Source organism: Hyperolius riggenbachi, chromosome 7 (assembly GCF_040937935.1).
Source record: "Hyperolius riggenbachi isolate aHypRig1 chromosome 7, aHypRig1.pri, whole genome shotgun sequence".
Lineage (NCBI taxonomy): Eukaryota > Metazoa > Chordata > Amphibia > Anura > Hyperoliidae > Hyperolius > Hyperolius riggenbachi.
In genome coordinates, this window is record NC_090652.1 from 26,357,847 (window position 1) to 26,418,794 (window position 60,948).

The 60,948-nt window shown below is 45.8% G+C and overlaps 2 protein-coding genes across 5 annotated transcripts; one reads left to right on the forward strand and one right to left on the reverse strand.

Annotated features, from left to right (window-relative positions):
- Positions 1 to 7,660: 7,660 nt before the first annotated feature.
- Positions 7,661 to 36,402, forward strand: LOC137524181 (putative methyltransferase DDB_G0268948). Of its 4 annotated transcripts, none has more exons than XM_068243765.1 (8): positions 7,661 to 7,724; positions 20,857 to 20,977; positions 22,085 to 22,245; positions 24,651 to 24,753; positions 25,606 to 25,716; positions 31,466 to 31,566; positions 32,374 to 32,511; positions 36,136 to 36,402. In XM_068243765.1, the coding sequence occupies exons 2-8, from the start codon at positions 20,867 to 20,869 to the stop codon at positions 36,224 to 36,226; spliced, it is 816 nt and encodes a 271-aa protein (XP_068099866.1). In that variant the 5' UTR covers positions 7,661 to 7,724; positions 20,857 to 20,866; the 3' UTR covers positions 36,227 to 36,402. The 4 variants fall into 4 exon arrangements, with proteins under 4 accessions (XP_068099866.1, XP_068099865.1, XP_068099867.1 ...); XM_068243764.1 differs by lacking the exon at positions 7,661 to 7,724 and adding an exon at positions 7,850 to 7,925; XM_068243766.1 differs by lacking the exon at positions 7,661 to 7,724 and adding an exon at positions 7,956 to 7,974.
- A 7,688-nt stretch (positions 36,403 to 44,090) lies between these two features.
- LOC137524183 (nuclear factor 7, brain-like) lies at positions 44,091 to 60,560 on the reverse strand. The gene is made up of 2 exons (XM_068243770.1): positions 60,128 to 60,560; positions 44,091 to 44,949 (listed from the first exon to the last, which is right to left on the reverse strand). Exons 1-2 carry the CDS (start codon positions 60,469 to 60,471, stop codon positions 44,673 to 44,675), a joined length of 621 nt encoding a protein of 206 aa, XP_068099871.1. The 5' UTR covers positions 60,472 to 60,560; the 3' UTR covers positions 44,091 to 44,672.
- Positions 60,561 to 60,948: the final 388 nt, after the last annotated feature.

Genomic DNA, 60,948 nt, shown 5'->3' on the forward strand with positions numbered 1-60,948 from the left:
CTACTAGATACACAGCTATTGATACAGATGAGACTACTTTTGATCTTATTCTACATAACACAACCGTTATATTACTTTTTGAATGTACTTAGAAGATTGATAATTGCTTGGCTCTAAAGCCTTGATAAAATGGAATACTGTTAATAAGGAAACACTACTTGGAACTGTTCATATTTTGTATATATGCTGTATGATAAGCAAATACAATTTTTTATATAAAATCATATACTGAGTGCTCTGATTCATTTCAAGGTATACCGTCAATCTATAATTACTGTTATAGAGGGTTCAGACCCCACTATGCCGGATTTATATGATAGCAACGCTTTAAGGGCTGGTCCTTTACTGAGTTAGCAATCATGAAAAAGGCAAAAACCGCTCGGGTTTTTGACACCTCCATGTAGTATGAGGGTTTGCCTACACAATCTGCTCATAGTCTTCAATAATTTTTGGCCCTCGCACTACAGGGAGATGATAAAACTGTCCAATCATTGGCCAATCAAAATTGAAGGTGTGTATCAAGCTATAGTCTGCATTAAAGGACAACTGAAGCGAGAGGGGTATGGAGGCTGCCATATTTATTTCCTTTTACACAATACCAGTTGCCTGGCTGTCCCGCTGATCCTCTGCCTCCAATACTTTTAGCCATAGACCCTGAACAAGCATGTTTCTGACATTATTGTCAGATCTGATAAGATTAGCTGCATGTTTGTTTCTGGTGGGATTCAGACACGATTGCAGCCAAATAGATCAGCAGGGCTGCCAGGCAACTGGTATTGTTTAAAAGGAAATAAATATGGCCGCCTCCACATACCTCTCGCTACAGTTGTCCTTTAACCTGCTGAGCGGTCTGGACGAGCTCAGCTCGTCCAACACCGCCAGAGGCTGCCGCTCAGGCCCTGCTGGGCCGATTTTAATGAAATAAAAAGCAGCACACGCAGCCGGCACTTTGCCAGCCGTGTGTGCTGCCTGATCGCCGCTGCAGCGCGGCGATCCGCCGCGAGCAGCGGCGAAAGAGGGTCCCCCCAGCCGCCCGAGCCCAGCGTAGCCGAAACAAACAGTTCCGGCCAGCGCTAAGGGCTGGATCGGAGGCGGCTGACGTCAGGACGTCGGCTGACGTCCATGACGTCACTCTGCTCGTCGCCATGGCGACGAGGTAAGCGAAACACGGAAGGCCGCTTATTGCGGCCTTCCGTGTTACTTCTGGCCGCCGGAGGCGATCGGAAGAACGCCTCCGGAGCGCCCTCTAGTGGGCTTTCATGCAGCCAACTTTCAGTTGGCTGCATGAAATAGTTTTTTTTTTTTATTTAAAAAAACCCTCCCGCAGCCACCCTGGCGATTTAATCAGAACGCCAGGGTGGTTAAGGGAGATGGAGAGTAATGCCCTCCCTTAGATCTCTGTTTAAAAATTCTGAAATCCTCCTACTTAGAGTGTTCTATAGGTGAGTTATTGGGGTATGTGTTTGGGGGAGGGGGCGTTTCGCTTCAAACTGCCAAAAGAACCAAAGGGTCCTTATGTCATACACTACCTCAGCATTTGTAGAGCGATGCCAGAATTTGTAGCCTCCATTGCTTTAGGCAAATCACTTTTTAGGGGAAGGGGCGGTGCTAGATAAAGCAAGAAAGGGGTTGCACCGCTCATAAGGGTTTTATTCCTGTGTGTCCATAGCAAATATTCTTATGAATGTCCTGTCTAATCACAGTACTTCTTTCTATCAGGGACAAAATAACAGTAAAAAAAAAAAGTCCATGCAGAAAACCATCAGTTTTCTGCTGTGGGTGTTCTTTCCTGCGTTTGCGTTTTTCATGTGCGTTTTTATGTATTTTTCCTGCGTTTGCGTGTTTTTTTTTTTTTTTTTTTTTTTTAATCAAAATTCATTTTTGACAAGTAAAAAAAAATGTTTTCAAATTAGTTTTTACCTTATTTAGGAAAAAATGGAAGTGCGTTTTTTCACCATAGGAAAGCATTGCATACACTATGCAGAAAGAATGAGATTGTTGAGCCTTTTAAAAATGCATTTAAAAACACATACTAATGCATTTTTTGGACAGCCCATAGACCTTCAATATGTGCATTTTTCTATGTGTCACTAGTAGCCACTGGTCAATTCAGTGAAAGAGAATCAAAGGGGCTTTTTTCCCCTCAAATACCTGCTGGGGACCCGACAAAGGGTTGTGGTGGTGGTAATGTGTATATGGAAATATATGCAAAAGTAGATTGTTGCTTAGTCTATATTCTCTCTCATTGGCTGCGATAGTAGTCGATCCTCTTTCACACATCCTGGCCCGGCAGGCCCGCAACCTCCCCACTTCCCCCGCCCCTCCCTACTTTCCACATGTTTCCCACCCTCTGCTCAGAAGCACCCACCCTCTCTTCCAGGGCAGACCTCCCTCTTTCTGTTGGGTGCATGTCAGATCATGCATACACACAGGGCCGGTTCTCTCATGAAGCAAGGTGAAACATTTGCATCAGGCGCAGAGATTGCAGAGGCAGCATATTTGTACTGTGTTTACACTTACAGCATGCAGTCAGAGTAGGAGGAGAAGTGAGAGGAGCGAGGTGAAAAGGTCATCATTGGGGAAAAGCAGCTTGTTGTGCTGTGGGAGGAGTCAGACAGTGAGTGAGGAGGGGGGAGGCAGGAGAGCAGCAGTGTCTCATTTGACTTGCACAGCAGAAGAGAGCAGGTGACACTGCTGTCCTGACTGAGGGGGAATGGAGTGGCTGAGCGTGTGTTTGTCACAGACTCACAGCCAATGTGCTATTGTGTTGAGCTGCAGCATGTCATGTGAGAACATTAAATGAAGCAGAGCAAATTTTTGGGTGCTGTGTGATCATTCCAAATCGGGGGGGGGGGGGGGGGGGGGAGATCCTCACAGGTTTGCCTCAGGCAGCAAAGAGTCTAGAACCGGCACTGCATACACACTAAAGAACTCAGGCAATGAGACACAGAGGAGAAAATGGGGGTCACAGAGGGTGCCCACAAAATCTTTTGGAGGGATGGCATCTAAGCAGCATAGACCATAACAATACACAGATTGTGAAAGTGTGGCTCAATGCTACTTCACTATAGCTACAAACTAACTGTAATACAATTAGGGGTTTTCATTTGCTAGGATGGCTTCCAGTTCCTGAGTCAGCAGAGATCTGCACATCAGGATCATTCTCCATTCATGTTCCTGGTAGAAGGAATAAGATGCCATTTGACTAAGGACTGGGATCTGATTATACACGGAGCAGAAACATTGATACAATTCTCTGCAGTGTCTGTATTTTTTTTTTTTTTACAAGAACTGAAAATAAAATGACATTTTGTGGATACAAATCTGTTCCTTGTGATGTTTTGCCTACATAGCTGTGTCATGTGACTGCACAGTGTGGACCAGTGAATGTGGAAAGTAACAGGGGTGTGATCAGGGCCGGCCCGCTCATGAGGCGGGGTGTGGGGGGCGTCCGTGGGTGCGAGAGGCTGGCCGCCGAGCTGGAGGGGTAGCGGGCAGGAAAGGGGTATTGGGCCTAGCGGTGGGGAGGGGGGTCGGACCCCCCTCCCTCTCCTGGGTCCCCCAATCTGCGCTTCCCCTCCAGCTTTAAATTGTTACGCAGCTGCCGATAGTATGAGGGACGGGCGGGGATCAATCACCTCTTCCACGTTCCAGCATGCGCTCCACTGACGTCCCTTCCTGAAACGCCGCCCACTGTATTGTAAGTGGCCGGCGTTGCGGGAAGTGACGTCAGTGGAGCGCACGCTGGAACTGGAATAGGCGAGTGATCCCTGCCCCTCCCTCTTACTATCGGCAGCTGCGTAACAATTTTAAGCTGGAAGGGAAGCGCAGATCGGGGGACCCAGGAGAGGGAGGGGGGGGGGGGTCCGACCCCCCCCTCCCCACCACTAGGCCCAATACCGCCTTCCTGCCCGCTACCCCTCCAGCTTTGGCGGCCCCCCCCACCCACGGCTTGGGGGGGGGCGGCAATTTTTTCTAAGTTTGCCTCAGGCGGCAAAAAGTATAGGGCCGGCCCTGGGTGTGATGTGTGTCATGTGACTGCCAGGGGTGTTGCTAGTAGAGTTGGGCCGAACGGTTCGTCTGCGAACGGTTCCATGCGAACTTCAGTGGTTCGCGTTCGCGTCCCGCAGGCGAAGTTTTTTGACCATGAGGGTCAACTTTGACCCTCTACATCACAGTCAGCAGGCCCAGTGTAGCCAATTAGGCTACACTAGCCCCTGGAGCCACTCCCCCCTAATAAAAGGCAGGCAGCGGCGGCCATTAAGCTCACTCGTGTGCCTGCGTTAGTGAGAGTAGGGCGAGCTGCTGCAGACTGTCTCTCATAGGGAAAGATTAGTTAGGCTTAGCTTGTTCCTGGCTGCATACCTGTTCTGTTCAGTGAGCCCACCATACCTGTTCTGTTCAGTGAGCCCACTGGATACCTGTATACCTGTTCAGTGAACCTGCCACTGCATACCTGTTCTGTGAACCCACCACTGCATACCTGTACTGTGAACCCACCACTGCATACCTGTTCAGTGAACCCACCACTGCATACCTGTTCAGTGAACCCACCACTGCATACCTGTTCAGTGAACCCACCACTGCATACCTGTACTGTGAACCCACCACTGCATACCTGTTCAGTGAACCCACCACTGCATACCTGTTCAGTGAACCCACCACTGCATACCTGTTCAGTGAACCCACCACTGCATACCTGTACTGTGAACCCACCACTGCATACCTGTTCATTGAACCCGCCACTGCATACCTGTTCAGTGAACCTGCCACTGCATACCTGTACTGTGAACCCACCACTGCATACCTGTTCAGTGAACCCACCACTGCATACCTGTTCAGTGAACCCACCACTGCATACCTGTTCTGTGAACCCACCACTGCATACCTGTACTGTGAACCCACCACTGCCTACCTGTACTGTGAACCCACCACTGCATACCTGTTCAGTGAACCTGCCACTGCATACCTGTTCTGTGAACTCACCACTGCATACCTGTTGTGTTCAGTGAACCCGCCATCGTACACCGGTTCAGTGAACCTGCCACTGCATACCTGTTCTGTGAACCCGCCACTGTATACCTGTTCTGTTCAGTGAACCCGCCACTGCATACCTGTTCTGTTCAGTGAACCCGCCACTGTATACCTGTTCAGTTAACCCGCCACTGCATACCTGTTTTGTTCAGTGAACCCGCCACTGTATACCTGTTCTGTTCAGTGAACCTGCCACTGCATACCTGTTCTGTGAACCCACCACTGCATACCTGTTCTGTTCAGTGAACCCGCCACTGCATACCTGTTCTGTTCAGTGAACCCGCCACTGTATTCCTGTTCAGTGAACCCGCAACTGCACTCTCGCCATGGTGCGCACCAGTCCAGCACGGCCGTCACTACACAAACAGCTGTTTGCGGTGCGTTACACGGTGAGTTTGGTGTGTCAGTGTGAAGCAGTACCTTAATTACACTACCTGATTGATGTATACACATGCAAGATGTTTTAAAGCACTTTAGGCCTGTCATTTAGCATTCAATGTGATTTCTGCCCTTAAAACGCTGTTTTGCGTCAAATCCAGATTTTTCCCAGGGACTTTTGGCGTGTATCCCACTCCGCCATGCCCCCCTCCAGGTGTTAGACCCCTTGAAACATCTTTTCCATCACTTTTGTGGCCAGCATAATTTTTTCTATTTTTCAAAGTTCGCCTCCCCATTGAAGTCTATTGCGGTTCGCGAACTTTTACGCGAACCGAACCTTACGCGGAAGTTCGCGAACCCGGTTCGCGAACCTAAAATCGGAGGTTCGGCCCCACTCTAGTTGCTAGGATCTTCTAAGATCCGGGGCACCCCTGGGCACTAAGCACAAGCACATCTGCGGTGCACACAGTGTGCCACGCCACAAAACAGGAGTGGCCATGCAGCAAGGGAGGGGGTGGGGCCAAATGTACATGAACTATATAAAAACATTATAGTCAAAACAATAATATTATTCTAAGCTAACAATAGTCTATATGAAACAAAAAACAGGTAGTACCCGACTTACGAATACCCAACGTACGAACTACCCACCAATACAAACGTGAAATGTGATTCCGTGGGAACAAGTAAAAGAAAAAGTTCAAGGAGACTTTGTGGTTTTTGAGAAAATCGATTTAAAAAGTTCAAAGTTCAGTTTTTTTTTATTTGTAAAATAATGCTTTGCAGCAGTACACTGGGGACACAGGGGAACAGAGGTAACACTGGAAGCATAGGGGGGCATAGAGGAGGTGCAGGAGACAGAATTTCGACTGATGGACAAATTCAGGTTAAGAACAAACCTAAAGTCTTTATCTTGTTTGTTAACTTGGGACTACCTGCTATTACGGTAAATAATAATATAATGATGGTTCTTTATAAAAAAAAAAAAATATGTTGGATGTTTTTGTTATTATTATTATAAGTAAACAATATTTTATAGAAAACATAATCATTAACATAATAAATTAAAATAATAGTAATGATGGTTATTTACTTTATTATTATAACTAAACAATGTTCTTCAGAAAACATAATAATTTAAATATTAATAAATTAATTATGTTATTTATTTTATTATAACTTAACAATATTCTGCAAAAAAACATAATCCTCAAAATAATATTAATCATTTAATGATGGTTATTTATTTTTATTATTATAAATAAACAATATACTCCAAAAATGATAGCAAGTTGTGTCTGGAGGTTTGAGTGCATTGCAAAGGAATCCTGCTATTACTATTATTGGGATTTTCAGGAGCATGGCAATGTGACCGCAGGACAGGGCCGGGCTGAGGCAGAGAGGCTTCAGCCTCAGGGCGCAGTGCAGGAGGGGGCGCACAACTCACTCAGCTATCGTTCCCGTATTGTGTTTGAAGCAGAGAGAAATAAGAAAAGGGGATACATGGCAGTGACTGCAATCCAGATAACTAGAGATTAAGGCAGAGCAGGTACAAGGTCCTCCAGCACCCAAGGCTGAGACACCAAAGTGCACCCCTCCATCCCTCCCACCCCAGCCTCACACACTGATTGCTATTAGCCTAAGAGGTGCCACAGGGCCACAACCTCCCCAACACCTTAATATCTAGTTATCTGGCTTGCAGTCACTGCCATGTATACCCTTTTCTTATTTCTCTCTGCTTCAAACACAATTAGGAATGACAGCTGAATGAATTTTGCACCCCCCTCCTACACTGCGCCCTGAGGCTGGAGCCTTTCCAGCCTATGCCTCGGCCCGGCCCTGGATTAAGGTGTTGGGTGCCCTGGGGCGCCTCTTAGTCTAATAGCAATCAGTGTGTGACGGCTGGGGTGGGAGGGATGGAGGGGCGCACTTTGGTGTCTCAGCCTTGGGTGCTGGAGGACCTTGTCCTGGCTCTGAGTACAAGCATGGATGGACCACGCTGAGCGCACCAACCTCTGTACACAGCAGGGGTCACCGCGGGGACAGCTCAGCCCCGCCCCTACTCCGCCCAGTCCCGCTCCTACCCCGCCCAGCCCCACTCTACAGCTTCTCTATCCCCGCCCAGCTCCATTCTAACGGCTTTCCTGCCCGCCCAGCTCAATTCTACAGTTTCTCTATCCCCGCCCAGCCCCGCTCTAGTTTCTCTGTCCCGCCCAGCCCCGCCTACGGCTTCCCTATGCCTCTCGACAGCGTCTACATCTCCTGACGTCATAGAGCGGACTCTCCCAACTGCAGCTGCAGGATAGGGGGAGGTAGGTGTGGCATTATCCCGCTCTCAGACTCACTAAAACACTATTTACCGGTGAAGAGTTTATTCTCGGGTTGCTGTTTTGTCTTGTGCGTTGTAAAATGCGCCCTTTTGCTTTATTATGTGTAGATTGCAGATATATACCTCCCCCATTCGCTGGTGCAGTGGTTGATTCCATCCTGGGGTTCCTGGTCTAAGCTGAGCTGTATGTATGCTGCGTGTGCTCTGTCTGTCCAATCATCATTCCTATAGCTGTATGTATATAGGGGCGGCATGCGGGTGTGTGTACAGCAGGGGGCGGTAGACTGGGTGCTGCTGATATGTGATGGGAGGGGCAGAGACTACCAGCTGTGATCATCACTTCCAGCATCCAGTCACGTGATTAGAGGGTGCTGGTATTTTTACATTTTTCTAATTACTTGCACATGATGATAATAAGTGTGACAGGTCCTCTTTACAGTAAAAAAGCTGTATGGATAGAGGGACTGCATGCTGGTGTGTGTACAGCAGGAGGAGGTAGACTGGGTGCTGGGCGGGGCAGAGACCACAAGCTGTGATCATCACTTCCAGTATTCAGTCATGTGATCAGAGAGTGCTGGGATTTTTCCATATTACTTGCACATGATGATGACAAGTGTGACAGGTCCTCTTTACAGTAGCTGTATGTATACAGGGGCTGCATGCTGGTGTGTGTACAGCAGAGGGAGATAGACTGGGTGCTTGTATGTGATGGGCGGGGCAGAGACCACTAGCTGTGATCATCAGATTATCACTTCCAGCATCCAGTCATGTGATCACTAAGGGTGCTGGGATTTTTTTTTCCATTCAGTTACCCATGATCAGGAGTGTGACAGGTCCTCTTTGGGGTGGCCATACATTACTCGATATTATGGGCTGATCGACCTTCCGATTAAATAATTTTATAGAATCAGTACTGCAATCATGATCGACTTGCGGGCCAAATTAGTTGAATGGATTGATCGGGTATGCTGAAAAATCTCGGTCACAAGGGCTCCATCAGGTGTGCGGCTATAACAGCGCCCAATATCGCGCCGACCAACGAACTGTGTATAAGTGTCGTTTCCCACCCGTGTGCAGTGTTAAAGAGAGTCTGAAGCCAAAAAAACCCCTCATTTTACTGGCTGTTTATGTTAAACAATAAGATCATAGCTGATGCACCGCATTCCCGCGGCAGAACGATGTATTTATACCCCAGAAATCCCCGGGGCAAAATTCTGGCATCGTTTCCTGGAAGAGGCACAGCTGTGCACAGTAGCTCTGCCTCTGCTCCAGTCGATCTCCGCCTCACCCCGCCCCTCTGATAGAAGACTGAGAGGGGAGGGGAAAGGCGGATATTGACACGAGCAGAGGGAGAGCTACAATGCAAAGCTCTGCCTCCCCCGGGCAGCAAAATCCACGACCTGGAAAGTCGTGGAATTTTGTCCCGGGACTTCATGAGTATAAATACCTCGTTCTGACGCGGGGATGCGGCATATCAGCTATGATCTTATTGCTGAAGAAGACTGGCCAGTAAAAAGAGGTATTTTTTATGGCTTCAGACTCTCTTAAAGGTTTACCTGTCTGTTGGCACGACTCCTGGCCTTCAGTGTCTGCCGCCACGAGCCCCTGTTCCACTTGACACTGGCATGTGTTGTGATAAGTGACAGTAGCTACTCGTAATTTACCTAAACCAGGCGCCTCATAGTAGCAATGTGATGCTGCACAGGGCACGTAAGGGTAATTCGGGGCTCCGTCGGCTGCTGGACCCCAAATTCCATCTTCCTCCGAGTTGCGACAACTCAGGGGGGAAAAGTATTTAGCGGCAGCCGGGGGAGCTGTCATTCGGCTCCCTATGCCGCCACCTATAGCCAATGCAGTCCACATAACTCGACTACTTCCTCCTTCAAACCTGGAAGGAGGAAGTAGTGGCGTTATGTGGATTGTGAGTGGAACGCATGGGCTAGAGGCGGCGGCATAGGTAAGTTAACCCCCCCTCTCTGCTGCGGACAGCTCTATCTAATTTAACTTTTGATTACTAATAGCTACTATCAATAGTTGTGATGTCAATACATGCGCTCAGTCTTGTGGTAGCGGCACATGCAGTGATGGCAGACACACCAGTGGAGGCTAGGAGTCGCACCATTGGACAGGTGAGCCTTTAAAGGAGAACTGTAGAGAGAGGTGTATGGAGGTTGCCATATTTATTTCCATTTAAGCAATACCAGTTACCTGGCTATCCTGCTGATCCTCTGCCTCTAATACTTTCAGCCATAGACCCCTAAAGTCAGATTTGACAATTTTGACAGATATGACAAGATTAGCTGCATGCTTGTTTCTGGTGTGATTCAGCCACTACTTCAGCCACATAGATTAGCAGGGCTACCAGGCAACTGGTATTGCTTAAAAGGAAATAAATATGGCAGCCTCCATATACCTCTTACTACACAATTTGGGGAGAAGAGGTGCCCTGGGTTATATAAAATCTTCTAAAAACAGCTTAAAAACAAAAAGGGTAACGAGGTGTCTTACTTCAATGACGAAATCTTTATATCATATAAAAGATTTTTATTTAGCACAGGCAACGCGTTTCGCGGGTCTAAGCCTGCTTCCTCAGGCCAATGAACAGTGCCTACAAATAGCAAGGAGGACTCCTCAGTATCAAACACTAATATATATATATATATATATATATATATATATATATATATATATATATATATCATTGCATAAATAAATAAATACAAAGGTGTAAAGAATACAAAAATAATAAAATAAATCATCAACATCAAATAGCGTAAAAAGTAGCGTATGTGTATGCATAATTATTGTTCCAACTATGACACAAGATGCATAGTCTTAGACTGGAGATTGATTCTGCAACATGTTTCCTGTGCTAAATAAAATCTTTTATATGATATAAAGATTTTGTCATTGAGGTAAGACACCTCGTTACCCTTTTCGTTTTTAAACTGTTTTTAGAAGATTTTATATAAATTGTGCATTGTACACCCTCGTACATACCCTGTCCGAGGGATTTGACAGTATACCAGTGGCTACCACCACAGTGGACACCTGTCTCCGGTTTTTCCAAGAGAGCGACCTCCTTCGGGTCCTTATAGGACCTCCCCGAGTGGAGTTGGGTTTATAGTCTCCACCTGCTTCCTGTGGTTGGTATTTTTCTCCTTACCATTTCTCACCGCAACACTAACATACTACACTATTGGGCTCCCACCTTTTTATCTTCTGTTTTTCTATAGGATGCCCTGACACCCCCACCACAACCTCTTACTACAGTTCTCCTTTAAAGGACAAGCGAGGTGACATGATGAGATAGACGTGTGTATGTACAGTGCCAAGCACACTAATAACTATGCTGTGTTCCTTTTTTTTCTTTCTCTGCCAGAAAGAGTTAAACAATAGGTATGTAAGTGGCAGTTCCTGTCTGAGTCAGGACTGGGTCAGACTACAGACAGTGTGACCCTCACTGATAAGAAATTACAACTATAAAACACTTTTCTTGCAGAAAATGGCTCCTAAACAGGAAAGAGGTAAAAGGGGTCAATAGTTCATAGATTTTAGCTCTGACATACTTCAATGAATGTGTCATTGAGCAAAAACAATAAAACAATATCTTAAAAAGTTATTTTTAGGAGAAGGAGGATAGTTAACATTGTTTATTTCATTTGTTTAATTTTATCTTGGGTGTAAATAACATGGGGGGGGGGGGGGTTATGACACATACACTGGGAGGGGGGTGGAGTGGCGCTAGGGCAATTTTCAATAGATTTCATGCTGAAATGTGCAGCATGTGGCCAGACCGTAGATCTCTATTTGACCAGAGAGCGATCTAGCTCATGGTCGATCTGCCCATAAGTGAAGTATGAAGTACATCAGCTTCAAGCCAGTATGAATGGCAGTAGTGACAGTGTAGATCAGATTGGAAGGTGGTAGAATTACTGTATATTGGCAGCAATGTGCCATTTTTTTTCTCTGCCAGCCTGGTTCAAAGTCTAACAGCCCCTCCCATGCAGTTATATATTGACACAGAGATGTCACGTGTAGGTACAGTGCAGCCCAAGTACAGCAGAGCGAACAAGTACAGCAGGTGAGTTCTTCCAACTCCTGTGGATTTTTATTACCCTGAAATAATCTTTTGTGATGGTTTTGGGTAACAATTTACCAGCAATCCCTGTACAGACACAATGGAGGCAAGTCTTCCTAGCAGCCTGTGTTCTGTCCTGTGGAAAGAGTAGAGGCACAAATCAATTGCCTCTCCGCTCAGTTTTTTTGTCTTCAGAACTGGTCTTCTAGAGGACAACACTGGATGATTGCAATGGACTGATCATGGTTTAAGCCTAGTACACACATTCAATTTTTATTGGCCAATTTTACCACTTCTATGTAGTAAGAAAGCTTAACTACACAATCTGTTCATAGTATTCTAAATCTATTGGCCCTCGTGTTACGCTGAGGTGGTAAAATTGGCCAATCAAAATTGGATGTGGGTAGCAGGATTTAAAAGCAAATGATTAAATCACTGACAGCCTTAATCATTTGATCAGCCTGGCATCAGACGCTTTCTGAACATCTCTGTACAAAGATTCATTCATTCCAGTAATGACTGATAGAAAGTTAAAGAAAAAAGAACTCCCAAAGGAAAGCCATAGTGATGAAACGTAACAGCAAATGGCCAAGGGTTTTGCACTCAAAAGATGGCTGTACACCGAGTAGACAGTCACCTGAGGCTGGTTTCACACTGTAAACCAGCGTTAGCGGTGCTGTGCGTCGCCAGGACGCGGGGTTCTCTTTCTGGCCACCAGCCAAGCAGGAAGTGACAGGCGCTTGCGGCCACTTACTACTTCGGGGTATGCGTAAATGCACAGAAGCGTATTGTAAAAATACGCTTCTGCGCATGCACGCCTCGACGTCGCAGCAGTAATTGTTTTAAAAGCCAGGCGTCACCATAGATTAACATGACTTCTGGGCTGACGCAGATCGCCGAAAAAGCCACGCGGTGACGTAGTTTTGGACCTGCATCAGGGATGCGGCGAAAACGTCACGCCGTAATGTGGCAGTATGAAAGTATCCATAGCCTATTGTTGCATAGCGGTGAGGTGCGGTAAAACTACCGCACCACCCTGGTGTGAAAGGGCCTTAAAGCAATCACTATTGATTGCTTAGTGTGATAAAAGTATACCGCGCTCCTAACTTTAGGCTGTGTGCAAATCTTGCATATGTGTTGCTTGAAACAATATTGTGCGATTGATTTGGGCACAGGATGACTCCAGAGGGGCTGCAAGAAGCCCCTGGCTAATTAAACGCATTTTTTTGTACACTTATGTCTCCCTTTAAAGCTTACTATGCTGTTGGATAGTATCTTTTAGAGCAGAGAGGAAGTTCTGAGTTCAGGTCCCCTTTAAATGGAACTCAAGGTGAGTGAGTGAGTGAGTGAGTGAGTGAGTGAGTGAGTGAGTGAGTGAGTGAGTGAGTGAGTGAGTGAGGTGGGATACAGAGGCTGACATGTTTATTTCCTTTTTAATTATGCACATTTCCTGGCTATCTCTGCCTCTACTTTAAGCCATAGACCCTGAACAAGCATGCAGCAGATCAGATGTATATGACAAATCTGAAAAGATTAGCTGCATGCTTGTTCTAGGTGTGTGATTTACACCCCACTGATCAGAAAGATCAGCAGGGATGCCAGGCAACTAGTATTGTTTAAAAGGAAATAAATATGGCAGCCTCCATAGGTCTCACACCTTGGGTTCCTTTTAAGACAAGTAGATGGAAGCACGACTGGTAACTATTGCTTCAGAAGATTCATATGCTCAGCAATCATCTTTCTGCACACTTGTCTTGTACTTATGTTACGATGCTGGTTATATACGATCTCATGTTTCCAGGGTTATTAATTAAGATCAATTTATAGATTTTCACCTCTTCCTCATCATCCTACAGCTGCCTACTTAAAGGGCAACTGAAGCAAGAGATATATGGAGGCTGACATATTTATTTCCTTTTAAACCATGCACATTGTCCAGCTGTCCTGCTGATCCTCTGATTCTAAAAATAGCCATAGCCCCTGAACAAGCATGCAGCAGATCAGTTGTTTCTGACTGAAGTGTGACTGGATTAGCTACATGCTTGTTTCTGGTGCGATTCAGACACTACTGCAGCCAAACAGATCAGCAGGACTGCCAGGCAACAGGCATTGTTTAAAGAGAACCAGAGATGAAGCACCCTCATGTATTTTATTACATTTATCAGTGGGAACATGACAGTAAACACCTACCCTGCTTTTAGTTTTATTGTTATCTTCTTAATTAGTCTATTAACAACTGTGATAAGAATCCACCGACTATTCAGTCTAGGTTTGACCTGGAATCATTATAGCTGAGTCACTCTTCTGTGGAGTCCTTTCAAGCCCAAGCCTTCCCCCTCCTGGCTTAGATCTTCTGCTTTGCATACTGAGAGCTGTGATGACTGGGAGGGGCTGCTGCTCCTGAGAGAGAAGCTCTGTGGCTGTAATATGATCCCTGTGTGCTCTGTGTGCACTAGATTCTCATAGGAATGAAACTGCAGTTATTATCAGTGACACTTCCTACAGGCAGATCATACCAAAATGAAAGCACACAGATGAAAGGCTGCATTTAGCCTAGATAGCAGCCTAGTCTCATATAGCCTAGACAGCACCTCCAGAACAACTCATAACCTGGAAGCAGAAGAGATATGAGCCGGCGGCCATATTTGATTTTTCCTGGAGCAATAATGGATAAAAACACTAAAAAAGGCACACCAGAGCGGCAAAATTATCAGGTAGAGCATTTATTCTTTACAAGCTATCAACTGATATGTTTATTTTGTGTAAATCGTTCATCTCTGGTTTAAAGTGGACCCAAATTGAAAATACAAGATTTCAGAAATACAATCTATTTTCTAACTTATAATAATAAATAGCAGCCTTTTATCAGCTGTATGATGACAAATATAAAATATTTTACATTTATTGGAGGAACCCCTCCCCTTCCTTTCATATTGCCGGGACAGAATCCGGCAGACTGGTGGAGGAGATAAAAAACAAAACACAGGCTGCTACTGATGATGTCACAGGGGATATGATCTCAGCTTGTGTGAGATTTCACATAGACGACGCCCCTATGAGGGAGGGTAGCTGATGACAAACACACCCATGATCTAAAACCTCCTACTAAGCTCAGGAGTAATGGCTGCCACCTGCATAACTCTAGTTATGAAAAGAAAAGGTTAAAAAGCATGCACTGAAATGCTCATAGGCTTGAAGGAGTGTTGATTTAACTTTGTATGAGTCAGAGTGGTGCAACTAAATATTTTGAATTAAAAAAATGTTTGGTTTTGGTCCGCTTTAACAGGAAATAAATATGGCATCCTCCATATCCCTCTCACTTCAGGTGCCCTTCAATCTCCACTCCTCACCCAACACTGCTGGGATGGCTTTAGCTGACAGAGCAATCACTCGCCACCCTGCATGCCAATGGCTGAGTGGTTCAGAGCAGGGTTGCCATCCCTTTAAATACAGAGCATCTAACTTATACAGGTTCTGGGGCTACCCACACATAATCAGTGCCTAAACTGCATCTAACTAGCCACAGGGCATGAATAATTCATATGTGCTGGTGTTTAAAGGGATGAGGTGGCAAACTTGGTTCAGAGTGGCAGGGAGTGAGCAGGCAGTAGTAGGTCTCTGAGGTAGAGATGGAGATCCCCTTGTTTGCTACCACTGATGGGTGTGTCTGACAGAACTATTTATCTATTTTCCGATTTATCTGCACAATAGCAGGTCTGACATGATCACTGCAACCCAGAGACTTCTTGTTAGGGACAGAGACTTCTTGTTAGGGACAGAGACTTTTTGTTAGGCAGAGACTTCTTGTTAGGGACAGAGACTTGAGGCCTGCACGGGTCTAATTTTTAAGACCCGCGACTCACTTTCTGGTGAATATAGTACCCGCAACCAACCCGCAGCCCGATACAAATCAAAACGGGTACCCAAACCCGATGCGCGTTTCGGGTAATCCGCGGGTACCCAACCCGATGCAGGCCTCTAAGGCCCAGTGCACACAAAAAAAACCTCTAGCAGATCCACAAAACGCTAGAGGTTTTTGAAGCAGATTTAAGAGTGATTCTAGCCATGTTGATAGAGGTTTTCTAAACATGCCTAGCGTTTTTTTTGGGCGTTTTTGTGTAGCAGATTTCATGTATTGTTACTGAACAGCTTCTGTAACAAAAACGCCTGGAAAACCGCTCTGATCTAGATTTTTTCAGAGCGGTTTTCCACTTTCCTATACTTTAACATTGAGGCAGAAACGCCTCAGATATCTAAAAAATGCTGCAGCCCCCGAGTTTGCGTTTGTGGAAAAAACGAACCACTCTGGTGTGCACCAGCCCATTCACTTTCATTAGCCAAGCGGTTTTCCCCCTGCAAGCGTTTTAAAAAATGCTCCAGAACCGCTCTGGTGTGCACCACCCCTAACAGATACTTTTTGTTAGGGACAGAGACTTTTTGTTAGGGACAGAGACTTTTTGTTAGGGACAGAGACTTTTTGTTAGGGACAGAGACTTCTTGTTAGGGACAGAGACTTCTTGTTAGGGACAGAGACTTCTAGAGACTTCTTATTAGGGACAGAGACTTCATATTAGGGACAGAGACTTCTTGTTCTGGACAGATAGTTCATATTAGGGACAGAGACTTCTTGTTAGGGACAGAGAGTTCATATTAGGGAGGGATCACACTTGTGTCTGCGGGAATCACAGACAATTTCCTGCAAGCATTTTGCTGCAGGATATGTGAATTTTCTGCATTTTTTACAGTAGCAAGTGGTTGTATGAAAGGCAGGCGTTGTGTGTAAAAGTCATGCAGGTTGTATCTTTTTCTTGGCGCAATATGGAATTGCAGATGTCTCATAGCGGCCCCATAGTCATTTTTCCCAATGTGGCAGAACGCTGCAGATTTTTGCGATTCTGATCCCTCCCACAATGCTCATATCACTGATCTGACCTGATGTGCAGATAACAGAGCACATACAGTATATGCAAATGCTGAGGCAAACAGCCATAGATCAGGCGATGATGGGCAGATTCCACCAAGCGACAAATCTCTCTCTGATGGAATCTGATTAGAGAGAGATCTGTCAGCTGCCCATACACCGCAGCCCGATTCCCAATCGATTTCAGCATGAATCGGCCGAGTCCCCACACCTCGGTGCTGTTCCCTAGTATATAAATGTACATATGTGCGTTTATACATTACCTGTCATGTGTTGCTGTGCCCGTCAGTCTTCCGAATCCATCGCTCTTCCATAGCCCCATACACGCTGCCTGCGTGGCGAATTTGTGACATCACACAGGCGTTGTGTGCTATGCACTGGCGGCGTGTATAGGGCTAATGGAAGAGCGGCGGATATGGAAGACAGACGGGCACCGCGACACAGGACAGGTAATGTATAAACACACACATATACATGCACACACTTTTATACAATGCGCAAACAACGCTGGGGGTTTCAGTGCGTTCGTCGCTTGTCCTGATATCACTTGCCGTTTCTGCCGTGCACAAGGTCAAGCATGTCGGCGCTACATCTTGCAGCTTGTCCACCGATTCATGTGACCAATTTCCTCCCGAAATTGGTCGCATTGTCGATTGGGTATGATTTCCATCCTATCCGATTATAATAAGTTGCCTGATAATAATAAGTTGCCTGAATAGGTGCTATAATAAGTTGTCTGAATAGGTGCTTCAGCGTCCGGAGTTCCCCCTTTGCTTTCCATTAGGTAGTAATCCTAACTGCCTTCCTGTTCCTGTAGGCTATAGGCAAGCTCAGCAGATGTTGTGCTGTACAGTGTAGCTGTACTGTGGGGTCTGCAGCTGCCCATCTTTGGAAAGATTGGTATCCCTTCTATTCCCTTTACCAGTGGGGGTGACTGGCAGCCTCTAGGTTAGTCTGCCGTTCTGTTTCTGCTGTGCATCTTCTGCTGTGGATGCTGGAGTGGGAATGTAGAGTTAGGCCCCGTTTGCACTTAATCAGTTGGTACGCGTTTTTTTTCTTCTCCGTAGACGTGCATTGTGAAAAAGATTTCAGTTAAAACGCGTTAAAGGCCCACTGTCGCGAAAAAAGTAGGCAGTTAAAATCTGACAGAACCAACAGGTTTGGGCCAGTCCATCTCCTCATGGGGGATTCTCAGGGTTTTCTTTGTTTTTTTACAGCATTTTCTGAACAGCAGTATAACTGCCAAAATAGGAAGTTACAAGCCAGCCTCCCTACTCACTTGCACACTATTTTGTCAGTTAGACTTTGCAACTGCTGTTCAGGAAACGCTGTTGAAAACAAAGAAAACCCAGAGAATCCCCCATGAAGAAATGGACTGGCCCAAAACCTGTTGGTTCTGACAGATTTTAACTGCCTCCTTTTTTCGCGATAGTGGTCCTTTAAAGAGAAACTCTGACCAAGAATTGAACTTTATCCCAATCAGTAGCTGATACCCCCTTTTACATGAGAAATCTATTCCTTTTCACAAACAGACCATCAGGGGGCGCTGTATGACTGATATTGTGGTGAAACCCCTCCCACAAGAAGCTCTGAGTACCGTGGTACTTCTGGCAGCTTCCTGTCTGTGAACCTTGTTGCATTGTGGAAAATAGCTGTTTACAGCTGTTTCCAACTGCCAAAAAAGCATGCAGCAGCTACATCACCTGCCAACAGTAAAAATATCTCCATGTGATAAATGTCAGAACGTAAATCAGGGATTGGAAAGATTTTACAATGAACAAACACTGACTAAATCATTTATACATAATTATTGTAAAAATGAAGCACTTTTTTGTATTACATTATTTTCACTGGAGTTCCTCTTTAAGTGTGAAAGGTGCAATAGGAAAGCATAGGACTTACTTTGAAAATCAGCTGACCTTTCAGTTATAACTGAGAGCAACTGATTAGGTGTAAATGGGGCCAAACACAGGAGTCGTGTCTGCACTCCCAGTAGCTTATCATGTACTTAAATATGCATAACTGATATATGTGTTTTTAATTATTTGCAGATGATTAATTATTTGCAGACCTGCTGGGTGTTGCCCAGACTGTTCTCCTATTGTTTTGTTTTTTAATTAGTAATGATCTCCTGATTGCCTCTTTCTGGGCATCACTCCCAGTGCAGGATACAGTCATGCTTAGGGCTGGCACCCACTATGCATTTTTGGCAGCGTTTTTGGATCAACGGCAATTTGAAAAAATGCCTTGCCAATGCATTTAAATAGTGGGGAACCCACTAGTGCGATTACAATTAAAGGACGTCCGAGGTGAAAATAAACTGATGAGAAAAACAATTGCATCTATCCTTCTCCTCCTAAAAATAACTTTTTTAGATGTCTTACAGTTTTATTTTATATTTAAATCTAGTTTTTAAGTTTTTACTGTTTCATTGTCTCCGCTCAGTGACACCTTCACTGAAGTATGCCAGAGCTCAAATCTATGAATTATTGACCCTTTTTATGTCTTTTCTGCTCTCAGACACCATTTACTTACAGAAAAGTGTTTTATGCATACCTACTTTTTAACTCTTTCAGGCAGAGAAAGAAAACAAAGAACACAGCCTAGTTATTTGTGTGCTAGGCACTGTACAGACACATGACTATCTCATCCTGTCACATGTCACCTCGGGTGTCCTTTAAGGTCGACTGCAATCGCAGGACATGCAGCGTTTTGAGCGCGTTTGCACAGCGTTTGAAAAGCGATTTGAGGGCTGAGCAATTTAAATTTTAAATAAAGTTAATTATACTTACTGGGTTTCTCGATGTCCGGCTTCCACCGGTAGCCCCGCCCAGGGGCCACAGGCGCTTCTCTGATTAGTCCTAGAGAAGCACCTTTGACCACTTCCATTAGGGGGCGGGGCTACGAGAGGAAGACGGACATCAGGACACCTGATAAGTATAATAAAGTTTGTTTAAAACAAACAAACAAAAACGAAGCGCTAATCGAAAGCGCTGTACAGTGCTTCAAATCATAGCAAAACACGATCGCAGTTGCCCTAGCAAAAGCTGCACACATCGATATAGCGATTTAAAAGCGCTGCATCGATTCCTAGTGGGTTTCAGGCCAGACAACTGAAGTGAGAAGAATATGGAGGCTGCCATATTTATTTCCTTTTAAACAATGCCAGTTGCCTGGTAGCCCTGCTGATCTATTTGGCTGCAGTAGTGTCTGAATAACACCAGAAACAAGCATGCAGCTAATCTTTTCAGATCTGACAATAATGTCAGAAACATCTGACCTGCTGCATGCTTGTTCATGGTCTATGGCTAATAGTATTAGAGGCAGACGGTCAGCAGGACAGCCAGGTAACTGGTATTGCTTAAATGGAAATAAATATGGCAGCCTCCATATACCTCTCACTTCAGTTGTCCGTTAAGGCACGTATTAGGGATTGGCAGTGAGATGCAAATCATTTTGAGTTGATGTAGGATTATGCAAACTGTGTATGCAAATGTATGCAGCTTGAGAATGGACCATTCAAATTTTACCTCTGCAGGATTTGATTGGTTCATAGCGTAGTATGGATACAGAGGCGCCAAAAGGATAAAAGTATCTAAAAAGTTTAGAACATGAGGAGGCGGTGGTGGACTTACCTCCTCCAAGCAAACACAAAAATTGCCAATGTGTTTGTCAAATAGAACAAGTTTATTTGCATTCTCCGGGGGACAATGCAACGCGTTTCGCAGGTTTGATCCCGCTTCATCACACTGTTTCCACTTTTGGACAGATTTAGGCTAAAAACAACCCTACAATCCTCTATCTTGTTTGTTAATTGGGGACTACTGTACCTGTATTTATATGCTATAGGCTCACTATACACAAACAAATGTGTGCCTGGCTGTCAGGGGCATAAAAAGATGATTTGCATATCCGGGAGTGATGCACCATGGGAAGCCACTCTTGCTCACCTACAGCTGAATTACCGCCAATACCTTCTTTTTTATGAAGGCAAAATTACACTCGGCGTTGTTTTTTAGTAGGAGGGCTTTTCGGTCTCATTTATCCCCCTGTACTTTCCTAATGGTTCTGGGTCACCCTAAGCTTTTTTCTCTTTTTTTTGCATTCCTGTAGGTGAAGGATAATGGCCACACAACTGTTTGAAGGGAAAGAACATGCCTCCTATTATCAGAAATACCGATTCTCACCACCGCAAGAAATCAAAGACCTGATCTTCAGTTTTGTGGATGAAAGGGTAAGTATTTATACATTACTTCACTAGAGTTCATTAAGCTGTTCAAGTGGGCGGGCATTAGAATGTGAAGGTGGGCGGGACATTAGACTGTGAAGGTGGGCAGGACATAGGGTGTGAAGGAGGGCAGGGCATTAGACTGTGACGGTGGGTGGGACATTAGACTGTGAAGGTGGGCAGGACATAGGGTGTGAAGGAGGACAGGGCAGTAGACTGTGAAGGTGGGTGGGACATTAGACTGTGAAGGTGGGTGGGACATTAGACTGTGAAAGTGGGTGGGGTATAGGGTGTGAAGGTGGGTGGGACCTGAGACTGTGAAGGTGGGCGGGACATAGGGGGTGTGTAGGTTGTTGTGTACTAGACCGCAGTCTTTACCTCCTCAGCTTCACCAGTCCTTCCACACTGAGCTTTGGTGGCCTGGTGTCACATGGCACTGCTGGGACATACAGAATGTAGAAGGTAGGCTTGCCTTGGTGTGGTTATGCCAAGGTGGACAGGAGGGCGGAGGCAGAAGAGGGTGCAGTAATCCTTGCTTGCTGCCCTCCTCTGGGGGCACATCTGGCTATTACTGGGGAAGGAGGCTACCTAATTCTGGGGGAACATCTGGCTATCACGGGGGGGCCTTCCTAATTCTGGGGGCACATCTGGCTATTACTGCGTGGAGGCTACCTAATAGGGACACATCTGTTATAATACTGGGGGGGGCTACTTATACCGGAGACACATCTGTTATAATACTGGGTAGGGGGGCTACTAATTCTGGGGACATATCTGGCTAATACTGGTGGGGTGGACTATCTTATACTGGGGACTGGCTGCCTAAGCTGGGCAGGGGGTCTTCCTAATACTGGGTAGACATCTGCTACCTATATTGGGAGGGTCACAATTGGGGAGGCGCTCTTTGGAATCTCTGCCTTTAGTGCTGGACAACCTTGTCCAGGCCCTGGTGGACAGTGATGGTCAGAACAACACCAATTACAAAAGTATGCACACAACAGCATTATAAAGTATGGAAAACTTTCTATGAAGGAAGTTGTAGTTTCGTTATCATGACATTTACAGGCTACATTTGAAAATTATGATGTTTTCCTGTATCTTATTTACCCCTAGATTAAGAAACCACATGGATTTGCCGTGGACGTTGGTTGCGGGACGGGACAGAGCACGATTATTCTTGCTCCGTTCTTTGAAAAGGTTCTGGGGACAGACATCAGTGCCGCCCAGATAGAGGAGGCCAAGAAAGCTCACGGGCTCCCCAATGTAACCTTCAGGTGAGAACATCTCCTAAGGGTCTTGTAGCAGCCAATACTGGTATTAGACGGCTATGTGGCCCTGGTTCCTCTACAATCAGCCCTAATAAAAATTCTGTCATGTGTGGTTAGTGCTGTTTGTGCCGCAAATATAACTTGATGTTGACACCCATAACAGCGGACAGACATAAAATCTAATATGGTTGGGTAGTGCTGGGCTTGTCCCCAATGAGTTGCAAAAATCCCTTTTCTTTTTTTTTTTTTTTGACAAATTAAAGTTTTTATTAGGTTCAAAATCCAGGGATTTTTGATCCAGGGATTTTATCTGATTGCCATCTGGAGTCGAGAAGGAATTTTTCCCTTTTGGGGCTAATTGGACTATGCCTTGTAAGGGTTTTTCGCCTTCCTGTGGATCAACAGAGATATGTGAGGGAGCAGGCTCGTGTTGTACTTGTTCTCTGGTTGAACTCGATGTACGTATGTCTTTTTTCAACCCAAAACACTATGTATGTAGCTATGTAACAACCAACTCAACCCTTCCCCCAAACTGGTGCTTGGCTGGGTAAACTTTTTTGACCTTTACAAAAACCGTAATATCTCAAAAACTATCGGTTGCATGTCCATTTGCTGTTGTAGGATGGCATGGTAATCTGAAGAAAAAAATACAACAGAGTCCCAAGTATCTGGCACCGGTGGTGATCGCCTAATGCCCGGATTCATGTGCTTTCCAGCAGAGCCGGAGCTTCCATAGAGGCAAAGGGGGCAACTGCCCCAGGGCCCCCGCATCCATAGGGGCCCCAAGTGTCCCCCTTTGCCTGAAATCAATTGGCTGCTGGGCTGCCAAGTACCCCTGCGCGCTCCCCGCAGCTGCCACCGGGCGAGATCCCCCCCCCCCCTTCCCTCCACATGCTGCCCCCCTCCGCGGTGTAATAAAGGCAGTGGGAGACTGACACACTCACCTCCCGAATGATGCAGGCAGTGCAGCTCCTGTCTTCCCTGTAGTGATTGTCTTTCACTGCCTGCTAATCCGTTTGGGCTCTAGTGCCTGAACGGAGAAGCAGGAAGTGAAAGACAAGCACTACAGGGAAGACAGGAGCTGCACTGCCTGCATCATTCGGGAGGTGAGTGTGTCAGTCTCCCACTGCCTTTATTACATTGCGGGGGCTGGGGTAGTGGTGGTGTGTATTGGTGTTGGGGGCCCCAGATTACTTTTGCCCTGGGGCCCCATTTTAGCTAGAACCGGCCCTGCTTTCCAGCATCCTTCGTGTACGTCTCTCAGCGTGTCACCTGACCCGTGTCTGGTCACGTGACACGCGGGGAGCCATGCACTGACGTCGTTATGCCGTCCTGTAGCTCCTAGCGGCTTTTCCTGGCTTCAAACGGCTTTCCATCCTGTAGCTCCTAGCGGCTTTCCGGAGTCCTCCGTATATGGCTCTCAGTGCATCGCCTGACACGCGGGGAGCCATGCACAGACGCCGGAAAGCCGCAAGGAGTCTGCTAAAAGCAACATAGCGTCACTGGAGGAGTGGTGAGTATTTTAAGGCTGGCAAACTCCCCCCCCCCCCCCCCCCAAAAAAAAAAAAATCTCCCAAAACAGTCCCTGTTATCCCTCAGACAAAGCTTTTTTTTAAACACAAATGTAGCACTGAGCTCCACTCACTTTACTCGCACCTCCATTTCCATGTGGTCCAATCACTGAAACTGCTGAAATAATTTATCAGTACTTTTTACTGATAGTAAAAAAAAAAATTAAAATTGATCCTGATCTGCTCTGCTCAAATAACCTAAGTTTCCAATGTAGTCACTTTCTGATTACTGGATTAAAGTACAGCAAAGGTTTTTTTGTGTGCCAGTCATAAAATACTCACTGAGCCTCCAGTGAAATCCTGTAGCCTCTAGTGGCTTTTCTGCATCGGTGATGGTGATGCGCCTGGAGCCGTACACGGAGGATGCCAGAATGCCTACAGGACATCGCTGGAGGCTCGGGGAGTATTTTGTCCCGCAATTTGTGCTTTTTTTTCTTCTCAAGCAACAGGCAAGCACATGTACCTGGCAACAGGCGATCCCTGCTGGTGTCAAAATACTAGGGACTTTGCTTTATAATAATCCTTTTATGTTAAATCGCCAATAAGTTATTTCAGAGGCGCCCAATTTAATAAAATATTTAAAAAAAAACATTTTAACAGGAGAGGCAGAGATGATCTTACCTCTTCTGAAGAAAAAGGCCAGTATAACTAGTTACATAGTTTGGTTGAAAAAAAGACATCCCTCCATCTAGACTAGAAAGAGAGGGTTTATTACGACACTAAAAAATGGACAACGCATTTTTTGGGAGTTCACCTGCTTCATCAGGCCTGTACAAAACAGTGCCTACAATGTAAATATACATGCATATTTATACATTGTATGCTATATGTTTCCTGCAGTGCCTGCCCGGCTGAGGAGGTGCCGGTGGGAGACGCCTCGGTGGATCTATTAACGGCTTGTGCCGCAGTCCACTGGTTCAACATTCCCAAGTTTCTTAAAGAGGTAAAGACATGAATAACATATTTTCATGTATGAAGTGTCTAATAAGTGTATTTACTGTACCTGACTAACAGCCAAAAAGCGTCTTCAGTTATTGGTACTAAGGCAGAATTTACAGTTTTTGCTCACCATGCCAAACGTCTAGTGCTTTTCTCTCCCGTTCCCCCCCCCCCCCCCTCCTTCCATGTCCAACTCATCCCCTCCATGACAACAGCTGTCCACTTTCATGTGCAGATGAGTTGCAGTAACCCCTTCTTTTGTAGTCTTCCCAGGAGAATGCCCCAATGCAGCCAGAGCCCATATACCATGCACAGTTATGTCCCCCAAAATCTCCACCACACAGTCACGTCTCTATATTCAGCCAAAAGCATGGTCCCCATGTCCCGAGCTACTCCCTCCATGTTCAGTCCCACAAAATCCAGAAAAACCCTACACTCTATGTACAGCCTTCAGGTCCTGAAGAGCCCACTCTCCATGCATGGCTTCCAAGTTCGAAGGGACTCTCTGTGTTTGGCCCCATAGAGTCCAGGAGAGCTCACATTCTGTGCATGGCTCCCAGGTCCAGAAGGAACTCCACCACCTCACCTATATGTTCAACTCCACAAAGTCCAGGAGAACCCCACACTCTATTCACAACTCTTGAAGAACTCCTAACTTCGTGTTTAGCACCCAGATCCAGAAGGACCTTTTACTCCATGCACAGACCCCAGGTCCAAACAACCCAAAGCATGTTGTGAAACCCTCAGGTTAGAAGGCAGGAGGACTTGGTTCACAGTCATATCTCAGGCAGAAGGACAAGGCAGGTCGCCTTGTTTTGCAAGACCATGTATAACGCCGGTGATGTTCTCTTTCCAGGTTGATCGGGTATTAAAGCCACGCGGGTGCCTGGCTTTCTACAGTTACCGCCCCCACATGGAGGTCCACTACAAGGACTGCTCGGAAGAGATGTCTAAAGTCTTCCGTGAGGTCAGCATTGAAGGCATCTTATAGCAGATTTGCACAGTGGACATCCTGTACATCTAATTGGTTATGTATTTTTTCACAAGAAAATTGGCCTATGGGACTTCATTGGGGTTACTGTGCTATACATAAGTGAATATCTAAAGTGATAAAATAAGTTATTTGTGATATCCAATACATTTTATTTGTAATCCATCAAAGGACCACTATCGCAAAAATCTTAAAATTTTAAATATATGTAAACACATACAGATAAGAAGTATGGTTCTTCCAGAGAAAAATGAGCCATCAATTACTTTTCTCCTATGTTGCTGTCACTTACAGCAGGTAGTAGAAATCTGACATTACCAATCTCCTCATGAGGGATTCTCAGGGTTTTCTTTATTTTCAAAAGCTCTTAGTGAATGGCAGTTGCTCCGTCCACCTGCCAAAAAAGTGTGCAGCGAGCAGGCAGGCTGGCCAGCATCTTTGTAAAAATTCCTTTTCAGGGAGTGTCTTTATAAAGGATAAAGGCAGAACGGCAAACTAAGCGATAACACATAAACTCAAAATCCAGGCTCCTCACCTTGAGCTAGGAGATTTAATCACTGATAGATTTAATGGGGAGGTGCTGGAAGGGGTGTGGCAAGCAAAACATCAAAATGAACTTTCGCACACTCCTGCAAATCCTCATGCGAATCCACTTACAAAAATCATGCAGCAATCAATGCTGTCCCTACAGCTAAGTTAAAAGATGGGATCTTCGTTTGTACAAGAATAAAGTTTCTTGCGTAGTCACATACACCGCGTAGAGGTAGCCCAGTGTCGTATGTGTCCTAACTCTGGCCCTGTAACATGCATAGCACAAACATGCACGCATTCAGCGCATCAAAACCTATATATGTAATAGGAGCACATATCCAGACTGCTAACCAACCAACCCCGTCACTGCCACATAACGCCAGTCCTGCACTCCCTTCACTTGCTACCTATAGAATGGAGGGTCCTATTCAAGATCGGCCTACTGACATTTAAATCCCTGAATAATCTAGGCCCTGGATACATGAAAGATATGTTGCAGCTGCGTAGCAATCCCCGCTTTCTCAGATCCACAGGTTCTAATAATCTAGTCATACCCAGAGTCCACTTGGAAACTTTTGGTCCCAGAGCCTTCTGTCATGCTGCCCCTACGTTTTGGAACTCCTTACCTCAACAGATCACGACAGCTCCATCCCTGGACGTGTTTAAATCCAGACTGAAAACCCACCTGTTCAGTTTGGCATTTGCAGAAATATAACTTTTGTTGTGTGAATACTTCATCCTACTAACTACTGAATCTGAGAGAGCCTAAGCGCTTTGAGTCCTATGGGAGAAAAGCGCTATAGAAATGTTATTGTAGTATTGTAGTATATCCTTAACTTCCTCCCGGGGACAGATCGTGCATCTAACTAATCCTGCAAGGGAGCTGCTAGTACCTACATACAGCATGTGCCATGCGAACACACCAGCAAGCTGTGTGTGCTCAGATCACTAACAGGGGAAGAGGGAGAGCACTAGATAAAATCCTCAAGCAGACCGTATGATCCGACTTCTGTGTCCTGGGTCACTGGATCAAAATTGCACCGGCCGGACTGGGGGAGATAAAGATTACAAAAGTGGCCTCTAAGTAACAAGACATTATGAAGTATTCGTGGGTATGCTTAAAGAGGAACTGTCACGAAAATCTTAAAATTTAAAACCCAGACAAATAAGAAGTACATTTCTCCCCAAGTAAAATGAGCCATAAATTACTTTCCTCCCATGTTGCTGCCACTTACAGTAAATAGTAGAAATCTAACATTACCGACAGATTTTGGACTAGCCCATCTTCTCATTGGGGGGTTCTCAGGGTGTTCTTTATTTTTAAAAGTTCTTAGTGAATGGCAGTTGCGCAGTCCAACTGCCAAAATAGTGTGCAGTGAGCAGGGAGGCTGGCCAGCATCTTTGTATTCATCATTTTCAGGGAATGTCTTTATTAAGAATAAAGACCATAATGAGAATCCCCCATAAAGAGATGGACTAGCCCAAAATCTGTTGGTAATGTCAGATTTCTACTACTTACTGTAATTGACAGCAACATAGGAGAAAAGTAATTTATGGCTCATTTTACTCTGGGAGAAATATACTTATTTGAATGTGTTTTAAATGTTAAGATTTTCGCTACAGTTCCTCTTTAAAGAGGAACTCCAGTGAAAATAATGTAATAAAAAAGTGCTTAATTTTTACAATAATTCTTTATAAATGATTTAGTCAGTGTTTGCCCGTTGTAAAATCTTTCCTCTCCCTGATATACATTCTGACATTTATCACATGGCGGCAACTTTACTGCTGGTGATGTCACTGGAAGGAGATGCTGCTTGCTTTTTTGGCAGTTGGAAACAGCTGTAAACAGCTATTTCCCGCAATGCAACGAGATTAACAGACAGGAAACTACCAGGACCATGGTAGTCAGAGTTTCCTGTGGGAGGGGTTTCACCACAATATCAGTCATACAGCGCCCCCTGATGGTCTGTTTGTGAAAAGGAATAGATTTCTCATGGGAAAGGGGGTATCAGCGACTAATTGGGATAAAGTTCAATTCTTGGTCACAGTTTCTCTTTAAATGCATATCCAGGAGCTCTGCTTAGAGTCCCTCTTAAAAACGTGTTCACGATTATATACATAGGACCAACTACCGTACATATATATATATATATATATATATATATATATATATATATATATATATATATTCTATCCTATAATATGCTGTGTCATGAGAATATGTAGACCAGGGGTCTCAAACTCGCGGGCCATTTGCGGCCCTCGATACAATATTTTGTGGCCCTCAACGGCAAAAGCTTCCTTATAGTTCGCTTCAGTGCTCCCAAGTAATCCGCCGCATCCCCGCCGCTAAACAAGGGCTGCAGAGCCCCCAAATCGCTCGGGGGGCAATCCGCCGGCATTTCCTGGAAGGGGCAGAGCTTTCAGCTTCAGCTCTGCCTCTCCTGACGTCAATCGCCGCCTCTCCCCGCTCCTCTCTGTGAAGGAAGAGTGAGAGGGGCGGGCAGAGGCGGCGATGCGCCATAATTGTGAAATTCCTTATGCGGCCCAGCCTCATCCTGACTTTGCCTCCTGAGGCCCCCAGGTAAATTGAGTTTGAGACCCCTGATGTAGACAGAACAATAGCTATAAAAGTCCACACATACAAGTCTAGTAGACTTCAGAAGTTGGGGGTAAAAATTCTGATCAATTCACAGAACCTGATGTGCCTAATAATTCATAATTGAAAACAGCTAGTGCTGCCACCACCTAATTACAGCGTACCTGAACACAGAACCTCCTCTTTGTTACGGCAGATACAAATCCTGCAAACAATCTGCACTGTGTCTGTTTCCTGCTTTCGCGGAAGAAGACATGGGGTTAACATCTTGTGTTTACAAATTATCTTCTCTGCTGAGGTAGCCAGCTGACACACCTGAGAGATCAAATTACAACTTGTGATCAGTCACAGAGGAGGGGGAGTTAGACAGGCTAAACTCTCTAAATACATACAGGGTGGATTCCTCCCTGTTTTCCTTCTGTGCGCTGCAAGAGTTCAGGTCCACTTTATATATTAATCAGGAGGATTAGCCATACTATGCCAGGGAAAAAGAACACATATATAGGTAGATAAATACTTGATCTACTTGCATAACACATGTATTGTACTGTCCACGTTTTGATTTCAGCGAATTTTATATAGTAAATGAAGAGAATTCTGTTCCTGATGGGAACCATGTCTTTTGGCCACAGTTTGAGGCTAAATACTGATGTAATTTCTTCCCTTAACTTTTGTTTCTTTTCTCCTCCAATCGCTGAGTCACCTCTGGCACAAGTGAGCAGGGGACCAGGTTTCAGCTAGTCAGCTAGGCAGGGAAATAAAGGGAAGAGGAGAAATAGATTATAGATAAAAAGAACCCCCAGCATGCAACTATTTGGCAATGGCAATTAAAAGGCCAGTGCTCTTAAGGTATATGATAACTCCAAACCATTACAGCAGAAAAAGTTTTGAATGCAGGTTTAGCATATTTATCACTTAATCCACTCAGACCAGTTGCTGTGGAAATTTGATTTTTATGGTGACAATACCGCTTTAAAGGGAACCAGAGACGAACGAGGATGAAAAATGGAAAAAGATTTTATATATACCTGGGGCTTCCTCCAGCCCCATCAGCCTGGATCGCTCCCATGCCTCCGTCCTCCGCTGCCTCTATCGCCGGTACCGGGTCCCGTCACTTCTGCTGGACGCGGCCAGTTGTACGCATCCACAGGGACTCCCTCCAGCTCGCCGGCGCCTGCTTTACGCCTGCGCAGTACGGAGGGAGCGCACTGCACTTGCATCGACTAGCCGAAATGACGGGACCCGGTACCAGCGGATAGAGGCAGCGGAGAAAGGCGGCGTGGGAGCGAACCAGGCTGATGGGGCTGGAGGAAGCCAAGGTATGTATAAATTTATTGTTTTATTTGTCTCTGGTTCTCTTTAATGGCTACATACGGTGTACACCTTGGAGGGACAAGGGGGGAGTTTTCCGGGAGCAGCACTACCACTGTTATCATGTTTGAATACGTATCTCTGAGTATAGGTTAAAAAAAATCTTTTTGGTGCCCACGCTCTAAACTGAACTCCCGAAGGCACTTTATTGACCTGAGGAAGCGGGAAGAGACCTGTGAAACGCTTTGTCTTTTTTTAAAACTGTGCTTGATTATACTGTAAACGATCTAAACCCTTGTTTTTCTGGGTTGGTTCATCTGGAGAGGTGAGATACCTCATGTACTTTATTTTTGTTTTTATAACATATACTCTGAGAGATGCATATTTTTGGGTGCCTCCACTTCTTCTACGCTGTTTCTAAAACAACCTTTCTCAACCTTTTAACCATGGGGGAACCCTGCAAATAGCTTTGGGATCTCGGGGAACTCCTGAAAATTATTTTTGGATCACAGGGAACCCCTGCATTTATTTGTTAGGAGGCATGGTCTTTAAAAGTAAGTGTAGCTGTTTATTTCACTACCCCCTATTACACTGCCTCTCATTATACGCTCTCCTTATCCTAGTGTTTTTTAGTGCTCATCATAATTCTAACCCTCAATTTAGTGCTTCCTTTTACCTCTGCACTTGTCACTCTCGCCGCTCCCCCGCCTCCTCTATGTCCACGCTCCCCGCCTGCGTCCCTCCCCGCTGATTGGAGGGAAGGGACGCATGCGGGGATCGGTGCTACAGAGGAGGCGGGGAAACGGCAAGAGTGACTGTGCAGAGGTAAACAGCCTGCTATCGACACGCTGCGTGTGGCCAGCACAGCTGTGTGATTTGGGGGATATGGGGGATAGCAGAGCGCCGGGAAGGGGGGGGGGGAGGTGGGGGGTTGGCCTGGAGGGAGACAGCATAGCAACAGAGGCTGGGCATTATATGCAGACCCAGCCTCTGTGTGCTAATAGGATTCTTAGTACCCACCTCGGGTTCTCTTTAATAGACTGCCACTGATTAGAGACAGCAAAACATTTAACCTACGTTGTGAATGTTTAAATATAAAAGAAATCCCTGGCATGCTTAAAACCAGGTCATTTTTTGGAGTAGGAGGATAAATATAATTGTTTATCTCATCGGTTTATTTTTCACCTTGAATTCGCTTTAAAAAACCTCAAGTAAATATGTTGTGTAACTGAAAAGATAAAGCTGTACGTGACCGTTGCTAAAACCTGCCCCTTTATTGTTCAGGTGGAGAAGATTCTGGCCCCGTATCAGCATGAGAAGGTCCATCATGTTAAGACCGGTTACGAGGAAATATTTGAAGCAATCCCTTATACAGACAAGAAAAGGTGCGGTATTTTTTAGTGTTTTCACACCTCTTTGTTTAACTGTCTTACAGCCTGTCTGTAAGGTGTATATCTAGACAAATACTAAAATTCTACAGCAGGCAGCCGTTATGTATATAATGCAAAGTGTACATGTGCTAGTTTATGCAGTTCAGCAGCAAAAGAGTTTATGGTCAGCTCAACTTCTTGGCTGCTGCCGGTCTGATCTGCAAGTGGCTTAAAGCTTTCAGCATAGCATCGCCTTCTACATTTTACAGATCAGGCGTCCCCAAACTTTTTTGGTCAAGGGCCAGGTCAAAATACTTCAGACTGGTGGGGGGCCGGAACATACATAAAATGATGTTGAAAAACATGACATTGTATCTAGGTATTGATTCCCCCCAATCATGCCTGGAGGATTACTACCAGCAGCAGCCATTCAGTCATGCGGTGCCTGGAGAACGTCTTTGAGCACCAGACAGTGAAGCATACCCAACCTGCCGTCCAGTTGGACAGCAGCATCACCTGATGCAGAATTGGATTGGAAGACAGCGAATGACTGCTCTCTGGCTTCTACAGTATGTGGATGGGTGGTGCCAGCACTGCTATTCTATATGTGGGCCACCGATATTTAATGGTGCAGTGGGCCACATCTATAAGTTATACATTATGTGTTTAGGGGCCAGGGAAAAAGCCTAGGGGGGCCGCATTCGGCCCGCGGGCCTTAGTTTGAGGACCACTGATATAGATCATTTTTGGTATTACTTAGACTGTTTATTCAGTGTTTACTCTGTACAGTTTTACAGTATTACATCTGTTTGCCCTTTGCAGGTTAGAAAAAGTGGTGACGAAGATCCCAATGTCTTTGGCAGCCGTCATGGGTCTCATTCAGACCTTCTCCATGTACCAGCTCTTCCTGGGGGCGGAGCCTGAAAAAGCACAGAAAATGGTACAAACAACTCAGGAAAAGTAAGTCAGTAAAGTCTTTAGTATATAACTCATGTGCTCACACTTGATTTTCATTGACCAGAATGAGTATTCATTGGCACACAGCAATTTTGAATAAACATTTACGTACAGATACGGCAATTTCGGCACAATGGCAACCAGCGCTTTCGGCAGTCCCGTAGACTGCAGCACTGTTATTACTGTGGGGCGTCTGAGCTTTTGATGTGGGAGAAGTGAGAAAGCAGGGCAAGTGATCTGAAGCAGCGGCAGGTTGTTTGATGTATTTCCTTTTCCTGTTTTCTCTTGTTGAAAAGGCAGATTAGTTAACCACTTCACCACTAAGGCTTAAAGGGTCACTTAAGGCTAAAAAAAGAGTTTTACTCCCCTGGGGCTTCTACCAGCCCTCTGCAGCTGTCCGGTGCCTACGCAGTCTCGCTCAGATCCTCCTGTCCACGCCAGGCCTAGGAACGAGTGATTCTTCACGTTCCTTGCCACAATAACACCCTCTATACTGCTATTGTGGCCAGGAACGGAAGGATCACTCGTTTTTCCAGGCCTGTCGCCGAAAACGGAAGTAGCTGCTGGCGGGGACAGGAGGATCCGAGCGAGACTGCGTGGCAAGGGACAGCTGCAGGGGGCTGGTAGAAGCCCCAGGTGAGTAAGATTTTTCTCCAGTCGGACTCCAAGCGCTCAAGAGCTGCAGTCACTATGTTGCGCTCAAGAGACCACCCTGCAGTGTTGGGGAGTCTTGCCTTAAAGAGACTCTGAAGAGAGAATAAATCTCGCTTCAGAGCTCATAGTTAGCAGGGGCACGTGTGCCCCTGCTAAAACGCTGCTATCCCGCGGCTAAACAGGGGTCCCTTCACCCCCAAACCCACCCCCGCAAGACTTGGTCGCAAGTTGGTCGTAAATCTTCTTCTTCCTGGAGGCAGGGCTAACGGCTGCAGCCCTGCCTCCAGTCGCGTCTATCAGACGCGCATCGCCGCCTCTCCCCCGCCCCTCTCAGTGAAGGAAGACTGAGAGGGGCGGGGGAGAGGCGGAGATACGTGTCTGACAGACGCGCGTGGGGCAGGGCTGCGGCGGTTAGCCCTGCCCCAACCAGGAAGCGCTCCCCCGCTGCACTGAGGGGATTTGGGGGTGAAGGAACCCCCGTTAAGCCACGGGATAGCGGCGGTTTAGCAGGGGCACACATGCCCCTGCTATCTATGAGGTCTGAAGCGAGATTTATTCTCGCTTCAGACTCTCTTTAAACTCCTTACTGAATAGGTACTGACCCTTGCCAGTATTTGAACCCTGGTCTGCCATGTAAAAGGCGGTGCCCTTAATCGGTACACTATCCAGCCACTCTAAACTAATGTCCAGGTCCCGGCCAAGCACCATTATAAGTACATGGGAGTAACACTTGGTATAGTATACTCTGATATACTAAACCTCTGGAAATAGTTAACTTAAACATATGTTTCCTGCTCCCTTGGAGTTCACTATAAAAGTATAATAGAACTTCTTTTATTGTAAATATGTTTTTTGGCCCCTGCGGTATCCTGTATCCCTCTATAGTGGAAAGTGGGCGGCTGCATGCGCCATATGTCAGAGGAGACCCATGAGCCATGGGCAGGCTGACAGCAAATTGTAGCCTGCTTGCTATCTGTACACTACTCTGGGCCTGCATGGATTACCTCAAAAGCACCAGCCAGTGAGACCTATGCTGCTCCCTGATTACTGAGGGAATTGCCTGTCACCTGTGACCTGCTTGTGCATGGCTGCAATACTACAGTATCATCCAGGCTGCACAGAAATATGAACAGAAGAGCACACTATAAGTACTGTAACTGGTGAGACCTATGCTTCCTGTGCAAGCTCTTGCATGATTATTCCATGTAAATCCCTGCATTTTTGAACACTGTGCATTTTTGATCTAGCTTAGACACTGTCTGTGCTCGCTTGCTGAACATTGAAAAGAAAAAATGACTCCCAATTATTGACTGAATGTACTACAGGGTCACTTAAGGCAGTTAAAAAAAAATGAGTTTTACTCACCTGGGGCTTCCACCAGCCCCCTGCAGCTGTCCGGTGCCCACACAGCCTCCCTTGGATCCTCCTGTCCCCGCCGGCGGCTACTTCCGGTTTCAGCGACAGGCCTGGGAGCGCAAGTGATTTTTCGCGTTCTGGCCGCAATAGCGCCCTCTATACTGCTATTGTGGCCAGGAAAACGAAGAATCACTCACATTCCCAGGCCTCTCGGTGCCTGTCACCAAAACCGGAAGTTGCTGCCGGCGGGGACAGGAGGATCCGAGTGAGACTGCGTGGGCACGATACAGCTGCAGGGGGCTGGTGGAAGCCCCAGGTGAGTAAAACTCTTTTTTTTTACTGCCTTAAGTGTGCCTTTAAGTGCTTGAGCATGACAATTTCTGATAGTTAACTTCTGCTATAGTAAACCACTTTTCCCGCTCCCTTGGAGTGTACTATAAAGGGGTTCTACTGTATCTTGTTTTATTTTGTCTTTTGTTTTTTTGCCACCAAATAGGCTTTCTTTGGGTGGTACAAATTGAAAAAAAATATTATTTTTCAGTTTTAGACCGCTATAGTATTAAAATAAAATATGCTACTGTGGATAAAACCCACACATTTTATTTGCCCATTGTCCCGGTTATTACGTTTAAAATTTGTCCCTAGTACAATGTATGGCGACAATATTTTATTTGGAAATAAAGGTGTATTTTTTCAGGTTTGTGTCCATCACTAATTACAAGCCTTTATTTGCAAAATATTTATGTATTTTTTTGTATACAATTTTTTTTGGGGGGTGACTACAGGAGAGTGGGGGAGGTGAGGGTTTAATTTTAATGAGAATTCATGTATTTTTATTTAATATAATGTATGTAGGGTGTAATCTACTATTACTATTTGGCCACTAGGTGCCCCCCCTAATGTGGTGTGTGTGGTTTGGTGTGTGTGTGTGTGTGTGTGTGTGTGTGTGTGTGTGTGTGTGTGTGTGTGTGTGTGTGTGTTTTCACTTTAATTTTTATTAATAACCACCTGTATCTCATTGATGCTGGTTATCATTGATCACAGTTCTGATTCACTGATTACTGAAGTACTCTGCCGCGTGGTGGTGGGGCATCCTGGGTGCGCGCATAAGTGTGCACCGCGCATTACAGGCTGAAGAGGAACATCTACGCCTCTGGAATGGGTTCAGTCTTCCCGCAGGGCGTAGATATACTGTCACAAACGCTGCTATTGGTTAACAAGCATAATGCAAAAACAAGAAAATTGCACTAAAAAAAGCAATTAAAAACACATTTTTACACATGGACAAGTGTGCTCCCATGTATGCACCGATGAAGGCAAATGCAGGACCACAGATTTCTTGTTCATCTGTAAGAGACCGAATTAGAAAACCTACAGACCAGAAATAGGAAAACAAATCCTTGTTGTCCCCCATGATATCTGTACATGCTTCCAGCCATTTTTGACACAGGTTTATTTTAATTTGAAGGTGTTTACCTCTTGGTGTGATCACATGACCTCTTGATCACATTACCGCTTGGTGTGATCACATGACCTCTTGGAGTGATCACATGACCTCGTCGAGTGTTCACATGACCTCTTTGAGTCATCACATGGTGAATCTTGGTTCTGTTGCAGGTTCCTCCAGATTATGGGCGTGACCTCCACGGATACGGAAGTTGAGGTGTGGATGTTTAACGTCTTGGTGCTGGCTGCCAAACCGCAGTGATTATGAGGCTGCTGAAATGGAAGCTCTGCTGTGGAAATCGGTGCCGGCTGAACAAGAGTATTTTATCAGGTCTACATAGAAAATTTCAGTATGTATAAAAAAAAAGTATTGCACTAAAACCTTTGTATTTTTCTTGTATTCACACACAATGTTTATTAAAGAGAAATGATAAAATATTGGCTACCCTGCCTGTTTTTTTTTTTCACTGCATCACATTCACATCCCCTTCACTGAGGCAGCATTTACTATGTATCTTGCCTATGCTGCTACAACCTAAGCTTTGATAGTTTTCCTTTAAATTGATGTCAACTGTCTACAAACTGAAAGAGAAACTTTACTGAATGTGACTTAAATGGAACCTAAAGTGAGAGGGATATGGGGGCTGCCATATATATTTCATTGTAGACAATTGCCTGACATACTGCTCTCTTTCACATTAGTAGTGTCTGAAGCACACACCTGGAACAAGCATGCAGCTAATCCAGTCAGACTTCAGTCAGAGCACCTGATCTGCATGCTTGTTCAGGGTCTATGGCTAAATGTATTGGGGCAGAAGATCAGCATACGAGAGGATTCGCCGCTGGGAGACTTGGGTACAGCCGGTATGGCTTATCCAGCTCCTGCATACGTTCCCGGCGGTGGTAAATACTATTCCCCCTCCAGGCCGCCATGGGGCAATTGCTGGAGGCCGAATTATAGTGCTTTATAAGTAACTTCAGCTTCGTCTTCTGACAGCTTTGACAGTGCTGAAGTTACTCCCTGTGCGCCGCTATAGCTGTAATTCCTATTACGGTCTATGGTGGCGCCGGCAGTGCCCAAGTCTCCTGCGCTGGATTGGAAGTGTTCGGAGGATCAGCAGGACAGCCAAGCTGTTATAAAGAAATATGTCAGCCTCCACATCCCTCTCACTACAGGTGACCTTTAATGAATAAATTGCTTATTTTTTGTAATATTCATATTCAAATTATTTAGTCAGTGTTTGCCTATTGTAAAAACTTTCCTCACCCTTATTTACATACTTTATGCTGGCAGGTGCATTACTGCAGGACGTTTACTTGTTGTGTGTTCTGAAGTGATCAGAAATAACACCTGGTCTCCCAGAGTGCTCTGGGGCTGAAGGTTTCATGATGTCATAGCCTAGGCTAAGCATCACTGGGAGGGTGGGGTTTCGCACCAATATTCAGCAATTTATAGATCTAGGAAAGTGTATCTGATGATGAAATCAGGATCTTTAGCATAGAATTGGGTATCCTGAATAAAGTTTTCATTCTACTATATGTTGTTGTTGTGGTGCCTCTTGAAGACTTCAGAAGATCTGATGGACTTTTTCTTTCTTAAAGGGTACCCTAGGCGTCATGTGACATGACGAGACAAACATATGTATGTACAGGGCAAAATATATCAATTACCAGGCGGTTTTACTTGTCTTATTTTGCTGTCTGAAAGAGTTAATTTCTAGGCATGGAAGTGACAGCTTCTGTCTTGTCGGTATCTTGTCGGGAATACAGTAAACATCACTGATAAGCAAATAACAGCCATAAAAGTTTTCCTGGCAGAATACAACTTCTGAGGGCAGGGGGGAGAGAGAAAAAGATCAACAGTTTATGTATTTTCATTTATGAACACTTAATAGGCTGCCACTAAGCAGAGACTAAAAAAAAAGTTCAATCTATGCTGTAAATGTTAAAATATAAAATAAAACCATGGGATATCTTAAAGTCATTTTTAGAAGTAAAAGGATAAATACAATTGATTATCTCAGTTTATTTTCACCTCAGGTTAACTTTAAAGATTTAGACCCTGTTCACAGTGGTCAGCTACATTGCAGAATAATTCTGCATGTCCACTCACCTCCCATACAATTCTATGGGCCTGTTCACAGAACTGCGTTGTAACTGATCACATTATTATAACTTGCTGCATGCAGGCTTTGTACAACAGTCTAACACTCATTATGAAGCCTTCTAACCTGTGCGTTATGCAACTGACCACTGCGCACTTAAGCTGGCCACTAACGGTCCAATTTCTAGCGAAAAATCGTTAGAGCGATCAGAAATTCTGATCGGATTGGTTGTAAATAATCTCCATTGATGAACACAATCGATTATGAACGAGTGAAAAAAATGTCGCCCGAATGAATTTTCGTCGAACGAAAATTTGGATTTTCTTGGTGGTCGTGATAGATAGGAAGCAATGATTGGTTAGTTGATGGTGTAGTGAACGATTTGTCATCCGATCAGAATTTCTGATCGCTCGAACGATTTTTCGCTAGAAATTGGACCGTTAGTGGCCAGCTTTAGCCTCAGGCTTTCTCCCACATGGTCCAAACATTCCAAACAAAAACTGGATTTTGGAATGTTAGGACCAGGCAAAGAAGTTTTGAATCAGGATGATACCATTTATTGGCTAACTTAGAGATGGATAAACAGTGAGCTTTCGACTTATAAAAAGCCTTCGTCGGACTGGTTCCTGACGAAAACTGAAAAACACAGCTTATATACACTGACATACAGAGGAGAAACATTCTTTAGCAAACATAAATGTAATTAGATGCCTTAACTGTTACTGAGGAGGCTTTCCCAGGCATCCTGGCTAAATTGATAAGATCAATAGAATCCTCAACATGACATAAAGCAGACTCTGGTGATGAAGAGACATCGTAAATTCCGAATTCAAATGGTAACTGGCCTGGTTACATGCACCATTAATTCTAAGCTTAAAGAGTAACTGTCAGGCTGCAGAAGCTAATTTAAACCTCTATTCTCCTGTGTTAAACAGTTTAGAAGGAAGCCCAAAAGCCATTAGTGAAGATAAAAATCTCAGTTACCTTTGATGTGTGCTTATCAGCAAGTCTGTTATAGACCCATAAGGACGCAAGCCGCATACTAAACTGCAAAGCATTCTGGGGCTCTCCCCTCGGCTGCTAATGAGACGTTACAGAAACTTCTAATCAGTCCAGCTGGTAGCACTGATAAATCTCAGGGCAGAGTACTCTGCAGGAGTCAGCTATTGTTCCTAGCCACATGGCTCATTAATATTCACTGCACACTGTGTTGTTCAAGTAGGAGCTTTTCTGTGATCAGGAAGCAGGCAGGACATGACGACACATTAGACAGAAAAACATGGAGCCTGCCATGAGCTGTCAGGAGCATCTATCTCTGCATATACTATATACAAATTCTGTGAAATCCAAACGTGGACAGTGAAATACATATGTAATGTAAGTACAGCCAATCTTTAGCTACTGATATATGTGTTTATTTTCTCTGAGACCTTATACCTAACAGCTCCTCTTTAAGAGAATTGTGGCATTTAAAGCCAGCACCTGAAAGCAAATAAAATGAATAGTGACAGTGAATTCCATCTTACACAGCATATGGCACAAAAATGAATGAAAAGATAGAAAAATTAAAATTAAAAAATTGTGGCATTTAAAACCCATCGTACCAGCACAAGAAGTTAGAGTCCTTGTTTAAACCATCTTCTACAGTTTTGAACCAATGTATAAACTTAGTTTCTTGTGTTAGTCTCATGTTTCCCGATTTGAAGCCACCCATTAATACAGTGACGCAAAATCGCTTAAACTGTGTCTAGGTAAAGAAAAGTGTGTTGGTATTGGGAGATCAGTATATTTTGTAATATCCTTTTTCCTGCTGTTAATAGTGAATCTGTGGTGTGTCATGCGATCACGCAGTGGTTGACTTGTTTCTCCCACATAAATTCCTTTGGGGCATTTTGCACACATGATCACACATGATTAGGACCAGGTGGGAGACTGGTGTATTAAAACATGTGGTAATAGAAATGGAAGTCTACAAAACTTGATAAATTAGGGGTTGGTGGACTGACTATGGGGAAGTAAATTTACCAAACGACTATACCTTTATTTCGGTACAACTGAAGAAGCTGTGCTGAACACATTCAAGTGGTGTTGGAATCCTCATTAACCTCTTTAGCAGAAACCTCATATCAGGCACAGGCCAGAAATCCACAGCTCAGAGCGGTAACCCCGATCCTGACTCGGGGTAGCTGCTGGGAGGTATAGGCAGAGCCCATGCGCGCAGCGGGCATTTGTAACTCACCTCCCCCGGGATTTCGAAGCTGGCAGCCATTCTTCTTCTGGTCCTCGGAGACTCTGTATCCCTCGGGTGAGATCGCCGTTTGTCATCATCGTGACAGCTGGCAATCTCGCTATAGGGATCCAGCACCACCCAGAGGTGGAATGTAGAATTGCAGCACTGGACCCCAGGGACATGAGTAAGTGCAGGGGCTTCTGCAGAACTCACGGCAGGATGATTTTTTTTCCCCTGCTTTTAGGGCTAAAAGTGTGTGAAAAAAACGCTTTTACACCCTAAATTCCAGAAATAATCATAGCGTCAGGGAGGTTAACTAAAATGCAAAGACAAGTATTATGGAATGGACACATATCTCAGATAGATTGATGAAGGCCGGCTTTTAATCACAGGTGAGGAATTTGACCTTAATTCAGTGCTACGCTCTAAATGATATATCAGACATGCAGAATAAGGCTGCATTTTTCTAACAGTTACATAAAATACTAAGCAGGGTTAAGAACAAAGGTACTACATAAGGATCTGGGATGTACTAGACATAAATTGGGGATAAATTCTACAGAGTTGCAGAGCTGCAGTGCTGGCTACAGTGAGTTAATCTGTCAGCAGTAGCCCAGGTGGGTGGGGATCAGCTCTGTGCTCACAGAAAAAGACTGGCTGTTGTCTCCTCCCATCGCCAGTGTGACTTCCTCCTGTGAATGATGAGTGCATAGAGCAGTGGTCCTCAAACTAAGGCCCGCCGGCCGAATGTGACCCCCTGAGGCTTTTTTACCGCCCCCACCCCCCACCACACACAAAATGTATTATAGAGGCGGTCAACTACATAGTGAATTATTGGTGGTCTGCATATTGAATGAAGCCAGAAAGCAGAGATTCGCTGGTTACCAATCAAATTCCACATCAGGTGACACTGCTGTCCAATTGGGCTACAGGTTGTCACCTGGGTATGCTTCACTGTCTGGCTCGCAAAGACTTCTTCATCATTTCAAGTATACTCCGGCCCCCCAGCAGTCTGAAGTATGTTAACCCGGCCCTCCACCCAAAACGTTTGGGGACCCTTGGCATAGAGGGCAGGAGTAAGAACAGTACATGGGATATCTCCTGCCCCTCAACTCCCTGAACTGTTTATGAGTGGGACTGCCCTGATAGGTATTCATTCCTTTTATACAGTGGGTTGCAAAAGTATTCGGCCCCCTTGAAGTTTTCCACATTTTGTCACATTACTGCCACAAACATGAATCAATTTTATTGGAATTCCACATGAAAGACCAATACAAAGTGGTGTACACGTGAAAAGTGGAACGAAAATCATACATGATTCCACACATTTTTTACAAATAAATAACTGCAAAGTGGTGTGTGCGTAATTATTCAGCCCCCTTTGATCTGAGTGCAGTCAGTTGCCTATAGACATTGCCTGATGAGTGCTAATGACTAAATAGAGTGTACCTGTGTGTAATCTAATGTCAGTACAAGTACAGCTGCTCTATGAGGGCCTCAGAGGTTGTCTAAGAGAATATTGGGAGCAAAAACACTGTGAAGTCCAAAAAACAGACAAAACAGGTCAGGGATCAAGTTATTGAGAAATGTAAAGCAGGCTTAGGCTATTAAATTATTTCCAAAGCCTTGACCATCCCACGGAGCACTGTTCAAGTGATCATTCAGAAATGGAAGGAGTATGGCACAACTGTAAACCTACCAAGACAAGGCCGTCCACCTAAACTCACAGGCCGAACAAGGAGAGCGCTGATCAGAAATGCAGTCAAGAGGCCCATGGTGACTCTGGACGAGCTGCAGAGATCTACAGCTCAGGTGGGAGACTCTGTCCATAGGACAACTATTAGTCATGCACTGTACAAAGTTGGCCTTTATGGAAGAGTGGCAAGAAGAAAGGCATTGGTAACAGAAAGCATAAGAAGTCCCGTTTGCAGTTTGCCACAAGCCATGTGGTGGACACAACAACAATGTGGAAGAAGGTGCTCTGGTCAGATGAGACCAAAATGGAACTTTTTGGCCAAAATGCAAAACTCTGTGTGTGGCGGAAAACTAACACTGCACAGCACTCTGAACACACCATCCCCACTGTCAAATGTGGTGGCAGCATCATGCTCTGGGGGTGCATCTCTTCAGCAGGGACAGGGAAGCTGGTCAGAGTTGATGGGAAGATGGATGGAGCCAAATACAGGGGAATCGTGGAAGAAAACCTCTTGGAGACTGCAAAAGACTTGAGACTGGGGCGGAGGTTCACCTTCCAGCAGGACAACGACCCTAAACTTAACGCCAGGGCAACAAAGGAATGGTTTAAAACAAAACATATCTATGTGTTAGAATGGCCCAGTCAAAGTCCAGATCTAGATCCAATCGAGAATCTGTGGCAAGATCTGAAAACTGCTGTTCACAAACGCTGTCCATTAAATCTGACTGAGCTGGAGCTGCTTTGCAAAGAAGAATGGGCAAGGATTTCAGTCTCTAGATGTACAAAGCTGGTAGAGACATACCCTAAAAGACTGGCAGCTGTAATTGCAGCAAAAGGTGGTTCTACAAAGTATTGACTCAGGGGGCTGAATAATTACGCACACCCCACTTTGCAGTTATTGATTTGTAAAAAATGTTTAGAATCATGTATGAGTTTCGTTCCACTTTTAACGTGTACACCACTTTGTGTTGGTCTTTCGCGTGGAATTCCAATAAGATTGATTCATGTTTGTGGCAGTAATGTGACAAAATGTGGAAAACTTTAAGGGGGCCGAATACTTTTGCAACCCACTGTAAATACAAAAAATAATGATTTTACATGAGGGGGAGGGGTTATGGCTGGGCAAAAAAGTATATGTTGACCTTTATACTGTACAGTCTGCTGACTCGTTGCTTCGAAAAGCTGAATTTCCACACCAGTTTGCCTAAATGGAGGAGGAATGGCTCCAGCCTATCCAAGCGCTCGGATGTTTACCTAAAGCCCAGTAGTGGTCACATGACCCCAGGCTTCAGCTTTCAACAAAGGTGTTTACAGGCGGTAACAGTAAATTCGGGCGCCTGAGGCTAGTGGACAAATCGGGCGCCGCCATTCACTCCTATAATAAATATCGTTTAATGGGCGCCCGATAGGAAAAAAGGGCGCCGGAGAAAAATAACGTTTTAAAAGCGGCGCCCGGAGACTTAATGTTTTATTACTGCTTCTCATGATTACACATTATTTAATGATTTATACATTTTTAAATAATATTTTTAAACGAAAAACAGTACAATATTTTTTTTCCAACATTATTTTTAAACGAAAAACAGTACATTTTTTTTTTTTTTTTTTTTACATTATTTTTAAACGAAAAAACCAACAGGGGGGTCTTAGGTTTAGGCACCAACAGGGGGGTCTTAGGTTTAGGCACCAACAGGGGGGTCTTAGGTTTAGGCACCAACAGGGGGTCTTAGGTTTAGGCACCAACAGGGGGGTCTTAGGTTTAGGCACCAACAGGGGGTCTTAGGTTTAGGCACCAACAGGGGGGTCTTAGGTTTAGGCACCAACAGGGGGGTCTTAGGCTTAGGCACTAACAGGGGGGTCTTAGGTTTAGGCACCAACAGGGGGGTCTTAGGTTTAGGCACTAACAGGGGGGTCTAGGGGTTAGGGGTAGGTACAGGGAGGGTTACTTAGGCACCAACAGGGGGGTCTTAGGTTTAGGCATCAACAGGGGGGTCTAGGGGTTAGGGGTAGGTACAGGGAGGGTTACTTAGTAATTTTTTTTTTTAAACGTTATTATACGTTTCACTATTTAAACGAAAGATTAACGTTTTTACAATTGTCGATTTAATGCACATTATTTAATGATTTATAACTTTATAAAACATTAATTTTAAACGAAATACAGTACAATACATTTTTAAACGTTATCCATGCTTATCGTTAAAAACCCGGCGCCCTTTTTTCCCAGCGCCCCTTTTTAACGTACGCGTTTACAGGCAGTGGCGTAACCACATAATTCATGAGGTCTCCCAGCAAAACTTTGACAGGGCCACCCCAATGTTCACACCCCTTTAGTGTTTGTGGCACCATCCTTGTGCTGTACAGAGGCATACCTAGGGTTTTCAGCGCCCAGAAACAAAGACAGGTGTCCCCCTCTGGACAGTCCTGCGCAAAAAAAATGTTCATGGGAATGTGGGTGTGGTCATGGGTGGAGCCAAATGCACAAATGCTGTTTAGATAGCCAGATTTGCCTATACCCCCCCTTTAGATAGCCAGATGGTATTCTTGTCATATGATACCGCTGTTACCAAGGAGAGGACAATGGGTGCGCTGCAGAGGATAGATGTCATCATCGCCAGAACTTTGGAACCCGTCTTCTGCTTTCAATAATGTTCCCACACTATTCCCCATCAAAGTATTATAATGGTGCAGTTTTCCGCATGATGAGGGTGCCGCGGCGCTGATCGCTCTTCTCTACTAAATCACACAGGAGATGGTTCTTGATGAGCTCAGGCTTTCTCATGTATATTTTTGCACATAGAGGACATGATGCTTCTCTCTCATGCTGGTTCGCCCAGTGTCTCCTCACACAGTCCATGCAGAAGCTGTGCCCACATGGCAGAGTCACAGGATTTCTGAAGATGTCATAGCAAATACAACAAGTCAGGCTTTCAGTCAGGTCAGGGGGTGGCAACCTGAAATACAAGATGACATAAGGGTCAAATTATTACTACATTACTTTAGACGTAAAGGATACCTGAACTACTGTATATACTCGAGTATAAGTCTTAAAATTTAGGTCTGATTTACTTCATAAAAGTATAGGGTCAACATATACACGAGTCACAGGCAACACTGAGCACACAGAGTAATGTGTATACTAATAGTGACATTCCCAGCAATTTACCCTGTGGTAAGTGATACTTTGAGGAAAGGAAATACCAGGAAAAAATACAGGTCTGAAAGTCCTGGACAAAACAATTAACAAGGAAAGGTGTGGGGGGGAATACTGGGGTGCATAAAAGGAAGTGAATAATTACAGCACTTGGAGGCCTGGAGGAGTTATTGGCTGCACTTAAAGAAAATCTGAACCCAAAAAAATTCATGAAAATAAACATATCACCTTGTCGGGGGACATCTCCTTGTCCTCTCTGTGTTATTTTCGCTGCTCCCCGCCGCTGTTCTGCCCGTAAAAAAACACTTTTATAAAGTGTTTTGTAAACAAAAAAAATGGCCGCCAAAACCGGAAGTACGTCACATGCACTAATATGTGTGTGTGTGTATATATATATATATATATATATATCTCAATCTTGTTGCTGTATACTACAAGCTTCTATGATTCAGTTGTACATTCATTCAGTCTGCTCCTTCCTGCTGGGGATCTGTGCTGCTGAAGTGTGACAATCCTTATCTTGTGTAAACACAGCTGTTCCCTCCCTTCTGGTATTATAAAGGTACATACACACCTCTGATTTGCGCAAACGACCCGTCGTTTGGACGTCAAATCGGGCATGTGTTCAGTCTGTCTTTCAGCTGATAAGAGCGGACTTGAGCGATCCGCTTGGCAGATCGATCAAGTCCAGTCTTATCAGCTGAATGACAGACTGTACACACGCCCGATTTGACCTCCAAACGACCGGTCGTTTGCACAAATCCGAAGTGTGTATGCACCTTTAGCCTCTGCACTGGTCACAGCTTCTCTGCATGTGAAGCATGTGACAGACAGCTTCCTCCCCCAGCAGACACACAGCCTCACAGAGCAGCTAAATCTGAGAGCACAGAGGCTGTCTGTGATACATAAACACAGCACACGTGAGCGAGCCTGGAGGGGACATGCATAATTTGTCCCCATTACAACAGAGGCAGCCCCTTCCTCCCGAGCCTCGACAAGGGTTGACAAAGGAATTTGGATGAGACCCGAGTAAAACTACAGAAGGCTGCAGTAACCCAGACCACATTAGAACAGGAATAGTAACTTATAGGATAGAAGAAATAACGCTGACATTTTTGTTACAGAGTCTCTTTAAGGGACAGGAGGGGTTAATGGCTGCAATACTGTGTGCAGTTCCGTCATTAACACCTCCTGACCCCAAGTGCAGCCATTAGCTTTGCTGGGTAGACTTATACTTGAGTCAATTAAAAAATCCACCTTAAGAGGGTTGAATATTGGAGTCGACTTATACATGAAGTCGACTTGTATTCGAGTATATACAGGTAAGTAAAAATGTACACAGTGACCATACCTGTAACTTCTTCAGTGTCCCCATAACATATCCCTGAAGCTCCCCTCTATGTTGGAGCTATGCCCTCTGGTCAAAGTTCCATTTGAACACAATCAGAGCCAGGGTGCATGCTCTGTCCACTCCGCGCACCCTCTTTAGATATGCTCCCAAGAGGCTGTTCATAGCCAAGAGGATGTTAGGCATATGTGGTTTGGAAACATTTGCAACCATGCAGGACGAACCCAACTGAAGCTCCTGAACATAGCCACTTTGGAGAGCACATGAAACGGGTGCGCAGAGAGGACAGAGCATGTGCCTTTCAGGGATGGAGGGGGGGGGGGGGGGGGTTAGTTTCAAGTACCTGTGGAGCACTGGGCCCTAACAGTATGGCAAACTTAAATGCTTTATTTAAGTTCATGTATTTTTTAAAAGAAAAAATAGCATGACTTTTGGTCAATATTGTTAATCAATATATATAAAATCGTATGTATGTATGTATGTATGTAGAGGATCTTCTAAAAAAAAATAGCATATTGTGATAAAGTTCATTATTTTCTGTAATGTACTGATAAACATTAGACTTCCATATATTTTAGATTCATTACACACAACTGAAGTAGATCAAGCCTTTTATTGTTTTTATATTGATGATTTTGGCATACAGCTCATGAAAACCCAAATTTCCTATCTCAAAAAATCAGCATATTTCATCCGACCAATAAAGTAAAAGTGTTTTTAAAACAAAAAAAAGTCAACCTTCAAATAATTATGTTCAGTTATGCACTCAATACTTGGTTGGGAATCCTTTTGCATAAATGACTGCTTCAATGCGGCGTGGCATGGAGGCAATCAGCCTGTGGCACTGCTCAGGTGTTATGGAGGCCCAGGATGCTTCGATAGCGGCCTTAAGCTCATCCAGAGTGTTGGGTCTTGCGTCTCTCAACTTTCTCTTCACAATATCCCACAGATTCTCTATGGGGTTCAGGTCAGGAGAGTTGGCAGGCCAATTGAGCACACTAATACCATGGTCAGTAAAACATTTACCAATGGTTTTGGCACTGTAAGCAGGTGCCAGGTCGTGCTGAAAAATGCAATCTTCATCTCCATAAAGCTTTTCAGCAGATGGAAGTATGAAGTGCTCCAAAATCATCTGATAGCTAGCTGCATTGACCCTGCCCTTGAGAAAACACAGTGGACCAACACCAGCAGCTGACATGGCATCCCAGACCATCACTGACTGTGGGTACTTGACACTGGACTTCAGGCATTTTGGCATTTCTCTCTCCCCAGTCTTCCTCCAGACTCTGGCACCTTGATTTCCGAATGACATGTAAAAGTTTCTTTCATCCGAAAAAAAGTACTTTGGACCACTGAGCAACAGTCCGGTGCTGCCTCTCTGTAGCCCAGGTCAGGCGATTCTGCCGCTGTTTCTGGTTCAAAAGTGGGTTCATGCTTCCATCTGCTGAAAATGTTTATGGAGATGATTTCATTTTTCAGCACGACCTGGCACCTGCTCACAGTGCCAAAACCACTGGTAAATGGTTTACTGACCATGGTATTAGTGTGCTCAATTGGCCTGCCAACTCTCCTGACCTGAACCCCATAGAGAATCTGTGGGATATTGTGAAGAGAAAGTTGAGAGACGCAAGACCCAACACTCTGGATGAGCTTAAGGCCGCTATCGAAGCATCCTGGGCCTCCATAACACCTGAGCAGTGCCACAGGCTGATTGCCTCCATGCCACGCCGCATTGAAGCAGTCATTTCTGCAAAAGGATTCCCCACCAAGTATTGAGTGCATAACTGAACATAATTATTTGAAGGTTGACTTTTTTTATTTTAAAAACACTTTTATTTTATTGGTCGGATGAAATATGCTAATTTTTTGAGATAGGAAATTTGGGTTTTCATGAGCTGTATGCCAAAATCATCAATCTAAAAACAATAAAAGGCTTGAACTACTTCAGTTGTGTGTATTTGAATCAGTGGCGTACCTAGGGCATTTGACACCCGGTGCTAGGTATTAAAAGACACCCCCCCCACCCACGGTCCGCCACCTGCGGCGCGCAAAGCGCGCCGCGGCGAAAAAATGGGCATGGCTATAACCGGATGGGGCGGAGCTAATTTAAAAGTGCACCCAAGTTTTAGTCAACCTTTCTCCAGAAAATTCACATCATTGCGCAGCTTTTCTCCAGAAAATACACAAAATGTCAGAAGCTTTCAACATAAAATACACGTAATGCGAGAACATTTCACCAGACATTACACGTTATGTGAGCAGATTTCACAAGAAAATACATTCAATCATGTCGGCAGATTTGACCAGAAAAAAATCATTCAATCTTGCGGTAGATTTGACCAGAACATACACAATGTCAGCACCAGATTTCACCACAAAATACACAATATCGGTAGTTAAACTGACCACAAAATACACAATGACGGTAGTTAAACTGACCACAAAATACACGACGGTAGTTAAACTGACCACAAAATACACAATGACGGTAGTTAAACTGACCACAAAATACACAATGACGGTAGTTAAACTGACCACAAAATACACAATGTCGGCAGTTAATCTGACCACAAAATACACAATGTCGGTAGCAGATCTGACCACAAAATACACAATATCGGTAGCAGATTTGAGTGTTGGCAAGCTGATAGCCTGGTGGGTAGGTGGTTAAGGGTGAGCAGCCTGATTGCCTAGTGGGTAGGTGGGCAGCCTGCTGGGTAGCAGTGGTGGGTAGGGGGGCAGCAGTGGTGGGTAGGTGGGCAGCCTGCTGAGTAGCCTGGTGGGTAGGTGGGCAGCAGTGGTGGGTAGGTGGGTAGCATGGTGGGTAGCCTGGTGGGTAGGGGGGCAGCAGTGGTGGGTAGGTGGGCAGCCTGCTGGGTAGGTGGGCAGCCTGCTGGGTAGCAGTGGTGGGTAGGTGGGCAGCAGTGGTGGGTAGGTGGGCAGCCTGCTGGGTAGCCTGGTGGGTAGGTGGGCAGCCTGCTGGGTAGCAGTGGTGGGTAGGTGGGCAGCAGTGGTGGGTAGGTGGGCAGCCTGCTGGGTAGCCTGGTGGGTAGGTGGGCAGCCTGCTGGGTAGCCTGGTGGGTAGGTGGGCAGCAGTGGTGGGTAGGTGGGCAGCAGTGGTGGGTAGGTGGGCAGCAGTGGTGCGTAGGTGGGTAGCAGTGGTGGGTAGGTGGGCAGCAGTGGTGGGTAGATGGGCAGCCTGCTGGGTAGCCTGGTGGGTAGGAGGGCAGCAGTGGTGGGTAGGTGGGCTGCAGCGGTGGGTAGGTGGGCAGCAGCGGTGGGTAGGTGGGCAGCAGTGGTGGGTAGCCTGGTGGGTAGGTGGGCAGCCTGCTGGGTAGCCTGGTGGGTAGGTGGGCAGCAGTGGTGGGTAGGTGGGCAGCAGTGGTGGATAGCCTGGTGGGTAGGTGGGCAGCAGTGGTGGGTAGGTGGGCAGCAGTGGTGGATAGGTGGGCAGCAGTGGTGGGTAGGTGGGCAGCAGTGGTGGGTAGCCTGCTGGGTAGCCTGGTGGGTAGGTAGGCAGCAGTGGTGGGTAGATGGGCAGCCTGCTGGGTAGCCTGGTGGGTAGGTGGGCAGCAGTGGTGGGTAGGTGGGCAGCAGTGGTGGGTAGCCTGGTGGGTAGGTGGGCAGCAGTGGTGGGTAGGTGGGCAGCAGTGGTGGATAGGTGGGCAGCAGTGGTGGGTAGGTGGGCAGCAGTGGTGGGTAGCCTGCTGGGTAGCCTGGTGGGTAGGTAGGCAGCAGTGGTGGGTAGATGGGCAGCCTGCTGGGTAGCCTGGTGGGTAGGTGGGCAGCAGTGGTGGGTAGGTGGGCAGCAGTGGTGGGTAGGTGGGCAGCAGTGGTGGGTAGCCTGCTGGGTAGCCTGGTGGGTAGGTGGGCAGCAGTGGTGGGTAGGTGGGCAGCAGCGGTGGGTAGCCTGCTGGGTAGCCTGGTGGGTAGGTGGGCAGCAGCGGTGGGTAGCCTGGTGGGTAGGTGGGCAGCAGTGGTGGGTAGGTGGGCAGCAGCGGTGGGTAAGTGGGCAGCAGCGGTGGGTAGCCTGGTGGGTAGGTGGGCAGCAGTGGTGGGTAGGTGGTGGGCAGCAGCGGTGGGTAGGTGGGCAGCAGCGGTGGGTGGCCGGGCCGGTGCACCTGTAAAAGAAAAAAAACCATTCACTTACCTGCAGATGAAACCTCTCTTCCGAATCCCAGGCAGCCTCCGCAGCTCCTCTTGAATGTCCCGTGCCGTCTCCTGCTGCGTCATCAGTGCAGGGCTACGGGAAGATGGCCACCGAAGCCCGCACTGGAGACAAAAATAGACGGCAAGATGGCGTCGGCGGCCATCTTGCCGTCTATTTTTGTCTCCAGTGCGGGCTTCGGCGGCCATCTTCCCGTAGCCCTGCTCGGGTAAACTGAGGGCGGCTATCAGCCGCCCTGTCAGTGCCCGTTCTGCCCTTGGAGGGGAAGCGCCGAAGGAGGGGACCCAGGTGAGGGAGATGTGGGGGGGGTATTTCCCCCCTCCCCGCCGACGCTGCCACCCCTCCTTCAGCGCTGCTTCCCCTCCTGTGTCATCAAGGCTTCTGGGGAGGCCTTGATGACACCCCCCCTGGAGCTGACACCCGGAGCGGAGCGCTCCTGGCCGCCCCATGGTAGGGACGCCACTGATTTGAATCTAAAATATATGAAAGTCTAATGTTTATCAGTACATTACAGAAAATAATGAACTTTATCACAATATGCTAATTTTTTTTAGAAGATCCTGTATGTATGTATGTATGTGCCGCGATCACTCAAAAACGCCTTCACCAATTTGAACAAAACTTGGTCCCTTACTACCTGGGATATGTTCTGGGGGTCTCGCGTCCCCCTTGCACACCTGGGCGGAGCTACAAACAGCAAATCAGATTCCACCAATTCATGTCAATGGAAAAAATATAAAAGGCTGCCATTCTCACAGTAATCAAGCCAGAGTCCCCACACCTGGCACAGTTGGTCACTTGGTGACCGAGGTTACAAATCCAGGAAAAGTGGGCAGAGCATAAAACAGCCAATCAAATTTCAGCCATTCATTTTAAATAGGAAAATGTAAGCTGCAGCCATTCTTAGACTGTTAATCGCAGGGTTCTCAAACTTGGCACACTTGGTCACTGGGTGAATAAGATTAAGATTCAGGAAAGTGGGTGGAGCCTACAACAACCAATCAAAAGTCACCTAGGTTCACCTAATTCTACCAAGGGGTACATTTAAACTGCTGCATTCTTGCACTGTTAATGACAGGGGCTTCAAACTTGCTACAGTCGGTCATTGGGTGACTGGGGTTCAAATTCACTAAAGGGGCGGGGCCACAAACAGCCAATCAGATTTCCTTGGTGGATAAACTGCTTCATTCACATATTTTTGATGCCAGGAACCTGAAAGCTCACAAACTTGGTCATTGAGTGACTGTGTGTCAAGGTTACAAAAAGTGGGAGGAGCCAAAACACATTTCACTGGGAAAATATTAGCTGCAGCCTTTCTTGCACTGTTAATGGCAGGGTTCTAAAACTTTGCACAGTTGGTCACTGGGTGACTGGGAATAATATTCAGGAAAATGGGTGGCGCCTACAACAGCCAATCAAAATTCACCTGTTGATTTTCAAGGGAAATATTCAAATTTCTGCCATTCTTACACTGTTAATAGCAGATGCCTCAAACCTGGTACAGTCGGTCACTGGGTGACTGGGGTTCAAATTCAGAAAGGGGAGGAGCCACAAACAGCCAATCAGATTTGTTTAATTTCAATGGGAATATACAAATTATTGATACCAAGGACCCCAAACCTCATAAACTTGGTAACTGAGTGACTGTATGTCAAAGTTAGAAAAAGTGGGCGGTGCCAACAACTAAATTTTTACATGGCAGGGTTCCCAAACTTGACACAGTTGGCCACTGGGTGACTGGAATTAATATTCAGAAATGTAGGTGGAGCCTATAACAGCCAATCAAAATTCACCTATTGATTTTCAAGGGGATTATTTACATTGCTAGCTTTCTGACACTGTTAAAGAGACTCTGTAACTTTAAAAAGATCCCCTGGGGGGTACTCACCTCGGGTGGGGGAAGCCTCCGGATCCTAATGAGGCTTCCCACGCCGTCCTGCGTCCCACGGGGGTCTCGCTGCAGCCCTCTGAACAGCCGGCAACAGGCCCGACTGTAATTTTAATATTTACCTTTGCTGGCTCCAGCGGGGGCGCTGTGGCTGCTTTCGGCTCGGAAATAGACGGAAATACCCGATCTCCGTCGGGTCCGCTCTACTGCGCAGGCTCCGGAGACTTGCGCCTGCGCAGTAGAGACGACCCGACGGCGATCGGGTATTTCCGCCTACTTCGGAGCCGACAGCCGTCAGAGCGCCTGCGCAGGAGCCAGGAAGGTAAATATTACAGTGGTGTGAAAAACTATTTGCCCCCTTCCTGATTTCTTATTCTTTTGCATGTTTGTCACGCTTAAATGTTTCTGCTCATCAAAAAACGTTAACGATTAGTCAAAGATAACATAATTGAACACAAAATGCAGTTTTAAATGATGGTTTTTATTATTTAGTGAGAAAAAAAACTCAAAACCTACATGGCCCTATGTGAAAAAGAAATTGCCCCCTGAACCTAATAACTGGTTGGGCCACCCTTAGCAGCATTTTTTACAGCGCACTGCAGGAATTTTGGCCCACTCATCTTTGCAGAATTGTTGTAATTCAGCTTTATTTGAGGGTTTTCTAGCACGAATCGCCTTTTTAAGGTCATGCCACAACATCTCAATAGGATTCAGGTCAGGACTTTGACTAGGCCACTCCAAAGTCTTCATTTTGTTTTTCTTCAGCCATTCAGAGGTGTATTTGCTGGTGTGTTTTGGGTCATTGTCCTGCTGTAGCACCCAAGATCTCTTCAGCTTGAGTTGAAGAACAGATGGCCGGACATTCTCTTTCAGGATTTTTTAGTAGACAGTATAATTCATGGTTCCATCTATCACAGCAAACCTTCCAGGTCCTGAAGCAGCAAAACAACCCCAGACCATCACACTACCACCACCATATTTTACTGTGGGTATGATGTTCTTTTGCTGAAATGCTGTGTTACTTCTACGCCAGATGTAACGGGACGCGCACCTTCCAAAAAGTTCAACTTTTGTCTCGTCGGTCCCAAAAGTCTTGGCAATCATTGAGATGTTTTTTAGCAAAATTGAGACGAGCCTTAATGTTCTTTTTGCTTAAAAGTGGTTTGCACCTTGGATATCTGCCATGCAGGCCGTTTTTGCCCAGTCTCTTTCTTATGGTGGAGTTGTGAACACTGACCTTAATTGAGGCAAGTGAGGCCTGCAGTTCTTTAGATGTTGTCCTGGGGTCTTTTGTGGCCTCTCGGATGAGTTTTCTCTGCGCTCTTGGGGTAATTTTGGTCGGCCAGCCACTCCTGGGAAGGTTCATCACTGTTCCATGATTTTGCCATTTGTGGATAATGGCCCTCACTGTGGTTCGCTGGAGTCCAAAAGCTTTAGAAACGGCTTTATAACCTTTACCAGACTGATAGATCTCAATTACAGTACTTTTGTTCTCATTTGTTCCTGAATTTCTTTGGATCTTGGCATGATGTCTAGCTTTTGAGGTGCTTTTGGTCTACTTCTCTGTGTCAGATAGCTCCTATTTAAGTGATTTCTTGATTGAAATAGGTGTGGCAGTAATCAGGCCTGGGGGTGACTACAGAAATTGAACTCAGGTGTGATAAACCACATTAAAGTTATTTTTTAACAAGGGGGGCAATCACTTTTTCACACCGGGCCATGTAGATTTGGAGTTTTTTTTCTAACTAAATAATAAAAACCATCATTTAAAACTGCATTTTGTGTTCTATTATGTTATCTTTGACTAATAGTTAACGGTTTTTGATGAGCAGAAACATTTAAGTGTGACAAACATGCAAAATAATAAAAAATCAGGAAGGGGGCAAATAGTTTTTCACACCACTGTACGTCACGGCTGTACGGAGGGCTGCAGCGAGACCCCCGTGAGACAGAGGACAGCGTGGGAAGCCTCATTAGGATCCTGAGGCTTCCCCCACCCGAGGTGAGTACCCCCCAGGGGACGTTTTGCCGTTACAGTTCCTCTTTAATGGCAGGGGCCTCAAACCTGATACAGTTAAATATTGGGTGACTGGGGTCCAAATTCATTGAAGTGCTGGAGCCACAAACAGCCAATCCGATTTGTTAGATTGATTTTAGCCATTAGATTGATTTTAGCCATTATGTTATTGGCAGGGTTTTCAATGACAGGGATTAATATTCAGGAAAGTAGGTGGAGCCTACAGCAGCCAATCAAACTTGGTAATTGAGTGACTGTATGTCAAGGTTAGAAAAAGTGGGCAGTGCCAACAACTACATTTTTTACATGGCAGGGTTCCCAAGTTTGACACAGTTGGCCACTGGGTGACTGGAATAAATATTCAGAAATGTAGGTGGAGCCTACAACAGCCAATCAAAATGCACCTATTGATTTTCAAGGGAAATATTGAAACTTCTGCCATTCATACACTGTTAATGGCAGAGGCCTCAAATCTGCTGCAATCAGTCATTAAGTGACTGGGGTGAAAATTCACTAAAGAGGTGGAGCCTACAACAGCCAATCAATATTCATCTGTTGATTTTCATGGGAAATATTTAAATTGCTGCCATTCTTACACTGTTAATAGCAGATACCTCAACACTGGTACAGTTGGTTACTGGGATACTGGGGTTCAAATTCAAACGGGGCGAGCCACAAACAGTCAATCAGATTTGTTTAATTTCAATAAGAATATACAAATTATGTATACCAAGGACCTGAAAGCTCATACACTTGGTCATTGAGTGACTGTATGTCAAGGTTAGAAACAGTGAGCGGTGCCAACAACTACATTTTTTTACATGGGAAAATATAAACTGCAGCCATTCTTACACTGTTAATAGCAGATGCCTCAAACCTGGTACAGTTGGTCACTGGGTGACTGGGATTGATATTCAGAAATGTGGGTGGAGCCTACAACAGCCAATCAAAATTCACCTATTGATTTTCAAAGGGAGTATTGAAACTGCTGCCATTTTTACACTGTTAATGGCAGAAGGCCTCAAACCAGCTACAGCTCATTAAGTGACCAGGGTTCAAATTCACTAAAGGGGCAGAGCCACAAACAGCCAATCAGATTTCTTTGCTGCATTAACTGCTTCCATTCACACAATTTTGATGCCAGGAACCTGAAAGCTCACAAACTTGGTCATTGAGTGACTGTGTGTGTCAAGGTTACAAAAAGTGGGTGGAGTCACAAACATTTCACTGGGAAAATGTAAACTGCAGCCCTTCTTCACTGTTGATTGCAGGGTTCGCAAACTTTGCACAGCTGGTTACTGGCTGGGAATAATATTCAGTAAAGTGGGTGGAGCCTAAAAAAGCCAATCAAAATTCACCAGTTGATTTTAAAGGGGCATATTAAAATTGCTGCCATTCTTGCACTGTTAATGGCACAAGCCTCAAACCTGGTACAGATGGTCATTGGGTAACTGGGATTCAAATTCAGTAAAGGGGCGGAGCCACAAAATAGCCAATCAGATTTGTTTCATTTCACTGGGAAAATACAAATGATTGATGCAAAGGACTCTAAAGCTCACAAACTTGGTCATTGAGTGACTGTGTGTCCAGGTTACAAAAAGTGAGCAGAACCAAAAACTAATTTCTCTGGGAAAATGTAAACTGCAGGCCTTCTTACACTGTTTATGGCAGGGTTCTCAAACTTTGCACAGATGGTCACTGGGTGACTGAGATTAATATTCAGGGAAGTGGGTGGAGCCTATAATAGCTAATCAAAATTCATCTTTTGATTTTCAAGGGAAATATTTAAATTGCTGCCATTTTTACACTGTTAATAGCAGATGCCTCAAACCTGCTACAGTTGGTCATTGGGTGACTGCGGTTCAAATGCTGGAGAGGGGCGGAGCCACAAACAGCCTATCTGATTTGTTTAATTTCCATGGGAATATACAAATTATTGAAGACCCCAAAGCTCACAAACTTGGTCATTGTGTATTTGTGTGTTAGGGTTAGGAAAAGTAGGTGGAGCCAACACCAGCCAAATACATACCCGGGCAACGCCGGGTCATCAGCTAGTGTAAGGATAAAACAGGCTGTCCATTTAGTACAACAGTGACCGTGACCTCTACTGGCCATAAGTGGGGATACACAAACAGTGCTGCCAGGGGTACTGACCTCAGTCACTGAAAATAAGATTTTTAGCTAACAAGGTAAGTGTATAGAATTTACCACAATTTCAATATGCAGTAACATATGAAATGGACAGCACTCCTGTAAAAATACAATGCACCTGGTCTAATGGTCTGCAGCACTGCAGGCCCAAAGTGACCTGGATACAGATGAAGACCAGCACCATCAGATGTATTTATACTCGGAGTGTTACCCTTCTTTTTCACGCTATGTCAGTGTCACAATCACACTGACATAGGTAAGGGTTACCCTCTGAACTGTCGCTGTATTGTCATGTTGTCTTGAATAAATACAGAGAATAAATACATTTGATGATGCAGGTCACCCCTGTTTCTATGGGCGGGTGAGTAGAGATGGCCTGAATGGTTCGCCCGGCGGGTAGTTCGTGTGAATTTCCGATGTTCGCTTCCGCAGTGAATAGTGAACTTTTATGTACATTCGCCCCTCCTATACTTGTCATTGGGCTAAGCTTTGACCCTCAACATCAGAGTCAGCAGGCACATGGGAGCCAATCAGGCTGCACTCCCTCCTGGACCCCCGCACCCCATTATAAAAGGCAGCAGCGTCGGCCATGTTTTCACTCTCTCTACTGCCTGCTTAGTGAGAGTAGGGAGAGACATTGCTGGAGAGATAGGGACTCCCTACCAGACACCCTGGAAAGCTGGGACTCCCTACCAGACACCCTGGAAAGCTGGGACTCCCTACCAGACACCCTGGAAAGCTGGGACTCCTTACCAGAGACCCTGGAAAGCCGGGACTCCCTACCAGAGACCCTGGAAAGCCGGGCCTCCCTCCCAGAGATCCTGGAAAGCCGGGACTCCCTACCAGAGACCCTGGAAAGCCGGGACTCCCTACCAGAGGCCCTGGAAAGCCGGGACTCCCTACCAGAGACCCTGGAAAGTCGGGACTCCCTACCAGAGACCCTGGAAAGCCGGGACTCCCTACCAGAGACCCTGGAAAGCTGGGACTCCTTACCAGAGATCCCGGAAAGCTGGGACTCCCTACCAGAGACTCTGGAAAGCTGGGAATTCCTACCAGAGACCCTGGAAAGCTGGGACTGGCAACCAGAGACCCTGGAAAGCTGAGACTCCCTACCAGAGACCCTGGAAAGCTGGGACTCCCTACAAGAGACCCTGGGAAGCTGGGACTCCCTACCAGAGACCCTGGAAAGCTGGGACTCCCTACCAGAGACCCTGGAAAGCCGGGACTCCCTACCAGAGACCCTGGAAAGCCGGGACTCCTTACCAGAGACCCTGGAAAGCTGGGACTCCCTACCAGAGACCCTGGAAATCTGGAACTCCCTACCAGAGACCCTGAAAAGCTGGGACTCCCTACCAGAGACTCTGGAAAGCTGGGACTCCCTACCAGAGACCCTGGAAAGCTGGGACTGGCAACCAGAGACCCTGGAAAGCTGAGACTCCCTACCAGAGACCCTGGAAAGCTGGGACTCCCTACAAGAGACCCTGGAAAGCTGGGACTCACTAACAGAAACCCTGGAAAGCTGGGACTCCCTACCAGAGACCCTGGAAAGCCGGGACTCCCTACCAGAGACCCTGGAAAGCCGGGACTCCCTACCAGAGACTCTGGAAGGCTGAGATTCCCTACCAGAGACCCTGGAAAGCTGGGACTCTGTACCAGAGACCCTGGAAAGCTGGGACTCCCTACCAGAGACCCTGGAAAGTCAGGACTCCCTACCAGAGACCCTGGAAAGCCGGGACTCCCTACCAGAGACCCTGGAAAGCTGGGACTCCCTACCAGAGACTCTGGAAGGCTGAGATTCCCTACCAGAGACCCTGGAAAGCTGGGACTCCCTACCAGAGACCCTGGAAAGCTGGGACTCCCTATCAGAAACCCTGGGAAGCTGGGACTCACTACCAGAGACCCTGGAAAGTTGGGACTCCTACCAGAGACCCTGGAAAGCTGGGACTCCTTACCAGAGACCCTGGAAAGCTGAGACTCCCTACCAGAGACCCTGGAAATCTGGAACTCCCTACCAGAGATCCTGAAAAGCTGTGACTCCCTACCAGAGACCCTGGAAATCTGGAACTCCCTACCAGAGATCCTGAAAAGCTGGGACTCCCTACCAGAGACTCTGGAAAGCTGGGACTCCCTACCAGAGACCCTGGAAAGCTGGGACTGGCAACCAGAGACCCTGGAAAGCTGAGACTCCCTACCAGAGACCCTGGAAAGCTGGGACTCCCTACAAGAGACCCTGGAAAGCTGGGACTCACTACCAGAAACCCTGGAAAGCTGGGACTCCCTACCAGAGACCCTGGAAAGCCGGGACTCCCTACCAGAGACCCTGGAAAGCCGGGACTCCCTACCAGAGACTCTGGAAGGCTGAGATTCCCTACCAGAGACCCTGGAAAGCTGGGACTCTCTACCAGAGACCCTGGAAAGCTGGGACTCCCTACCAGAGACCCTGGAAAGTCAGGACTCCCTACCAGAGACCCTGGAAAGCCGGGACTCCCTACCAGACACCCTGGAAAGCTGGGACTCCCTACCAGAGACTCTGGAAGGCTGGGATTCCCTACCAGAGACCCTGGAAAGCTGGGACTCCCTACCAGAGACCCTGGAAAGCTGGGACTCCCTATCAGAGACCCTGGAAAGCTGGGACTCACTACCAGAGACCCTGGAAAGTTGGGACTCCTACCAGAGACCCTGGAAAGCTGGGACTCCTTACCAGAGACCCTGGAAAGCTAAGACTCACTACCAGAGGCCCTGGAAATCTGGAACTCCCTACCAGAGATCCTGAAAAGCTGTGACTCCCTACCAGAGACCCTGGAAATCTGGAACTCCCTACCAGAGATCCTGAAAAGCTGTGACTCCCTACCAGAGACCCTGGAAATCTGGAACTCCCTACCAGAGATCCTGAAAAGCTGTGACTCCCTACCAGAGACCCTGGAAATCTGGAACTCCCTACCAGAGATCCTGAAAAGCTGGGACTCCCTACCAGAGACCCTGGAAAGCTGGAACTCCCTACCTAAAGTACACTGCACCAGGCATGAGGGTGGCATTGGGGGGGACCAGCACTGGGGGTTCTATTGCATTCCTCGCTCGTCCCGATATTGCACATGATTACCGTCACGCATCCGATAGAGCAAGTTTGCCCTACATCTTGCTATATGAGATCAATTTCAGCCTAAAATTGATAGTGTTGTCGATTGGGCATGCTCTGGGTGCCAATTTTCATCCAACCCGATTATAGCAATCGAATCAGATGGTTAATCGGCCGCCATGTTGCCTGATGTATGGCCACCTTAAATGTATCAAGCAGCCACTGCAGCAATGCAGAAAGTACATGATTATAATCAGGATCATTATCAACCAGCACAAGATGGGCGAGAAAATGATACAATTGTTTGCAATGCAATGATGTAGGTCCTACCTTTCATTAAAGATGGTGAATGGGAAAAAAGGTGGACTCTTCTTTTTATCTAGGTCTGTGGCTAATGCAGTATTACTTGCAGCTGTTGGTGCATCGCTCATACTTGAGTCTGATGAGGATTTTTGAGGTTGTTTAGATGGTGGTGATGGTGGTGGTGATGGTCGTGGTGGTGCCTTGGAAGACTTTAACTGGTCTGAGGTCTGCTGGGACTTTCCCTTAGTTTCAGCTGAATTTGAAGCATTTGTCCAACTTTTTGATTCAATCCTAGTTTCAGCTTGCTTTTCCTGTATCTCGTGCTCAGAAGCAAAGTCTTGTGTTTGAGATTTTGAGAAATAGCCCCCCATTTCTGGATCTCCCGCATTCACTGCTGAGTTCAGACCTGCAGAACTGATACCTGGGCTGCTCACATCCGATGAGATGCCGTTTTTCTGAATTTCTTTCTGTTGAGTCAGTAGATTTAAGGAGGAACTGTAAGCTGTAAAAAAAACCTCACTGCCTGCAGGCAGCCTCTGCCCAGTTCTTAGGGGAAAACTGGTAGTTCCCCTCTCCCCCCCCCCCCCCCCCCCACACACACACACACACACACACCTTATGACATTGATTCACAGCTGTATGGTAATGAAGCCTTGTGCGCACAGCCTTCTGGGTAGTGATCTGCAGAAACATCACAAGAAGCTTCTCTTGCAATTAAAAAAGCAACAGAGCTCCCTGTCATCAAAGCAGCTGACTGTGTATTCTGAAAGGCTGTGACGGGCTGTGAGGAGAAGACTTTAATCTCTCATCTACTTGTAGCCACTAGCAGTGCAATAACCGGTTTTTCT

What these genes read in the sequence shown, in the direction of transcription:
- LOC137524183 (XM_068243770.1), bottom strand. Translation starts at nt 60,471, where the DNA reads ATGGGGGGCTATTTCTCAAAATCTCAAACACAAGACTTTGCTTCTGAG. An exon ending in TTCACCATCTTTAATGAAAG is followed by an intron (nt 44,950 to 60,127) that starts GTAGGACCTACA and finishes CTTGTATTTCAG; the next exon opens with GTTGCCACCCCCTGACCTGA.
- LOC137524181 (XM_068243765.1), top strand. Translation starts at nt 20,867, where the DNA reads ATGGCCACACAACTGTTTGAAGGGAAAGAACATGCCTCCTATTATCAG. An exon ending in CTCCCCAATGTAACCTTCAG is followed by an intron (nt 22,246 to 24,650) that starts GTGAGAACATCT and finishes TGTTTCCTGCAG; the next exon opens with TGCCTGCCCGGCTGAGGAGG. An exon ending in TTCCCAAGTTTCTTAAAGAG is followed by an intron (nt 24,754 to 25,605) that starts GTAAAGACATGA and finishes TTCTCTTTCCAG; the next exon opens with GTTGATCGGGTATTAAAGCC.